At 34.9% G+C, this 72,089-nt stretch overlaps 3 protein-coding genes and 1 long non-coding RNA gene across 5 annotated transcripts; 3 read left to right on the forward strand and 1 right to left on the reverse strand.

Annotated features, from left to right (window-relative positions):
• Positions 1 to 17,236: 17,236 nt before the first annotated feature.
• On the reverse strand, positions 17,237 to 19,316 carry LOC131607040 (uncharacterized). Of its 2 annotated transcripts, none has more exons than XR_009285181.1 (3): positions 18,796 to 19,316; positions 18,002 to 18,096; positions 17,237 to 17,758 (listed from the first exon to the last, which is right to left on the reverse strand). It is a non-coding gene; the product is annotated as an uncharacterized LOC131607040 (long non-coding RNA). The 2 variants fall into 2 exon arrangements; XR_009285180.1 differs by having other exon boundaries at positions 18,002 to 18,103.
• A 7,510-nt stretch (positions 19,317 to 26,826) lies between these two features.
• LOC131605163 (uncharacterized) lies at positions 26,827 to 27,663 on the forward strand. Its single transcript, XM_058877554.1, has one exon. The coding sequence runs from the start codon at positions 26,827 to 26,829 to the stop codon at positions 27,661 to 27,663; it is 837 nt and encodes a 278-aa protein (XP_058733537.1).
• A 4,356-nt stretch (positions 27,664 to 32,019) lies between these two features.
• On the forward strand, positions 32,020 to 33,146 carry LOC131607043 (extensin-2-like). The gene has a single exon (XM_058879095.1). The coding sequence runs from the start codon at positions 32,080 to 32,082 to the stop codon at positions 32,992 to 32,994; it is 915 nt and encodes a 304-aa protein (XP_058735078.1). The 5' UTR covers positions 32,020 to 32,079; the 3' UTR covers positions 32,995 to 33,146.
• A 21,905-nt stretch (positions 33,147 to 55,051) lies between these two features.
• Positions 55,052 to 56,490, forward strand: LOC131607041 (extensin-2-like). The gene has a single exon (XM_058879094.1). The coding sequence runs from the start codon at positions 55,131 to 55,133 to the stop codon at positions 56,364 to 56,366; it is 1,236 nt and encodes a 411-aa protein (XP_058735077.1). The 5' UTR covers positions 55,052 to 55,130; the 3' UTR covers positions 56,367 to 56,490.
• Positions 56,491 to 72,089: the final 15,599 nt, after the last annotated feature.

Here is a 72,089-nt window from a genome sequence, read left to right on the forward strand (position 1 = left end):
CTGGGAGGCTGAAATTATAGGCTGCACTTTAAAATATCTCATTTAGCAACGACAGCGCTTTTAAAAAGCGCTCTTAAAGGTCCTCCTACTAAAGCGCTTTGTTACAAAAAGCGCTGCCAAAGATAAAAAAAAAAGAAAAAAAAAAGCAACCTACCAAAGCGCTTTTGGAAAAGCGCTCTAGTAGAGGGGGGCTACCAGAGCGCTTTTTCCAGAAAAAGCGCTCTTATAGGGGGTCTACCAGAGCGCTTTTTCCAGAAAAAGCGCTCTGGTAGACCCCCCTATAAGAGCGCTTTTTCCAGAAAAAGCGCTCTTATAGGGGGGTCTACCAGAGCGCTTTTTCTGGAAAAAGCGCTCTTATAGGGGGTCTACCAGAGCGCTTTTAGAAGCGCTTTCGTAGCCTACGCCAGCGCTGGCTTTGGCAGCGCTTTAAAGCGCTGTTAAAGGCCAAAAAAAGCGCTTTTAAAGCCCTTCCGTGTTGTAGTGAATCCCCTTAAATGTGCTTTCTTTGTGCATGCTGGAGGTTTCCTGGGCTTCGTAGTCCATAAAAAAGGAATAGAAATTAATCAAAATAAAACAAAGGCTATTATGGAAACAAAGCCTCCATCCACGAAGAAAGAACTACAGTCATTACTAGGAAAGATAAACTTCTTGAGAAGATTATCTCAAACTTGAGTGGACGCACGCAAGCTTTTTCCCCTTACTTCGACTCAAGCAAGAAAAGTTCGAATGGCGTGCTGAACATCAAGAAGCTTTCGAAAAAATCAAGCAATACTTGATGCATCCACCAATATTGTCTCCCCCAGATGGGAAGAAGCACATGCGCCTGTATATTTCAGCTTCAGATAATACAATAGGCAGCATGTTAGCACAAGAAGATGACAATGGTGTCTAAAGAGCTATTTATTATTTAAGTAGAGTACTCAATGATGCAGAGACTAGGTATAGCGCAATAGAAAAACACTGCCTTTGTTTATATTTCTCTTGTATTAAACTCAAGTATTATATAAAATCAGTTGATGTTTATGTTTCGTCTCATTGTGATGTTATTAAGCATATGCTATCAAAACCAATATTGCATAGTCGAATTGGAAAATGGGCTTTAGCCCTTACTGAGTACTCTTTGATATTTCAACCTCTTAAAGCAATGAAAGTTCAGATCGTGTCAGATTTCATTGTTGACCATGCAGTGGTTGAGAACACTCAACAATATGTAGACTTGAAGCCTTGGAAGTTATACTTCGATGGTTCGACTCATAAAGAAGGAACCGGCGTTGGAATACTGATAATTTCTCCTGATGGAATTTCAACAAAGCTCAAGTACAAGATTGAAGGTCCCTTATGCTCCAACAACGAAGCTGAATACGAAGCACTGATCGCTGGACTTGAAGCTTTGTTAGAATTGGGGGCAACCAGAGTCGAAATTAATGGAGACTCCGAGCTAGTGATTAAGCAACTAACGAAGGAATACAAATGTATCAAAGAGAATTTGATCATGTATTTTGTCATAGCAAACAGGCTGCTTAAAAAATTCGAGTACGTGGATTTAAGTCACATTTCAAGATTGAATAATCAAGAAGCAAATGATTTGGCACAGTTAGCCTCAGGATACAGAGTATCAAAAGAAAAACTAGAAGAGCTGATCGAAGTAAGAGGCAAAGCAATGGCCACCAAGCTCTCCCCAAGTGATCTGGAGAATTCACAATTAGGTTTCGCTAACAAAGAGGAGTTTGAAGTTTTAAATATAGACTCTTTAGCAGACACAGATTGGAGGAGTCCAATTGTGAACTATTTAAAAGATCCTTCGACAGACACGGATAGAAAGGTAAAGTATCGAGCCTTATCATACTTCTTGATGGGAAATGAATTGTTTAAGAAGACTCCTGAAGGAGTTTTGCTAAAATGTTTGGGTGAAGCGGAAGCGTATTTGGCCCTCTCAAATGTACATAGTGGAGCATGTGGTGCACACCAAGCGGGGCACAAAATGAAATGGCTTTTATTTTGGTACGGAATGTATTGGCCCTCTATGTTAAAATATTGCATAGAATTTGCTAAAGGATTTCAAGAGTGTCAAGAACATGCAGGTATTCAACATGCTCCTGCAAATGAATTAAGTTCAATAATAAAACCATGGCCTTTCAGAGTTTGGGCATTAGATTTAATTGGGGAAATCCACCCCAAGTCTTCTAAAGGTCAAAGATATATTCTAGTAGGGATAGACTACTTCACAAAATGGGTCGAAGCGATACCACTTGCAAATGTAGATCAAGAGGCAGTGATTGAGTCTATCCAAAGACACATTATATACAGATTCGGAATCCCAGAAAGTATAACCACAAATCAAGGATCAGTGTTTACTGGGCGGAAGATGCAAGATTTCGCCAAAGAAATGGGGTTCAAGTTGTTTACTTCTACACCTTACTACGCTCAAGCAAATGGACAGATTGAAGCAGCAAATAAGATAATAATTGGTCTTATAAAGAAACACGTAGGGAAAAAACCCAAGAGTTGGCATAAAACTTTGGACCAAGCACTCTGGGCCTGTCGAACGTCACCAAAAGAAGCTACAAACACCACACCTTTCCAATTGACGTTCGGACACGATGCAGTGCTTCCAGTTGAGATATACTTGCAATCAGTCCGAATCCAAAGACAGGCAGAAATTCCTCCAAACATATATTGGGAATTGATGATGAACGAATTGGTAGATTTAGATAAAGACAGACTTCGAGCGCTGGAGATGATAAAAAGACAAAAAGAAAGGGTGTCCAGAGCATACATTAAAAAGGTGAAAGGTAAAACATTTATTAATAATGACCTAGTTTGGAAAGTTATTTTACCTATAGATCGAAATAATCAGACACTAGGTAAATGGTCCCCACACTGGGAAGGACCCTTTCGAATCTTAAAAGTATTCTCGAATAACGCTTACGAGATAGAAGAGTTGGCAGAAGATCGTAGGATCTTAAGAGTAAATGGGAAGTATCTGAAAAGATACAAACCAAGCATTGATAAGTGCCAAAATGTCGATATTTTGAGTACATATTTGTGGCACTTATCGATTCTATTCTTATGATTTTTGTAATAAAATCCTAAATTTTGTTTACATATGTGCATACTTGTGTTTTTGATTCATTTTTATACCAATTAATAGTTTTCCATTCATTTTATAGGTATTCATGCATCTTTGGAGCATTGAGTAATAAAGACCAAAGGCTAAGCTTCAAGAATGCAAATTCTACCAATTCATAAAAGAATAAGGCTCAAAATAAGGATGATAAAAATTATCATTTTGGTTTTCATTCATTCATTATTAGATAGAGCATTGAATAAGCTTTCCAACGCTTTGAACCGGACGCAATTCGGAGTTACGGTTCTCAACTTACGGCGAAAACAAGATTTCACTTTTGCTGTCAGTCCGCTGAGCGGAGGGGGTCCGCTGAGCGGAGCTCCAGCGGAGCAAATCAGAGTCTGGATGCAATTTTGAGTCCGCTGAGCGGAGGGGGTCCGCTAAGCGGACCTGCTAAGACAGTAGCTCGTTAAAAGGGGCAAAAATCACATTTTTAGGTTATGGGTTGGGTATTTTTGAGTCCCAACACCATCAACTTCATTCTTAGATCAAAATTAGCTTAGAAAACAACTTCGGAGGTTGCATAAGGATGATCGGGGGTGGATTGAGCGTCGAACGGAGCTGACAAACTGGGAGATCTTCGGTTCATTTCTCTTCTTCTTTGTGTATTTCTCTTTGGTTGGTTTTGTTTGTATATTTACTTGAATCTTATGTATATTTACCGATTATAATGTTATGTTTAACTTGCTTTACGAATCTGTGTTGATGTTATCCTGGATTTTTGCTCTATGCTGGGGATTTGGGGTGCTTTAGAGATAAACTTCTTGAATCCTTATCTAGGATGATTATCTGCTAGTTTCTGAACTCTAGAGATAGATTTAGAGCTAACATTCACTATGGGTATCTGTTTTTAATGCTTTCGTGTTTGCGCGACGCGCGAGAGATCGCCGACGCGAGAACACGGATGTTCTCATGACTTCGCGTTAGAGATAACCTTAGTTGTGAGATGATCTCGTTTTTGCTCCAGAGATGGACGCTTATGTGAGAGATACATGATAACATAGATGAGTATCGTAGGTTGAGTATAATGGGCTGGTAAGTGTATGTTTGTGAAGAGTGGGTATATTTACATTCCTGATAAGTTATTTCTCTTCTAAGAATGTGTTCATTCTTTTCCTGTCTATATCTTTGTTTACTTTTTGCTCATTCAAACCCAAGCTCGAAACCATAGAAACTGTTGAATGGCATCTCTCCATCTCTGAGGACGATAATTCCCGGATCAATATTTCCAAATCTTTTTTGTTGCTTGCCCTATACTGCATTCAACAAAATGGCGCCGTTGCCGGGGATGGTTGTGGATTGCATCGCAATAGTTTTCGTGGTTTTGAGCTTTGTATATAACGTATATATTGTATAGTTTCAAGTGTATATATTTACTTGTACATGTTTACTTGTTTATGTTCACCATATAGTTTCTTGTATATGTTACATATAAGTATACTTTTATTGGTGAATGTTGGTGAAACATGTTGATCTCGGATGAGCTCTTTAATAACGAATCTTCACTTTTCAACTTGTGAATCCAACATTCACTAACTTTTCTCTTTGTGTATGTTAATAGTTATATGTGTTTCATGTTTGTATATATGTGTTTGTTCATGTACATATTTGTATACTTGTGTTTTCCTTTATGTTCGTTTAATCATTGTATATATTTGTACCCGTAACGTTTGTTGAGTGCTTTGGTTAGGACACTTTCTTTAGGCTTGTGCGGTGAGACGTCACCATGGCATGATTGGAGGAAGCTACTTTCCAAGCACCAAAACAATAAAGGCGTCGAGCTAACGACGTAAAACAAGCGCTTGTTGGGAGGCACCCCAACGGTTGTAATGTTTTGGTTATTTTTATGTTTATGAGGTATTTTGGTGAAGTGGAGAGAGTTGGAACAACAGATCCTGTTCTGATTTTTCTGGTTTCTGCTATGTTCGCTAAGCGGAGCAGAGCTCGCTAAGCGAGCATAGCAGAATTTTTTTTTTCTGCTCTGTACCAGTGGGGTTCCCATTCCACTTGGTTCACTTTTTTTCCCACTTTCACCAAGGCTAATTAGTAATATATATTAGTTTTATTTTTCTAATTCTTTTATTGGTTGTTTGGATTCAAATTTTGTTCGGTAATTCGAAGATTTTTGAGGTGATTTTCCAAAGCTTGAGTGTTTCAACTTGCGGATGTATGGTAGGATTTTTTTTTTTGAAGTTGTATCATTCAAGGTACTCATTTATCGCTTTCTATAGCATAGCATGTTTAGAAAACTTTTCATTTGTACAATTATCATACCATTCATTCTTTTGCATTACTTTCTTATTGATTGAATCACTTTGGTTCCCAAACCATAAATGTGAGGAAGCTTTCCATTGTTTACATATGTTGGAAGCCACAATCTTTGTTTTAACTAGATTTTATTATGCTTAATCTTTTGTTTATGTTGATTTTATGAAAGCATGAAAAGGATCAAGGCATTTTGTTTCATTTTGAGCACAACCACCATAACTAAATAATCAATTCACCTTGTGAGTGTGTGATCATTTGTTAACCCTTTTGAGTTTTTTTTTTCAATGTCCATGTTGTTTTTGCTAAATGTTATCTTTGAGTGTTTAGTTCTCATTTTTGCATGGATGGTTGATTCTTTGTTTTCTTGAACCCTCAACCATGATTTTTGGTATGAATTTTTACCTTGCCTTAGAAAGTAGGGAGTATTCATATGATGGTGGGGTTGAATTCAAGTTGGGGAGAGAAATGGTTGCTACTTATTTGGTTGTTGCTATGAGGTTGAAAAGAAAGAAAAAGAAAAAAAAAATGTGAAAAGAAAAGAAAAAAAAAAGTGAAAAAGTTTTGAAAAAAGAAAAAGAAAAGAGAAGTGAATAAATGTGCTAATAAGTATTGTGATTGGTTTGAGAAACTTGTGGTTATGGAAGAAGTTTAATCGAGGTTTTGTTGTTTGAATCTTTGGTGGATTGATCACTCCCTTAGGTTTAGGCAAGTTTTTGTTTCGATTAGCCTTAGGACATATCCTTTTTTTGTTAACCAAGCCACATTACAACCTTGAAAAGCCCTTGTGATCTTGCTTTTGTATCTTCAATGTGATTTTTGGATGAATGCATAATTTAATCTTTTGTTTGCAAGATTGTTGGATGAGTGTTAAAAGTCCTTCACCTTTGTGTGTTCTTCATCCATTGATGAATTTTTGCTAGGTGTGATTCATGATGTGAGCATATATTGTGTTAGAATGTTTTGTATGCCTTTTGTGCTTAGGATTCGTTTCGTTTATATGTTGTCGTTATAGGATAGTGGTAAGTACTTACTTTGTTTATATGTTTTTATGTTGAACCATACATTTGTTTTTGGTTTTTCTAAACTTGTTGATTCACAATTCTTTGGTTTATTACTTTCAATTATTTGATTTATTTTACATTGTTTGAGGACAAACAAAGTTTCAAGTTGGGGAAATTTTGATAAGTGCCAAAATGTCAATATTTTGAGTACATATTTGTGGCACTTATCGATTCTATTCTTATGATTTTTGTAATAAAATCCTAAATTTTGTTTACATATGTGTATACTTGTGTTTTTGATTCATTTTTATACCAATTAATAGTTTTCCATTCATTTTATAGGTATTCATGCATCTTTGGAGCATTGAGTAATAAAGACCAAAGGCTAAGCTTCAAGAATGCAAATTCTACCAATTCATAAAAGAATAAGGCTCAAAATAAGGATGATAAAAATTATCATTTTGGTTTTCATTCATTCATTATTGGATAGAGCATTGAATAAGCTTTCCAACGCTTTGAACCGGGCGCAATTCGGAGTTACGATTCTCAACTTATGGCGAAAACAAGATTTCACTTTTGCTGTTAGTCCGCTGAGCGGAGGGGGTCCGCTGAGCGGAGGGGGTCCGCTGAGCGGAGCTCCAGCGGAGCAAATCAGAGTCTGGATGCAATTTTGAGTCCGCTGAGCGGAGGGGGTCCGCTAAGCGGACCTGCTAAGACAGCAGCTCCTTAAAAGGGGCAAAAATCACATTTTTAGGTTATGGGTTGGGTATTTTTGAGTCCCAACACCATCAACTTCATTCTTAGATCAAAATTAGCTTAGAAAACAACTTCGGAGGTTGCATAAGGATGATCGGGGGTGGACTGAGCGTCGAACGGAGCTGACAAACCGGGAGATCTTCGGTTCATTTCTCTTCTTCTTTGTGTATTTCTCTTTGGTTGGTTTTGTTTGTATATTTACTTGAATCTTATGTATATTTACCGATTATAATGTTATGTTTAACTTGCTTTACGAATCTGTGTTGATGTTATCCTGGATTTTTGCTCTATGCTGGGGATTTGGGGTGCTTTAGAGATAAACTTCTTGAATCCTTATCTAGGATGATTATCTGTTAGTTTCTGAACTCTAGAGATAGATTTAGAGCTAACATTCACTGTGGGTATCTGTTTTTAATGCTTTCGTGTTTGAGCGGCGCGCGAGAGATCGCCGACGCGAGAACACGGATGTTCTCGTGACTTCGCATTAGAGATAACCTTAGTTGTGAGATGATCTCGTTTGTGCTCCAGAGATGGACGCTTATGTGAGAGATACATGATAACATAGATGAGTATCGTAGGTTGAGTATAATGGGCTGGTAAGTGTATGTTTGTGAAGAGTGGGTATATTTACATTCCTGATAAGTTATTTCTCTTCTAAGAATGTGTTCATTCTTTTCCTGTCTATATCTTTGTTTACTTTTTGCTCATTCAAACCCAAGCTCGAAACCATAGAAACTGTTGAATGGCATCTCTCCATCTCTGAGGACGATAATTCCCGGATCAATATTTCCAAATCTTTTTTGTTGCTTGCCCTATACTGCATTCAACAAAATGGCGCCGTTGCCGGGGATGGTTGTGGATTGCATCGCAATAGTTTTCGTGGTTTTGAGCTTTGTATATAACGTATATATTGTATAGTTTCAAGTGTATATATTTACTTGTACATGTTTACTTGTTTATGTTCACCATATAGTTTCTTGTATATGTTACATATAAGTATACTTTTATTGGTGAATGTTGGTGAAACATGTTGATCTCGGATGAGCTCTTTAATAACGAATCTTCACTTTTCAACTTGTGAATCCAACATTCACTAACTTTTCTCTTTGTGTATGTTAATAGTTATATGTGTTTCATGTTTGTATATATGTGTTTGTTCATGTACATATTTGTATACTTGTGTTTTCCTTTATGTTCGTTTAATCATTGTATATATTTGTACCCGTAACGTTTGTTGAGTGCTTTGGTTAGGACACTTTCTTTAGGCTTGTGCGGTGAGACGTCACCATGGCATGATTGGAGGAAGCTACTTTCCAAGCACCAAAACAATAAAGGCGTCGAGCTAACGACGTAAAACAAGCGCTTGTTGGGAGGCACCCCAACGGTTGTAATGTTTTGGTTATTTTTATGTTTATGAGGTATTTTGGTGAAGTGGAGAGAGTTGGAACAACAGATCCTGTTCTGATTTTTCTGGTTTCTGCTATGTTCGCTAAGCGGAGCAGAGCTCGCTAAGCGAGCATAGCAGAATTTTTTTTTTCTGCTCTGTACCAGTGGGGTTCCCATTCCACTTGGTTCACTTTTTTTCCCACTTTCACCAAGGCTAATTAGTAATATATATTAGTTTTATTTTTCTAATTCTTTTATTGGTTGTTTGGATTCAAATTTTGTTCGGTAATTCGAAGATTTTTGAGGTGATTTTCCAAAGCTTGAGTGTTTCAACTTGCGGATGTATGGTAGGATTTTTTTTTTTGAAGTTGTATCATTCAAGGTACTCATTTATCGCTTTCTATAGCATAGCATGTTTAGAAAACTTTTCATTTGTACAATTATCATACCATTCATTCTTTTGCATTACTTTCTTATTGATTGAATCACTTTGGTTCCCAAACCATAAATGTGAGGAAGCTTTCCATTGTTTACATATGTTGGAAGCCACAATCTTTGTTTTAACTAGATTTTATTATGCTTAATCTTTTGTTTATGTTGATTTTATGAAAGCATGAAAAGGATCAAGGCATTTTGTTTCATTTTGAGCACAACCACCATAACTAAATAATCAATTCACCTTGTGAGTGTGTGATCATTTGTTAACCCTTTTGAGTTTTTTTTTTCAATGTCCATGTTGTTTTTGCTAAATGTTATCTTTGAGTGTTTAGTTCTCATTTTTGCATGGATGGTTGATTCTTTGTTTTCTTGAACCCTCAACCATGATTTTTGGTATGAATTTTTACCTTGCCTTAGAAAGTAGGGAGTATTCATATGATGGTGGGGTTGAATTCAAGTTGGGGAGAGAAATGGTTGCTACTTATTTGGTTGTTGCTATGAGGTTGAAAAGAAAGAAAAAGAAAAAAAAATGTGAAAAGAAAAGAAAAAAAAAAGTGAAAAAGTTTTGAAAAAAGAAAAAGAAAAGAGAAGTGAATAAATGTGCTAATAAGTATTGTGATTGGTTTGAGAAACTTGTGGTTATGGAAGAAGTTTAATCGAGGTTTTGTTGTTTGAATCTTTGGTGGATTGATCACTCCCTTAGGTTTAGGCAAGTTTTTGTTTCGATTAGCCTTAGGACATATCCTTTTTTTGTTAACCAAGCCACATTACAACCTTGAAAAGCCCTTGTGATCTTGCTTTTGTATCTTCAATGTGATTTTTGGATGAATGCATAATTTAATCTTTTGTTTGCAAGATTGTTGGATGAGTGTTAAAAGTCCTTCACCTTTGTGTGTTCTTCATCCATTGATGAATTTTTGCTAGGTGTGATTCATGATGTGAGCATATATTGTGTTAGAATGTTTTGTATGCCTTTTGTGCTTAGGATTCGTTTCGTTTATATGTTGTCGTTATAGGATAGTGGTAAGTACTTACTTTGTTTATATGTTTTTATGTTGAACCATACATTTGTTTTTGGTTTTTCTAAACTTGTTGATTCACAATTCTTTGGTTTATTACTTTCAATTATTTGATTTATTTTACATTGTTTGAGGACAAACAAAGTTTCAAGTTGGGGAAATTTTGATAAGTGCCAAAATGTCAATATTTTGAGTACATATTTGTGGCACTTATCGATTCTATTCTTATGATTTTTGTAATAAAATCCTAAATTTTGTTTACATATGTGTATACTTGTGTTTTTGATTCATTTTTATACCAATTAATAGTTTTCCATTCATTTTATAGGTATTCATGCATCTTTGGAGCATTGAGTAATAAAGACCAAAGGCTAAGCTTCAAGAATGCAAATTCTACCAATTCATAAAAGAATAAGGCTCAAAATAAGGATGATAAAAATTATCATTTTGGTTTTCATTCATTCATTATTGGATAGAGCATTGAATAAGCTTTCCAACGCTTTGAACCGGGCGCAATTCGGAGTTACGATTCTCAACTTATGGCGAAAACAAGATTTCACTTTTGCTGTTAGTCCGCTGAGCGGAGGGGGTCCGCTGAGCGGAGGGGGTCCGCTGAGCGGAGCTCCAGCGGAGCAAATCAGAGTCTGGATGCAATTTTGAGTCCGCTGAGCGGAGGGGGTCCGCTAAGCGGACCTGCTAAGACAGCAGCTCCTTAAAAGGGGCAAAAATCACATTTTTAGGTTATGGGTTGGGTATTTTTGAGTCCCAACACCATCAACTTCATTCTTAGATCAAAATTAGCTTAGAAAACAACTTCGGAGGTTGCATAAGGATGATCGGGGGTGGACTGAGCGTCGAACGGAGCTGACAAACCGGGAGATCTTCGGTTCATTTCTCTTCTTCTTTGTGTATTTCTCTTTGGTTGGTTTTGTTTGTATATTTACTTGAATCTTATGTATATTTACCGATTATAATGTTATGTTTAACTTGCTTTACGAATCTGTGTTGATGTTATCCTGGATTTTTGCTCTATGCTGGGGATTTGGGGTGCTTTAGAGATAAACTTCTTGAATCCTTATCTAGGATGATTATCTGTTAGTTTCTGAACTCTAGAGATAGATTTAGAGCTAACATTCACTGTGGGTATCTGTTTTTAATGCTTTCGTGTTTGAGCGGCGCGCGAGAGATCGCCGACGCGAGAACACGGATGTTCTCGTGACTTCGCATTAGAGATAACCTTAGTTGTGAGATGATCTCGTTTGTGCTCCAGAGATGGACGCTTATGTGAGAGATACATGATAACATAGATGAGTATCGTAGGTTGAGTATAATGGGTTGGTAAGTGTATGTTTGTGAAGAGTGGGTATATTTACATTCCTGATAAGTTATTTCTCTTCTAAGAATGTGTTCATTCTTTTCCTGTCTATATCTTTATTTACTTTTTGCTCATTCAAACCCAAGCTCGAAACCATAGAAACTGTTGAATGGCATCTCTCCATCTCTGAGGACGATAATTCCCGGATCAATATTTCCAAATCTTTTTTGTTGCTTGCCCTATACTGCATTCAACAAGCATGCACGGAGTAAAAATTGCAAAAACGTAGATATTTAGAGTATACTACGTAGGCCAAAATGGTTGAACAAACACCAAAATGGCTTCGTGTTCAAGCAAGATATTTGGCAAATAAAGTAAAAAGACAAAGCAATGCCAGAATATTTTTCATTAAGAATAAGAGAGTACATTCATTTTGGGGATTGTGTTTCCACCAACTACAGAATTAAAAGCATACTAGAGGCTAACAAAAGGAGCATTCAAAATTAGAAACAATAAAACTAAGACCTATAACACCTCCATCAGAAGCCTCAGACAACGCACCCTCTAGTTAATCCTTTGTTCTAAACCCTCCAAGGATAGCAGGGGCAAGCTTTCTGCTTCGAACATGTCTAGAGATCCTGACCTACGCATTCTCCTCACTATCCCCTTTTTGAGAAACATGTAGGACAACAATCTTCCATAAGGAAGACATGTCACTACACCTTGACGGGAGGCAGCCATAGAAACAGCTTTGACAAGCTGTTTGAAGATCAGTGGTGGAAAGTTGATTTTCTTTCCCCGGAGGGCACAGAGTATGAACTCCAGATCCTCCATCATGATGTTGTCTAGATCATGGTTTCGTGGACGAAAGTTGCCCACTAAAAGCTGGTGCCAAATCCTAATGACTTTAGCGCTAAAGGGATCATTGTCCATGAGGGCCCTCAACATAACATAGGTAGTCATGTTAATGGTGTTATCATCAAACGCTTCTCCAAGATTGTTACATCTCAGCAGGTCAGAGATGGTTGAGGGAGTAATGGTAATATGAGCCCTTCGAACCTCAGATACAATGGTTGTTCTCCCTTCTGGATCTATGTGCAGGGACGCAAACATCCAGAAATCTGCTAACATGTTAGGATAAACAGACCCCTCCAGGATTTCGTGATAAAACTGGAGTTGTTGGTTGGCAAAGAGTGCGCTGATACTAATGTGGTTCTCATCAAACTCTTCCTCAGAAAGTTTGAATTCCTTTTTGATGCAGGATCTAATGGTAGCATAAGTCAAGGGTTGCGCCATTTGAGAAAGAGAATGCAAAAGATTTTGTCAAATTCTGTATTTGAAAGAATGTAAGGAGAAGAGAGCAAACTTTGATAAGAGTTTGGGAAAAGTATGAAGAAAGGAGTGGAATGCTAACACTTTATATAGAATACGTTGGCCATAAAAGAACGGTTCATTTTTTAGTGTTGATTGCACTGCGTTTGGTATCCCCAAGAGAAGTTATGGCCTCCGCCGTTTCCCACCTTGGAAGTTGAAGTGTAATCATGTTAAAAACTGATACACGCACGTCTCAAATAGACGTTTTGAAAAAGGTGATGTCATCATTTAATGATGGTTGCGGCTAAGGGAAGTGGAAACGTCAAGTCTAGGCTTGAGAGGCTGCGAAGAGTAATCATGTCACGTGGGTACATTATTAATATCATTATGATAATAAAACAATTTTGGCAATTTTTAGGAATTGCTAAAACGCTACTCATGACAACTGCAGAATTAGATGCATAGAAGATTGAAAGACAAAATTGCATATATATTCCTGAGAAAGTTTGATTACAATAAAGAAAAGAACTAAGTGCGAAACACAAAAGGATAGTACAAGGTCCAAAGTGGTTAATTAAAATCCTCGGGAAGGTTATCTTTCATCTTCAAATATTGAGATTCCCATAAAGACATATGACGTTCGATTAACGCTTGTTGTCTTTTCAGTTCTTCAATCTCTGGCACTAGCTTCTGTGCCGTCTCGAAGTGTTGAATCCCTAACTACGCCACTTCAGTCAATTCTTCCTGATGAGTTTGTTGGATTGCTGCCTGACGAGACTGGGCATTCTTTATCTTCTCTTCGAGGAGTACAATTTCTTGTTTCCAGGATTTGATATTCGTTTCACAATCTTCATTTTCCTTCTGGTTCTTCGAACGTTCAAGCTTAAGGGCGTCAGCCTTTTTTGTTGCATCATTTGCAGCTTTCCAAGAAGAACTATGAGAAGTCACCTTTGTTGTGAGTTGTTCGTCAACATTCTGTTTTCGAAGAAGATTAGATTGGAGTTGATCAATCAGAGAACCCAGTAAAACAATCACTTCCGAGACTTCCTCTGAGACCAGAAGTAAATCCACTTTCTTCAAAAGATTGTTTAAGCAGTAACATCTGGTGGAATCCTTGCTTAGAGCTTCAACAAGGTTGGTTTCAAAGAACTTTTCCCTTATTTGATGAAGGAGATTAGGAATATCATCCTTGTCGCCAGTTTCCACCAGGACATTAGAAGAAGTTTCAAGCCCAATGGGCGAAACGTTATCAATACTCATCATGGTCTTGAGGAAGCTTACGGGATCAGTTTTCTTGAGTTGCTCCAGTTCTGAAGGAGTGAGCATCGCGGGGACCTGCTTCGAAGTAGTCACAATAATGACTATAGTCCCGAAGGTCGAAGTTTCATGAGGACCAGGCGTAGGCAAGTTGGAAGTTTCCTCCGCAACATCTTGTTCAGATATAGTATCTTCGCTGCCAGTTGGTTCTCCAGCTGCATTACCACTATCTGAACATTGAGGATTTTCCCCCATATTGTCATCTTGATGAGTAGGTGGAGAGTCATCATTTGAATGGCTTTCTTCAGCAGCCACAGTTGGAATGATGGTTGCAAGAGGTTGAGCGTCTTCAACAACCGGAGAAAGCACAGGAGATTTTTGTCGAGAAACACCAGTGTTGAACAGTTAGAATTAATCAAAATGGAAAGGTTGCAAGAAGTTCATTTGTCACTAGAAAAGGCATACGCTTACCTTGAAGATTGTCAAGATCAATGTTGAGACTAAATGTCTTGAGATCAGAAGTAGCCGTACCCACATCATCCTACATTTATGAGGTAAGATGTTGAACCTAATCATTGAAATTAAAACTTATAAAGATGATTATGTTATGAAATCCAAATACCTTGGTTGGAACGTTGTCTGGACTTGAGTTGTGGCTCTCTACAATGGGGATAGTACTAGCAGCTTCTAAGGGTGATTCCTCAGAAGATACCTTGTCACTCGATGAAGTAAGCTTCGAAGTCCCAGATCCCTTTCCTTTGGCTGAAGGGGTGGCAACTTTCTGTCTTTTCTTCAGTGCTTGTCTAGTACGAGGAGGAGATTTATCTTCGTCATCTGAAGCAGCTGTTTGAGGAACTTTTCGCTTCGAAGATGCTGGAGGTTTCGAGCTCTGAAAATACATATTAAAACCAAGTGAGTAATATTCATAAAATAACACAAGTCAAAATGTAAAGTATGTATGTACCGTGGGTTTCTTGCCAGTGGTGACAGAATCACTCCCACTTGTCTTGGTGCTCTTCGAAGCTCCAGAACCCTTCTATGCAGGGGCCTCCTTGATATTTCTCTTTCGAGTAACGGCTGTGAACAAAATGTAAATCAGTATTTCAGTGAAGAAGGAGAAGTTTGTCGAAGGATTGTCTAAACCCCAACCTTCAGGTATTGGAGTCAAGACGCGAACGTGCTCAAGACCTATATGAAGATGTCCTTTGAAAGTATCCAAGGTATGCTTAGTCGGGACCACTCGTTCAACGCGTTTTTTAGATTGTACCTGAAGGATTTTTATGAGATTCCCACACATGAACCAGTCTGGAAAAGGAGGGCTTAAAGCCACACCAAAATCAGCACTAGGTAGTGGAGGGAATTTTGGGGGATTAAGTTCAAAAGCCACTTCATAACGTAGTTCAGGTCGAACGGACATGGGCAATTTCAACTTATCCAGTTTAGCAGAAAACTTTTCACGTAAAGTGACCGCAGCCTCACGAACGGTCCGACTGAGATCATCAGGCCTGTAGATAGTTTCAAAGAATTTTTGAAATGCTTGGATTTCTTTAATATGAGTCGAAGTACCTTTGTGAAAATTCACCTGCACATCAGCAAAAGCTTCAGTTAGTTCCCGAGTAAGGCTTTCAGCATTGAAGATTTGCATAGAATAATAATCTGTCCACCATTGATGAAAATCTATGGTAGAGTAAAAAGCAGGTTCGAAAGAGATGGGAGATAAAGTAGTGATGCCAACATATTTGGAGATTTTTGACTCATATTCATCTTCTGCCAGATGCGAAGTATGTAGACACATGTGATTCCTTTTGTCGTACAAACATTTTGGTTTGAGTTGAACCAACCCAAATTGTCTCGAAACCAGATTTGGTTGATAACAAAGAAGACAACAGTGACTTTTTGGAGATCGAAGTCGGTGATATAACAACTTTGGGGTGAGGAAAGCTTCCCAGATAGCCATGGATTCAACTTGTTGGTCGGAAGAAGTTGCTGGAAATTCTCGAGTAAACCATTCGGGACCCACTTTCCGTGGTACGAATGGAGCCATCGAGGGACTAAATTGATAACGTTTAGCGAACATCATTATGTATGCCAAGAAGTTTCACGAAGTTTGCCAGTTTCTTCTTTTGGAGTTAGGTAAGCTAGTCTGGTCCCTTCCACTGTTCGATTCTTTATAGCTGCAATTTCTTCATCCACAACACTTTTGTATGGGAGGTGAGCCTCAAAAGTGGCATTAAGCCATAGTTGCAACAACCAGAAAGGACAAGTAAAAAGAAGAGATCCTGTTTTGTAGTTCTTAACAAGGTCTGTTGCTTCACCGAGATTCTCGTAGAGAAATCCTAGAATTAACTGGCTTAAGTTTAACTTTTTCCCAGCATTCAGCTGGTCAGCCATGCAAAGATATCTCTTTGCTACTTGTATGGACCTAGAACAAAAGACGCATCTTGAAAGCCAGAGTGCTAAGAATGCAATATGTTCTTCATCTGAGACTTCTGTGGTCGTTTCGTTGTGGTATTGTTGAATGAAAGCAGTGTAAGTAACTGTTGCTTCATTAAAATTGATGGTTTTAGTATCTGTTGCACCCTAGAATTTGCCCACATATTTAATTTCTAACTGGCTTAAGTTTTGCATTCATGTACATACTTCATTAGGTCATTGACATAACATACATCATTAATCAATAAGCTTGGCAAAAGATCGAGGTTGTATATAGAGCTGAGGTTTCACATGGCTTGAAGTTCATACTTTGTGCAGGCTTGTTTCTGTTGAATTTTCAACTAATCGTGGATTAAGGTTCCTTTCGCTGTGATTGTGTCAACTGGTGGATTTTCAGGGTTGTTCCTATGATCATCTTATTGTTAGGGTGTCATCTAGTTTATTCTCCAATTCAAAGTTTGGTTCATTTGATTACTTGAAATACAAGCTATCCGTTTGAAGCTTCGCCAAAAGAGTGTGTATTCATTTGTTTGAAGAAGGTATTGGGCCACTTTCAGTTGTTAAAGACATTTGGCAAAATTTCAACTTAGTCAAAGTCAACCATGGGCGGTCAACTTTGTTACTGAAGTTCATAATGAATCATCTTGGGCTCTTGTTTTATGATGTTTGTTCAAGTTGCAAATTGAAATAAATATAAGATTCATTTGTACATTTAGGAGGGAAATGTAATTTTTGAATTCAAAGTTAAAACTTGTCACATGTTGCTTCAAAGTCAATACCAATACGAGATTCGTTTCAATACAAGGTCACCAAATGAAAATGGAAGATCTACAAGAAAATGTACAAAATAGGAACAATTAACTTTTCAGAACTTTTGACCTTTGACCAAAGACTTGGATTACAATTCAAAGAAAATGAAAAGGAAGAGAATAATAGTTACATTCATTTGAAAGAAAAGAACTTCATTACAACATTCCAAGTCCACACATTACAAAATGAATTCAGTCCATTCACTATGCTAAAATCCACATCCATCCATGATTATCCTACTGCTACTTCATCATCAAACTCCATATAACCTCATACAAGCCACAGAAAGAAAACCAAATTAACAATATATGAGACCAGCCCCATTTTCTTTTAATTCTTAACATTCAACCATTACACACCAGTGTCGTCGCATACATAATTCAGCATCCACATTCAAATTCATATCAGCAACATCCCACATTATCAACCTACAAGTGAACAAATGCAACACTGTCAGCTAGTGTGCTTCATACCTCAGAATGAAATCATGCTCACATTCAAATTTCCATTCAAATTCGAAAGCACATCATGGCAGCCCATTTTCACCATAAGAATTCAGGCAATACACCAAAGCTGGCAGCATTTAACCTCACCAAAACCGAATTGCACCGTTAAACTCTTCAAATAAGAGACCCTGCACAAAAAAAGATCAAACCGATTCAGAAACAGCCCCACCATTCCCCAAATTCAAACCAAAAGCTAACGTTCATACTAACAGTCAAGCATTCAATAAAGGCGTAGGATTAATGCGATTCGAAATAAAGCTTCAGGACCTTAACAGCTCGGCAGTGACACTTCAAAGCATACGTACATGGCATCACACTTTATCATGACAAGTAAATGATATACAACTCAACAGGAAAATAGATTCACGTACCGTAGCCATTTCACCATATTGCATCAGCAGAAACATACCCAAAACTTTGATTTGTTCAGTCCCCAATCCAACCTCAAAGTAGACTCGTATTCGACCTGCACGCTAGTACAAAAAAACATCATCCACATCTAACTCAAAACCCAAACAGATACAGTTCACTACAAATTAACAGTCTAACTGTTTCTACCTATCACTAACTTTAACCAATTTCCCTAACTTTTTTTTCAGAAACAACAAATAACTAATTCAGTTTCAATCATAATTAACTCCCTAACAGTTTAACCAACTTTCTAACTGTCATGTAACCAACACCTAACCAATTACTAACTGCAACAAACTGATTCAGTTTCACATCCTAACCAACATAACTAACTCTCAAATCCTCACCCTTCAATTCATAACTGAACCCTCTCAATCTCCTCAATCTATATAAACTCAGACTCCACCATTTCACACGTTTTCCACCATTGTTCACGCCCATTCCCCCCATTTCATCACCACCATCACTCACCTCTCAACTTTCATCATCTTCATCCACCAATTTTCACTTCTGCAACCTCTCTTCTCTCTCAGTTTTCATCTTCCTCACCTCACTAAAGCTTAGGAACCCATAACCGTTAGAGCTTCATCAATGGAAGTTCTGAACGGTTGAGCTAAACCTTCAACACCGCACAGTCATCATCTATCGCACCTCACACTAATCTCTCGCACAGACAACGCCACAGCACAGAAAGGGAAGGAGAAGAAGATAGGAGAAGAAATATTGCAAGAAGCTGGGGAATTCGTGTTATTACCTGAAATCGGAGCTTCCTCCGCCGCTCTTCCCGTTGATTTTGCACCTGAGCTTTCGTAGCCTCATCTCCGGCTTTCTGATCACCGCCGGAGCATCTCCAGAAGGTAAGTCTCGCCTCCTCCCTTATTCATCCTCCTTTTTGCTTTTCTTGATGCTATGTGGTAGATTTGTGTTCCTTGATTATTTCCCCCAAGGTATCGCATCAGTATCCTTCGCTAGTTTCGTTTAATTTCACTTCTCAAAATGCTAGGGTTTTAGGTTTGCTTAGATTTAGGGGAACGGAAAAGGAATCGGAGTAAACTAAGAGCAGATCTAAGGTTGTGAGGTCAAGGAGAAAGAGATGAGGGAAGAATGTTGGACGATTGGCCGTGCTCCGCCGCCTCCGACGCGGTGGAGCGATTTCCGGCGTAGGTGGTTCGAGAGATGAGAGAGACGAGAGTAAGAATTGAGTTGACACGAAGCTGAGGAGTCTTAAACCAACCCTATTCCCCTTCTTCGTTTAACAATTTTTAATTAAGATTAATTGATTTCTTTAATTGAGACTGAATTGAATTTTAATGTAGGATTAGATCTAATTGACATAATAATCTGAACTAGTAAGAAACCCGTGCTGTCGCACGGGTCTGATCGGGATTCACATAACATGTATCAATGACTAAATTATTAAACATGAGACCATATTTTCAATTGGATAACATTAATACAATTATAATTTATAATTATTTATCAAATTTTAATTGTATTTGGAATATCAAACATAATATAATTAACTAATTTCCCGTTCATAAATATTCACGTAGTTTCAATTGTACATTAATAATATTTACCAACTTTTAATATTCACGTAGTTTCAATTGTACATTAATAATATGTACCAATTTTTAAGTATTGATTCATATTTATAATAAATCATACAACCATTTTTATAACTTCAACTATGTAAAACAGTAACAACAACAAAATAGTTAAAAGATAGAGATTAAAATGATGAGTCAATAGCTGATATCTCAGATACGTTCACATCTACCCGCCAATTCATATAAGTTAACAAACCTCATCCAAATGAGTTAATTCTAAAAATTTATTAAATTTTTTAGATATTAATCCATATTTTCAAACCTAAAATGTATGACAGTTCCCGTCAAATGCTTGAAAGTTTTTGTGTTTAATGTGTATTATTATAATAATTACAATTATTATAGTTAATGTATATTATTTTCTACATTTTTATAAAGAGACAAAATTTGCTTTGGATGAAGGTTTCCGTATGAGTCAAAAATATGGAAGATGAAGCAAGAACATACCATATGACAAAAAGAAAGGGTGGTAGGAATGTAGTCCTTAGATTAGTGTCATGTTTTATAGCGATTGGGAGGAGTGCAGAGGAATAAGAAAAGTTGTGAGCATGTAAGTGTATTAAAGTTTAAGATTAGGGTTGGCCTTTTCAATCCTATAATTAGTGTGATTAAAAACTCAACAGTTCAAATGTATCTATTTACTATTAATTAAATAAAAATTGGAATAAAAAATGAAAATTCAACAAATAATTGGGTAATGCCACATCACCCATATTAAATGCCAAAACAATAGTATTGAATTATTTTGTCAAAATCATTTTTATCCATAGAATAAGAACAATTTTATTTATTTTATCAAAGAGCTTGATTTGTAATTACATGTATTTTACTTTTTATATATTTATAATAGATTTAAGAATACTCTTTACAATAAAAGTGTATTAAAATTAAGCTATAAAATTTATTAAAATTTCAAAGAATAATCTGATTTATTTAAATATTAGAGAAAATATATTTATCAATTTTTATTTTAAAAGTAAAAATTTAAATAATTAAACTAAATATGCAATTTTAATATATAAATGAATATATTTTGGGGAAAAAAACATTTGATGTAATAAACGTAAGTGTAGAAATTTTCATCAGATTTATCAACATATAATTAATTATTTGATTTTGGTTATTATTATTATTATTATTATTATTGATTAGTGACATTATTGTCAGGTAAATAGATAAAAATAACATAAAAAAACAACTATGATATATATATATATATATATATATATATATATATATATATATATATATATATATATATATATATATATATATATATATATATATATATATATATATATATATATATAGCATATCAAGTGAGAGCATTTTAAAATGAGAGACGAGAGGAATAAATGTTAACCATTGGATTCATCAAGAGAGAGAAGATAATAGCCACATTATATATATATATATATATATATATATATATATATATATATATATATATATATATATATATATATATATAAGTAAAAAAATTTAATACTATAAAATTTAGGGGTGGCAAACGGTATGTCCACCTTGAAAAGTATGCAAAAAATGGAGTGGGATAGACACGGTTGAAAATGAGAGTCTTTAACTCCGAGCCACAAAAAAGTGAAGATTAGGCAGAGAAAGCTCGTTGACATTGCACATTTTAAATCTAAAAACATAAAAGTATATGTAAATGCACGTGCCCCACAAAAAATCACGAAAAAAATAGGACAAACACATTAATAGGTGAAGGGCCTAAACCCTTGGTGTTGTCATGAAAGAAATTTAACTTTTAATTTTAAAATTTGTTTGAAGACGTGATATTAAAGTTTGCTTTAAAAAGTATTAAGATTAATATAAATAACACGTATACAAAATTAATTAATTAGTATGTAAACAATAATGCTGTTGATATTTGATATCAAATCATAACCAAAATGGTAAATGTAACAAATTTATGGAAAAAATCATATTAGTTTTCATTGGGAAATTGAATGTCTTCCTATGGAATAAGTTGAAAGAGAGTAACGTTACATCAATGTAAATTATGTGATATTATGAATCAAAAGTAATTTGGATAGTGGTGAAATAGAAAGGCAAACCAACTGAAAAAGGAGAATTGATTGTTTCACTAAGAAAAAAATTATTAATAATTTTAAATTCAAAATAAATTAAAGGAATGCAAATGAATATTTTTACTATGAATAGTTTCAATGAAATGATTGCTGAGAAAAATATACCCAGTCATGTGGTTATATTCTAGCAGTAAATAATATTATATTATGAATTGGTTATCATCATTAGTCTTTTTATTTTGAAATTATGTTTCTAATGCTATGTTGTAATCGTGTTATCCTTTATAGTAATCTTATGCAATGAAAGTTTAATATTAAGTAATGAAAGTTTAGTATGAGGCTTAAGAAAAGATTGAAGTGTTGTAAACGCACAGCTGATAAACATGTCTAAGAAAATAGTTTATGTAACACAAATACAAAGCGTAACCAGGTTACACAAATAAATAGACTCATGGCTGTAATTAGAGAAGTGGAAACAATTTTAAACTAATAATTTTAAGAAAAATAAAACAAAATTTTACCTTTTGAACTTTAAATCTAAACAAAATCATCACTGTAATTTAACCATTAACAAAACCAATGGGGTTTCAATAAAGACAATAATTGTAAAGTTGAAAAATTGAAAATAATCCTCCATTGAGGCGAAAATGCAGGATTTTGACAAACTTTAATGTGTAGAAAACCAAATCAAATCAAAGAATAAAAGATGCAAAAATATGGATATGAATGGGTTATGAAAAAGGAAATGAAGTATAACAACAATATCTTTGCAAGCCTATAACAAACTGATATTGAAAACATTTGAGATGCTTCACTACATATGACTCATTTATATCGGTATGATTTAGAGTTTGTGAAAGATGAGATATTTTGGGTTTGAAATAGTGTGGATGCATATATGTAGCTTTGAAAGGGAAGATGAAAATTTTCATGTGAGAGAAGGAAAACAATTATTGGAAAAATGGTGGTTTGAATGGGAAGGTGTAAAACTTCTACAATCAATGTGACTTTTCATTGTTCAAAAGATGTCCCGATAACCATCACATGAATGAATAGATTTAAGGAATATGGAATTAGTGTTGATAGTTAATGATAATATGGAATTAAAAAAAATTATAAAATGTAACAAAAATTGTTGGCATGACACATCAGCTGCATTTATGTTCAAATGCATGTAATTGCAGCACAGTGCAATTAGTCATTTATACCCTTGAAATCAAATTAGATTAAACATTTAATTAGAGGGGTTAACTTGAAATTATCAGGTACTTTCGTTTTTATATATTTATATAGATTAGTCATGTTAACCTGATGATCAATTAGGCCACCCGAATTTGGTAACTCACCCCCACTAAAAGCCCATGTGCGTTTTTTGAAGACTGAACAATGACAAGAACTTTGCTACTAGGCCAATCTGGATTGGGCTATGCGCCCTACTCTTGGCATACCCTGACTTCAAATACACCCCCTGACTCACATTTAATTGATAGTTTTTTTAGATTTTTTACTTAGTTCTTTTTACTATACTTTTTAGATGATAAAAAACATGTAAAATCATAATTTTCTCATTAGATTTTTAGGTAATAACAACACTTAGAATCATAATTTTAGTTTGATATTTAGGTAATAAAAAATGACATAGAAAACAATAAAAATATTTGTTTTAGGATTAATAGATTTTAACATAGTTAGGCTTGAATTAGATTTCCCTTAACACTAAAAACCCATAAAAATAATAGTATTTTTAGGTTAATTTTGCACTAATACTTGAACCGTTTTCTTTATGTTTGTATCATTTCCATGCTATTTTTTGGTATAATTGTTGTGTGATTTTGTTACTAGTTTTTGGCCATATTTTTGGCCTATTTTGTTAATATCATTTTAATGCTCCTTTTAAGAATTTAGTCACCATGTTAACATTAGACTTAGATTAGAATGACAACAATAATTCTAGGCTTAGAAATTAGGTTAGTCTCCCCCATTCTCATTCTTTTTTCTTTTACAACATTAAAACACTTAATAAATACTCAAAATAAAATCCCTTTAAAAAATACAAAGAAAACACTTAAAAAACATTAATAAAGGTTGAAAAACAATAAATAGGGAATGGAAACTTGGGTCTCCCTTGCTTAAGGGAATCACTCGAGCGGAAATTCCCAATCTAAAAAATACAAACTAAAGGGTAACTCGAGTCTCCCTTGCTTAAGGGATCCATTCGAAACACCCAAACTCTCTTCTGTCTCTCGCCCTCGTGGCATTCTTAAGAACATGTTGAATCCATTCCATAATTAGGCGTGTAAGTATCCAAAGGTCGAGCATCGTGGAGTGCGACTTTAACCTCTGTTCAACTAAAAAACACAAAACAAATGGAAACTATTGAGCCGAACTACGACGCTCTGATTCCTGAAAAGGATACGTAGGCATCAAGTCGCGGGGCTTGAACGAGCACACTTGTAAATAATTCCTTCTTTTCCCCGTGTTTATTTTGCATGCATTCGCATTTAGGTCTTAGACATAGATACACCCTTTAGATAGAAACAAACATAGGTGGATACCATCGAGTACGATGGGCGTGAGGGGTGCTAGCACCTTCCCATTGCGTAACTGACTCCCGTACCCTGTTCTCTGGTCGAAAGACCTAGTCCTTATTCCGAGTTGGGTTATCTGGTATTCCTTTCCCTCGATGGGATAAATATATTAGTGGCGACTCTGATCCATTTTTCGCGGGTAGCGACAGTATCCATGAAATTGGGGTCGAAGGTTTCTCTAGTTGGTCGAAGCCCTGTGATAGCATCTACGTCAAAGAGGGTAGGGGTAACCATTCCACATGGAAGGTGGAAAGTATTGTGAAAAGCATCCCAGAAATACATTGATGCTACTAACATGGTTTGGTTATACTCTAAACCTGTTTTAGATAACTAAATTAGGTCGTAAATCCCTAATTCTTTCCAAAATGGAGCCTTTTGCTTTTCCACTTTAGTTAGCCAAGCGTAATACAATTCAGGATCATTTGCTAAAGGGATTGACCTAAAAACTTTCACGAAATTGGTTACATAGTTTAACCTAATTTTCTCTAAGACCGGAGAAGTTTCAGTTGAGGTTTCTTCTGCGTTGTCGGGGTCAACTGAGATTGGATGACCATCTTCGTCTATCTTATTCTTGTTAACTAAAGGTCTAGTTTTATAATAAGCAGGGACAAATTTACTCAAAGAGGGGTTATTTCCTCCCGGTAAAGGACCCATGAAAGCATGAGTTTTTCCAGAAAGTTCAAAAGGAATGATTACCAGATAAGCATAGATGGCGCGCGTCTCTGCAGCATATGGGTCTGGAATGTGTTCTTGATTCCCTATTTGTGTAGGATTTTGAAGTTTCTGAATGGGTTGAAGAGCATTTGAAGAAGACGCCATGAGTAAATTTGATTTGAGGAATGGGTTAAGTATAACCAAAGAGGATTTTCTTTTCTGTGAAGAAAGTAAGAAAATAGAAGTGAAAGTTATGAGAGGGTAGAAGTTCAAGTATTTAAAGGTTTAACGGAAACCCTTTCAAATCTTTTGGGTAAGAGTCAAAGACACGCGGCAGGAGTTGATTTAATCCAACGGCGGTCGAATAATTATTAGCCTTACTCCTAGTATATAGGAGTAATGATCATGAAGTAATGTCAGAACATGGGAATGTAAGTTCTGAGAAGACATCTTTGAAAATGACAAGACGTTTTGAAAGTGGAGTCATAAATGATTATGACGTTAGTCAGTTGTCTTGGAAATCTAAGAAGTGAGTAAAACGGAATCTCATCATGACAAGAAACGTCTATTTCTCTTGTTTTCGAAACAGGCATTTATTGGGGGCAATTTGTTGGCTGAAGATTTTGTTTAGAAAGAATACTCTTTGAAGAGTTAGAATTCGAAGGAAGATGGTTACTGATGACCATTTTTGAGATTAAAAATGGCTACTGATGGCCATGTTTCGAGAATGATTGTTTGAGTTGGAACGAAGATAGTTAGAATTGGAGCTAATTCGAAGAGGGTTATCTTTAAGACTTAAAACTTTTTTGCGAAATACGAAGGGTACTGAAGCTTAACGTATTTTCGTGACATTCTCGGTTCTGATCACGTTGCCACGCGTCGAAAGAGGATTCAGGCGGGAGGATTTGAATTTCGAAGTAGTCTGTGTAACCGCACAAGGACAGATGGAAACCCAGGGATTCTTGTAAGCAACGTGGCATCAGATTAGTGTAGGACCGTTAGGGTCGAAATTAGTATAAATAAGGGTCTTAATGTTAGGATTCCGTGTGTTCATTTTGTACAAATCACTCACAAATCACTCAAGTATCAAGTGTTTAGAGAACGAGTTCGCTGAGAAATGTACGTATGACACCAACACCATTTTAAATACATTTGTATCTTTCTTTATTCAAGTATCTTTTCAATTTCTTTTATTTTCTTTGTTTAACTTTCATTTTGAAGCACTTTACATTTCTGCATTTTACATTCTTGCACGTTACATTTCTGCATTTTACATTCTTGCATGTTATATTTCTGCACTTTACATTCCTGCAATTTACATGCTTTTGTTTACGTTTCGTTTGTCGAAAGTCATATTAACATATGTAACAAGTGTTGTTTTTAAGTGAATATTCATTCGATCACATCACAAACAAGTTTTCTTGAAGTCAGAACAAACAAACATGAATCAAATCATATCAAGAGGCAATTGTTTGACTATGTCCTAGGATCAATCTAGTCGATCCTGCGAGTAACCAAAGTATATTTTATAGTTTGAAGGACTAGCGGTTGTTTACCGGAAATCACCATAAACAGTATTGCATCAAATTGAAGCAATTAGAAAATTAGAAGAAGCGACTCATCATGACAAGGCCCTGAAGGATGCTCCTAACAAGAATGTGTCCATATGATTGTGCTATCCTATAATTTGAGGGGGTGTGGTAGTTCGGCTAAGAGGAAGTGTCTTCGTGATCTTATCCGTACTTTCTAGGTAGATGTTTGTTTTATTCAAGAGTCTAAATTAAGTAATTTTGATCTGGTGGATGTCAAATCCTTATGGGGAGAGGGATCTATGGAGTGGAACGCTAAGTGGTAAGTGGGGAGGTCTGGAGGTATCATTACTATGTGGAAAGTGGGACTCTTTGAGGTGATTTTCAGTTTCGTTGGTGATGGTTTTTTGGGTTTATCTGTTAATTGGCAAGGGAAGATGATGTATTTGGTTAATGTGTATGCTTCTTGCTTTCTTGATAAGAAGAAAGAGATGTGGAATAAATTGAGGGAGTTGAGAAATAACTTTCAAGAGGGAGAATGGTGCGTTGGAGGAGATTTTAATGCGGTGTGTGATAAAGGGGAAAGGAAAGGAGAGAGAGTTCAAATGGATGGTGGGGAAATTCAGGAATTCAATGAATTTATCTCTTCGATGGAGATGATTGACTTGTCGGTGCTTGGTAATCGATTTACATGGTTTAATCAAGCTGGGTCAACTTGTAGTAGGCTTGACAAATTTTTGATTAGCGAGGGCCTAGTGGATTTATGGGAGATTGATAGGCAGGTGGTGGGGGAGAGGAGTGTATCTGATCACTGCCCTATATGGTTAAACGGTATGGTGAAAGATTGGGGCCCAAAGCCAATTAAACTGTTCAAATGTTGGTTTAACCATGATGGTTTTAGGCCGTTTCTGGAGGAAGGATGGAAATCTTTAGATAATATTCGAGGCAAACCTGGATTTGTGCTAAAAGAGAAACTATCCAAGTTGAAGGCTATGATTAGGAAATGGAATAAGGAGGATTTTGGTGTGGTGGATTTGGAGGTTAATAGCGCCATCGATAATCTCAACAAGCTGGACTCCATGGTGGTTGATGTAAAGGGAGTAATCAATACGGACATAGCTGAGGCCAGGAGTGTTGCTTCTAAATCTATGTGGGATGCGGTTAATAACAGGGAGAGTATGCTGAAGTAGAAGTCCAGATGCAAGTGGATTTTGGATGGAGACGCTAACACCAAGTATTTCCATAGTGTGATGAAAGGCAGATTGCGGAGGAAATCCATCATTGGGTTGAGCACACCAAGGGGGAGTCTGAACAAGGTCGAAGACGTGAGAGCGAAGATTTTTAACCATTTTGCGAATAGGTTCGTGGAGATTGAGGCTGAACGTCCAGAGCTTGATGGTGTTGTATTTAGTTGTCTTTCTTTTGTGGATTGGAATCTGTTGGAAGCTCCATTTTTAACGGAGGAAGTTAAGGAAGTTGTTTGGCTTGGAGACTGTGAGAAAATCTCGGGGCCTGATGGATTCCCGTTGGGGTTCCTGAAAAATTGTTGGAATTTTGTTTCTCATGATGTACTGAAGTTTGTCCAAGACTTTCATGCTAGGGGTAAATTGTCCAAGTCAATTACGGCTTCGTTCTTGGCGCTAATTCCAAAAATCGATAGTCCTCAACAGGTTGAAGATTACAGGCCTATTTGTCTTATTGGATATTTGTATCGCCTGCTGTCAAAATTGTTGGCTGGTAGACTGAAGAAGGTCATTGGTAAACTTGTTTCTCCTATTCAATCTGCGTTCATTGAAGGAAGACAAATGATGGATGGAGTGGTTGTGTTGAATGAGGTTACTGACTTTGTGAAAAGGAATAGGAGGGAGTGTTTGATTTTGAAAGTCGACTTCGAAAAGGCGTATGACTGTGTTTCGTGGAGCTTTCTCAGATATATGTTCAAACGTATTGGATTCGGGAATAAGTGGTGCCTTTGGATGGAAGCTATGGTATTCTCAAGTACAATTTTTGTGCTCGTTAATGGCAGCCCGACGGCTGAATTTGTGGCGTCGAGGGGCCTCCGACAAGGTGCCCGATGTCCCCGTTTCTTTTTCTTCTTGTTGTGGAGGGTCTTGCTAGATTAATGTGGAATGTTGCAGAATATGGTGGCTTTCAGGGTTTTCACTTCAATCAACAAATTCATTTCGAGTTATTGCAATTCGCGGACGACAGGGTTATGCTATGTGATGGGAGTTTGGATAATTTGTGGTGTATCAAGGCAGTTTTACGGGGCTTTGAGCGTGTTTCCGGTCTGCGTATCAACTTCAACAAAAGCAAGTTATATGGTATCAATATTGGGGATCAGGTTTTGGCTACTGCGGCTAACTTTCTTCCTTGTGAGGTTGGCAGATTTCCTTTTCTTTTCCTTGGTTAACCTGTTGGCGCCTATCATAGGAGAAAGTGCACTTGGAACCCGATTTTCAACAAATTATCTAGAAGGCTTGCAACGTGGCAGAGAAAACATGTCTCTCTTGGAGATAAAGTAACGCTCTTAAATTCGGTTCTTAACAATATTCCGATTACTGGCTTTCTTTCTTCCAAGCGCCTAGAGTGGTTTGGGAGGAAATTATCAAAATCCAAAGAACTTTCTTGTGGGGAAAGAAGACGGATGAGAAAAGGAGAATGTGTTGGGTTAGTTGGGATTAGGTTTGCTTAGCCAAAGAAGACGGAGGGTTAGGTGTTAAAAATCTGGAGTTGTTTAATCTAGCTTTGATTAGTAAGTGGGGATGGAGATGCGTAGCGGAGTGAAATTGCGTTTGGTTAGATCTTTTAAAATTCAGATACGGTGAGAGATTACATTGCATTCATGATGAGTTACCGGAAAATAATTTGAAAAAATCCTCATTGTGGTGGCGTGATGTGCGGGCTGTTTGTAGGAGTAAAATCAATGAGCAACAGTGGTTTTTAGATTCTATTTCTTGCAATAGTAGAGGTGAAGTTATGTAGGGCAGCGGTAATGATGATTTTTCGGTAAAGAATGCTTATCAAAGACTGTATGCAACAACGAGTGGGGAAGTTATGCTGGATGATGTTAAGGTTCATGCTATTCACAACGTTTGGACGACGAAGGTTCCCGGGAAAATCAAGATTTTCGGGTGGCAGTTTATTCTTAATAGCCTACCTACGAGAGAAGAGTTATGGCGGAGAGGTGTTATCATTGGCATGAACCATATAGTATGCCCTTTATGTAATTCCTGTGTAGAATCAACAGTCCATCTTGTTTTTGGTTGCGTCGAATCGAGAATGGTGTGGACTGCGGTCTTAGGGTGGTTGTTGGGGGAGGAAATGGACATTGGGGTCGGTAACTCGGAGCTTGATGTCCTAGACCGTATTTGTGTTTGTTTGGAGATTTGCGTTCGTATGTCGTTTGTTGTTTTCTTTTGGCTTCTCGTTACGTGGAATATTTGGAGAGCTAGAAATGACTTGATCTTTCTCCAATAAAGTTTGGGACACTTCGGGGTTGGTGACATGCATAAAATTCATGGGTTGGGATTGGTATTCAATCATTGTTAATAAAGACTTATAAAGTGATGGGGATGTTTGGTTTTCTAATCCGTTGAGTATGGTGGGATATTAGTTTTTGGTTTGTGTTGGTTTGGGTGAGCCTTGTTTGGCTTTTACCTTTTTGTATTTGTGTTTCTTTTATATTGGGTGAACACTTCTTGTGCTATTTAATACAAAGTCGATTATAAAAAAAAAACTAAAATAAATATGATCCAGTGGTACACTAAAGTGTTCAAGAGGTTTATTTGAATGTTTTAAAAATTAAGGGATCAAAATAAACTCAAAAAAAATTAAGGGACAAAAAAGATATTTTTTTCTCCTCCATCATCTTTTACAAATTAAACTGTGTCAATTGTGTAAAATTCTTATTTAACCAGCACATCGCGTTTGACATCTGTCCTTAAAAAAAATAATTTCATATACAATCTCTATAATTAAATTATGAGTACACCACCAAAAAAATATATAATTAATATTTCAAACTTTTATTTCCTCCTTCGAACGCAGGGTGGAACACATCAAAGATTCATGGTTGTTTTAAAGAAGGGGCTAAATATGTACATACATTGACAGTGATTACAAGAATTAGAAAATTAATATCTTACTGAGTCAAAAAAAAAAAACATCTTAATAAAAAGTTTATAAAAGTAACACGTTATGTATGAAGGTAGATCAACTAAGACAGATAGTGACAATTTCTGCACCAAGTTAATTAAATTTTTGGTTATGATTTTTACCCTTACTTTCTTTTCCACAACCTATCATATTAGGTTGTGGTATCATTTTTACCTATTTTCATGCGTATTAAAAAAAATAATTTATTAGCATTATAAATTAACCTTACATTATTAATCAATAATAAACACATATTTCGTAAAATTAAAAATTTTAAAATACTTATATAATATAATAGAATATTAATATATTTCTAATACATCTCCATTAAACCTTTAAAAAGTATATATTAAAAAACATAGTATGAATATATATATATATATATATATATATATATATATATATATATATATATATATATATATATATATAGGGCATATCATATGAGAATGTGAGAATGAATATGAACCATTGGATTTTAAAATAAATGGTGGAGATTATGGGTGAAACTTTTTTTTCTCTCTCCTACATCATTTATTTCAAAATATAGGAAAGAGAAAAAAAATATTCACCTATAATCTTCACCATTTATTTTAAAATCCAATGGTTCAGATTCATTCTCACATTCTCATATGATATGCCCTATATATATATATATATATATATATATATATATATATATATATATATATATATATATATATATATATATATATATATATATATATATATATATAATTCCAAAAAATAAGTGTTGTGATATAATTGTGCCCTTGAAATCTCATCTTTAGAAAATAGATGTTATAAACCTATTACCTATGTCATAAGTTTTAGATGAAGTTGTAGTGTTTCTCACATATATCTATGTTCTTGACTCAATAAAAAATGTTCTACTCTTACCCATATTTAATGAAACAATATATTATTTTTACATGAAACATTTAATTTACTTCATTTTTTATATAAAAATTGCATAAATTATAAAATCATCATGAATATTTAAATTTATCTATTCATGGAATATTGCCGGTTAATTGTTTCTTGAAATTTGATTTTTGATCAAAATCATTAGTCAAGTTATAGACAGTCTCTTTCACTTGCCAAAACATATTGTTTGCATTTTCTTTTACTAAAAATATTAGATCAAATTGTCTATAATATAAAATAAAAATGTTTGATCAAATCTAACAGGTACGGTGGTACCATGAATTTGTAAACTTCAATTTGAAATATAAAATGGTAATAAAAAGAAGGGTGCATCACCTATGAAAGCAAAACATCTAATAAAAATGTTGAGCCACTTTGTCAAGAAACTTGAAAAAGTCTAAGATATTGAAGGCCATAAAACTATATAAAGAGTTACAATCCATATACTTTAAGCAATCATAAACAACAAATCTTCTAAATACCAAATAAAAGATATACAAGGCTGCTTACTAAGAGAGAACATGGGAATCTCAATTGAGGCGAGGCAATGGCCTCGACTCATATTTGCAATAGCATTTTGTATAATTGCTTTTACTACTTTTGCTGTTGCTGATGATGATAAGCCTTACTATGGAGGCCAATATCCATACAACAACTATCCCCAACCACCATACACTTACAAACCACCTTCATATAATAACAATCAATCTCCACCCCCATATTCTTACAAATTTCCTCCATATAATTATCAATCTCCTCCTCCATATGATAACAAATTCCCTCCATATTACTATAAATCTCCACCATCACCTTATGTCGACAAATTCCCTCCATATTACTATAAATCACCACCTCAACCATCTGCATCACCACCACCTCCTTATGTCGACAAATTTCCACCATATTATTACAAATCTCCTCCTCCACCATCTCCATCACCACCACCTCCATATGTTTACAAGTCACCACCTCCTCCTCCATATGTCTATAAGTCACCACCTCCACCACCCTATGTCTATAGTAGTCCACCACCACCTCCATATGTCTACAAGTCACCACCTCCTCCACCCTATGTATATCCATCACCTCCATATGTTTATAAGTCTCCTCCCCCTCCATCCCCTTCACCTCCTCCTCCATATGTCTACAAGTCACCACCACCTCCATCTCCTTCACCTCCCCCTCCATACGTCTACAAGTCTCCACCCCCACCATCTCCTTCACCACCACCACCATATGTTTATGAGTCTCCACCTCCACCATATGTCTACAAATCCTCTCCTCCACCTCCCTATGTTTATAGCTCTCCTCCAAAACCTTACATTTATTCATCACCACCTCCATCTTATCCTTCACCAACTCCTTACATTTATAAGTCTCCACCTACACCATATAATCCATATTTATATAGTTCACCTCCTCCCCCCTTGTATTAAGCTTAATAAGTGTTTTGATTTTCTTCAATAATTTTTCTATGATCAATGTTGTGTGGTTTGTAATAAAGTCTTCATTATAATAAAGGCCTAAATTCTATTAAAAGATGTATTTAGTACTATGTGTTGTATCATTATGAATCAGTATTATTTTTAAAGTTTGATTTATTTAATTTTCTCAAATTTCATATAATATCATTTATTGTTATGGATGTCTTGATATAAAAATATTTATATAAGTAATAATACAAAAATGATTCAAATACAATTAATCATACAAAAACACCTAAAGCTCCATTTAGAACAACTAGAGTTACTCCTTCCTTATTCACTCTAAAAAGAAACACATCATTTATGACACAAGAAAGATCCATCATTTGACTTTGCAAATAATTTTTCCACGACAATACATTTTTATGATAGAAATTGATTGAAGAGTTTGGTAGTAAGAGATAAGTGCTAGTTTAAATGTTCAATAAGTTCCTCATGGGGTACACAATTTTATAAATGGGAGAAAAAACACCTCCCGTGAACATTGTGTTTGTCGTCGTGGTCTGACTGACAATTTCAGTTTGTTTCGATCGGGCCAGGTTTGGGTTTGGGTGATATATTAATTTTTTTATCTCAAAAAAATAAAATAATTTAACATTAATTTTTCAGTAAATACATTATTCTCATCCGTTTTATTAATTACACATCGGACTAAGCCTTCAACTGCTTTAGCTGAGTCAATCAATAACCCCACATTCTTCTCCTACAAATTATATTTTTTGGAACTTGTTCATCTAATCATAGGAAGACTAGTCAAGTTTGTTCCCCCTATTCTCTCATTTTTTGGTTTCAAACTTCAATTATAAATAAAGGTCTCCGCACCTTATTATTTTCACTCCATAATGTAAAATTGAAATTTCTCTCATCTCTCTCTAATATGCTATATTTAAAGAAGTTTCCTTTTTGTCTTATTTTTTGAATGAATTCATTGTGTCATATACAATTTGTATACCTATCGAATTCGAGTGGTCTTCGTACCATAAAAGATATAATTCTTGATCGATTATCTACAGTGCAGTAGTATCCGTAAGAATTTGAACTAGATTGTTTTATCCTAGGGATATCGTGGTTGATCGCATGTCTTGTACAATTATCGACCAAATATTTTCTTGAGTAAAATATTTTAAAATTGATTCCTAAATTAATAAACAAAAACAACAATTTTAACATAATAATTTTTAGACGTTTTTAACAGTTATGGTTGACAAAGAAGTTACTGGTACTTCTGTTATCTCTAACAAACCGTTCAAGTTCAAGAAAATTCATTTAAAATGTTGGCAATAGAAAAGACTATTTTTCTTAACCACAAAAAAGGTTTCCAATGTTTGGTTGATGAAATTCTTGTTGTTCTTGCTCCTACAACAAACAATACAATGTCTGATGCATTTGAAATTGTTGCATGCATGACTTAAAGAGAAGGAGTTTAAGCTATGGAAAGAATTATTCTTATGAAAAAGAATGATTATTTCAGTAAAATCATATTCTTAATGGACTCGCATCACTACAAAAAAGATGCTCTGCAGCGACGTGGATAGCACGTCGCAACATGCAACATCACGTGGCAACAAAAAAATAGCAACGTGGGCCAACACGTCGCAGGAGCTAAAGTGGCAACTATGTAGCGACGTGGAGACCACATCAGAAAGTAGCGACGTGACTCCAACGTCGCAACAGGATTACATAGGAAACAACTCCCTGCACACACAGCAGGTGTGGCAGGTGTTGAAAAGTGTGTTTGTTGACCAATGTAGCGACGTGGTTTCCACTTCGCTACATTAAATGCTTTTTTTTTTTTAAAAATTTAATACTTGGTTTTATATAATTAATTAATTAATTTATATAATAAAATTTATATATAATAAAATATATATAATAAAATTTATATATAATAAAATTTATATAATAAAATTTATATATAAAAAAATTTATATAATAAAATCTATAAAATAAAATTTATATAATAAAATCTATAAAATATAATTTATATAATAAAATTTATATAATAAAATTTTATAAAATAAATTCATATAATAAACTTTATATAATAAATTTAATTAAATAAAATTAAAAATTTAAAACTAATATTTTAATGAATTAAAATGTAAAATAAGTTACATAAATATAAATTAAAAACAAATAAAATACAAAATGTTTTTAAGAGGCATCATCATCCGGAAAATAATTATCCGGATTAAAATCATCACCCACTTCGTCATCCTCCGGCTCTTGAGGAGGAACATTACTGTAATTTCCACCTCCTTGCATAAACCGTCTCATCTGCTCCTCCATCTCAGCTTGCTTCTTCAGAATGCCCTCTATCTGCCGTGCATGCTGCTCCTCCATATCAGATTGCTTCTTCCGCATCATCTCCATCCGGGCCTCATTTTCGCGTCTCGCCAATTGCCTTATTAATTCAGTTTGTTCCTGTGTCAGATTTGGTTGACGCGATCCACCCTCTCCATCCTGAACTCTTTGAAACAGATTGCGGTCACCACGTCTATAGCTGGTAACCAAATTTCCAGCCCCAAAAAAAGCAACCATTAGGCCCTTTTTCTTTAATAACCTCACACCAAATGTAGTGATCAACATCCGCGTTAAGCGGCTCCCCCTCTGCTGGCATGAATAGAGGATTATTTTCCAGAAAAATGGCAAGCCGTCTATCATATTCTTCTTGCACACATATTCAATAAAAAAAATTAAGTTAAATATTTACATGCATATTTAATTATACTAAATAAATATGTACATACTATAAATTAAAATATATTAAAAAGTTGCCACGTGATTTTCACGCCACAACTTATGATTTGCCACGTGATTTTCACGTGGCAATTTATCAATTGCCACTTGAAATTCACGTCACAATTTTTTTATTAATTTAAAAAAAATAAACAACGTAAATTTTACTTACAAGATACATCCTCGTGCGCTCGTCGACAAAACCTCCCGATCTCCTTGTTCGGGTCCTCGAAATCAGCTCAGGCATCAATGGTCTTCTCCCCAACTCCTTAGCCTGAATAATATAATAAAAATAATTAGTAAAATATATTATGAATAAAGATGTAACTTAAAAATTTTAAAATTTTTACCAATCGTCGGGCATGCTCGGCGGTGCTAATACTTCCAACTGTGTTGACACAACCGCCCTTTTCAGATGCCCTCATCTTCTTAAAAGTTTCTGATTTAGCCCGGAATTCTGGAGTCCTCCAATATGTAACAAGCTCCTGAAAAACCTCCTCGCCTATCCAACTAGGACGGATACCATGAAGCTCATAATTCTCCCTTACTCGCCGCAGCATATCAGACATTCTTTTAGAGCATCTGATATTGAAAACTTTCTGAACCATTTTTTCACTCAATGGATCCCACACACATTTCTCCTGCAATAATGTTTTGTATGACATTAAAATAAAATGTTAAGTAATTATAATGAGAATTTCATTTAAATAGCCATAACTAAAAAAATAAATTAAATGCACAACTTAAATAAATAACAATACCTTAAACATTCTAAACCATTCATCTTTATTTTCGACGTCCCCATAGCTCTTAAAAGCTGATTTATACATCTGCTGAATTATATAGTTAACAATCCTAGCAGCAGTCCGACTCGGCGTAAAACTGAAACAAAAAATGAAAATGTTAGATATAAATTTATACAAAAAATGAAAATGTATACATACTATAAAATTTTTTAAATAGGAAACTTACTTGCTTCCTTCGGGATGAATCCAAAATCTACCGTCAACGACATGAATCTCATCGGGATCATCCCTCCCACGAAGATCAGCTCCATCTATCTCATCAACTGCCTCATCAACCTCACTGGCTGGTACATGTGTGGGATGTGGGGTGCGTGAGCCTCCAACCTGTATGGGGCGTGGACTAGGAGATCGTCTAGCCTGTGTCGGACGTGGACGGGGAGATCGTCCAGCCCGTGTGGGGCGTTGACTAGGAGATCGTCCAGCCTGTGTCGGACGTGTACTGTTGGATCCTCCCGTCTGCTAGAAGGATGAAGTCATCTACATGGGATATGAAAAACCAGATCCTCCAGTCTGCTGGAAGGATGAAGGCATCTGCATGGGATATGAAAAATCAGATCCTCCAGTCTGCTGGAAGGATGAAGGCATGCCAGTATGGGCGAATGGAAAGTTGGGCGGGGGCACACCAGTATGTGTGAATGGAAAGCTAGGTCCTCCCGCCTGCTGGAAGGACGAGGGCACACCAGGATGCTGGAAGGATGGCGGTACCGCTGAGTTCTGGAAAGATGCAGGTACCCCAGACGGGAATGTGTGGGAGGAGAGTAATGGGGTAAAAGCCTGAGTACTGGCTAAAGACATAGGATCAACATGACTCTGAGGGCGGGGACACACGACCATGTGAGGCGCGTCACATACTACTATCCTCGGACGTTGGGACTTCTTACCACTATCTTTACTCTTAGGTCGCATTTTACTTATTTTATTATTCATCAACAAAGATAATAAATTCATTAAGATCAATATATATTCATTAACAAATAAATAGATATTCATTAACACATAAATAGATATTTAATAGATATTCATTAACAAATAAATAGATATTCATTAGCACATAAATAGATATTCATTAACACATAAATAGATATTACATTCAATGTTTAGATATTCTTCATCTTCTCTATCCACATCATTCTCTTAATCATTCTCTTCGTCGTTCTCTTCGTCATTCTCTTCATTATTGTCATCGGAAGCAAACTCTTCATCATTCTCTTCGTCATTCTCTTCATTATTGTCATCGGATTCAAACTCTTCATCATTCTCTTCATCCACATTATTTTCAACCAACAATATAGATGCATCAACTTGATGTCCCTTAACAGTTGTATCAGACAAACTTGTAATGTCTTCAGCTGCAACCACTTCATTAATTTGATCAACATCATCAACTTGATAGGCAACATCTTCTACTTGATCGCCATTTTCAATATGACCTTGCGGTTTTGGTTTTATTACAACACACCATCCTCTTTTACGTGTCACAAATGAAGGATAAGGTACATAATAAACTTGCCTAACAATATTTGACATTATGAAAGGGTCATACTCTTTGTATTTCCGGTTCATTTGAATCTCAACAGTACCATATGACTTGTCTATTTTTGTGCCTCTACTTGGACCATACCATTCACAATAAAACAAGACAAGTTTATTTTCTGAATCCAAGTAATGGTATACCAACTCGTAGATATGTTTAATAACTCCATAAAAGTCACCTTCACCACCATCTGTAACTCCTTTTACAAATACACCACTGTTTATGGTTTTTTTCCCTTCGGTCCATGCGTTAGTGTGAAACTTATATCCGTTCACGAAGTATGTGTGCCAATCATTTGCGCTTTGGATAGGGCCTTCTGCCAAGTTTCTCAAATGGAGTATTTCTGGAGATGGTGGAAACACGGTAGACAATCTTTGCTTGAACCATAAGGGAAATTGAGCATGAATGACGCCGGATGTTGACTGTACACTGGTACTATGAAAATAGGCATTGTTAAATTCCCTACAAAATATATACCATAAGTTAAATAAGTTTGGTATACAGACATTGTCAACAAAGGTAAAAAATTTTGGGAAACTTACTCAAGGTATTGTTTAACTTCAACGCAGTTGATCAAGACATGGACATGTGCGGATTGCATTTCTTTCTGGGTCAACCAATGCACACTCTTCTTTCCAGAAGGTCGACCTGGAAGACCGAATACTGATAAGGTGAATTGACTCCTCTGGTTGACATTTACCGGATTCTGTATGGTTCTAGGAGTTAACATCAAGTGATTGAAATAATGACTGCAAAAATGTGATGTTTCTCGATGCAGGTAATGTGCACATATAGAACCTTCAACTCTTGCTTTATTCTTCACTGATCGCTTTGAATCACCCATGAACCTTTCAAACGGATACATCCACCTATATTGAACTGGTCCACCAAGAAAAGCTTCATATGCAAGATGCACAGGTAAATGTTCCATGGAGTCAAAGAAACCAGGCGGAAATACTTGTTCCAACTTACAAAGAATGATTGCAATGTTTTGGTCCAACTTCATGATGTCTTCCACTTTTAAAGCTGACGCACAAATATCTCTAAAAAACTGACTAATTTCAGTTAGTGGATCAAGAACATGTTTGGGTAGCGAGCCAAATGCAATTGGTAACAATTGTTCCATAAAAATGTGACAATCGTGACTTTTCATTCCATGCAACTTCCTAGTGTTAGGGTCAGCACACCTTGATAAATTCGATGAATACCCATCGGGCATTCTCAAATCTTTTAGCCATCGACAAACAGCTTTAGCTTCTTGGGAAGTTAGAGTGAAACAAGCCTTGGGTTTTAATAACTTTCCATTCGGTAGAGGCTTCAACTCCAACTCTCTTCTGTTACACCATTTTTCCATGTCTTGTCTGGCATTCTCATTATCTTTTGTTTTGCCTTTCACATCCATCACTGTGTTAAATACATTATCAAAAAAACTCTTCTCAATATGCATAACATCTAGATTATGGCGCAACAAGTTATCTTTCCAATACGGGATGTCCCAAAATATACTTCTTTTTGTCCAATTGTGCGTGACTCTGTATCCTTCAATTCGGCATGCTTTGCCAGTATCTGTAAATTTCGGTAGCTCACTAACTTGTTCCCATATAGCCCATGGTGGCAATCGAGGCGGAGGCAAATCTTTCACTCTTACATCTTTTTTAAAGTTTGTCATGTTTCTTCTATAGGAGTGATTTCGTGGTAGGAATCTGCGGTGACAGTCAAACCACGAGCTTTTCCCACCTTTATCCAACATGAAACCTTTGTTGTTTCCCATGCAATGCGGACTACCCATTTTGCCATGCGTACCCCAACCAGACAACATGCCATATGCTGGAAAGTTGTTGATGGTCCGCATCAAGGAAGCTCGAATTGTAAAGTTTTCTTTACGTGATACATCATAAGTCCATTCTCCAATCCACAATCTCTTCAAATCATCAATTAAAGGTTGTAAATACACATCAATTCCTGCTTTTGGACTCGAAGGTCCTGGAATGACGCACATCAAAAACATGTATGGTTTTGTCATGCACATCTCAGGAGGGAGGTTGTAAGGGGTTACAATAACTGGCCAACAAGAATACATACTTCCCGACGCTTGAACACAAGGAGTAAAACCATCTGAGCATAATCCAAGCCTGACATTTCTAGGTTCTGCGGCAAAATCAGGATGTATTCGATCAAAATGCTTCCATGCCTCGCCATCAGATGGATGTCGCATAGTGCCTGAAATTGTTTCATTTGTGTGATGCCATGTCATTTGATTTGCACTGTGCATTGAAGCAAACATTCTTTTTAACCTTGGTATTATCGGAAGATAAAACATGGACTTTACCGGTACACGGTCTTGATTAGTGTTAACGGCTCTACTGGGAACTTTATATCTTGGACTCATACAAAACTTACATTCCTCCAACAACCCATCTTGAGTACCAAACTCATTGTCGTAAAACAACATACAACCATTAATGCAACAATCAATCTTTCTTACTCTTGAGCCCAACTTCGACACCAACTTCTTTGCTTCATAAAATGTTGTAGGCAAGTTGTCTTTCATTGCAGTTGAGTCCAACATCATTTTTACGAAGAATTACAAACACTGATCAGGAACATTCCAATTTGACTTGGCGGCCAACAATCTCACACACATTGATAACTTTGAGTCAGACGATCTATCAAACAACGGCGTATTCATCTCATTCAACAACTGATAAAATTTCTGCGCTTCCTCATTCGGCAACTCTTCCCCACCAAAATCTTCAGGTTCATCATTGGTCATGTTCACACCAAAAACATCCTCAACCATGTCACCAATCAGATTAAAGTTTTCCTCATATTCCATAGGTGGCCGACTACTTGAAGCATGAGAGTTGCTAGTCTCTGGTACGTTACTAGGCAGTTCTTCACCATTAAACGTCCAAACCCAATAATTTGCAATGAAACCCCTTCTATACAAATGAGATGTTATTTCCCGTGGGTCACTAATTATTGGTCTACATTCACATTTAAGACAGGGACACCTAACTCCTCCTTCGCTTCGACATAATTCCTGAGCAAACGCCCAACTGATAAACCCTTCAACTCCAACTATAAAATTGGGTTTAAGTCCCATTCTTCCTGGAAATGTTCTATCGTACATCCAACTACGATAATACCGATAATATTCCATACTGCATATTTATACAATCATTGTCATTTTGAGTTAGTAATATTAATAAACTTAATATTATTCTTAGACGTATACTAGTTAATATTTACTATTCTTAAAAATATCATTTAATAACAATACTACTAATATTTTTAACTACACATGTTATATTGAACATATGTTAACCATAAAGTTACTATTTTATTAACTACACATTTTAAACTACACATATTGAAAATATTATTTAATAAAAATACTACTGTTAAATATTTACTATTATTAAAAATATTATTTTTTATTCAACTATTAAACATGTACCATATAAATATATATTACATATTAAAAAGTACTACTCATATAACACCATAGCTTATAAAGATAATAAATATAATTTTTTATTAAATATATAATATATTCTATTTACAAAATGTAAATTTATAATATTTTATTTTATATTTTTAAATATTAATGATATATTGTAAACATAACTTCTACACTCATTAAGATTAATATGTATATTATTTTTAATAATAATTTCTATTTTTAAAAACAATAATATATATTACATATAAAATATATTCTATTAGAATTTTTTTAATAAAACTATTTTTTATCAAATATATATAAAAATGATGTATTTTTAATTATAGTTTGTTTATATTTCTATTTTTCAAAAAAATAACTTATTTTATATAAACATAAAAAATTCATAACTTATATGTATAAAAATATTCTCTTTTTAATATTTTATTTTCATAATTCATAATATAAAAATATTACCTTTTTATTATAAACATAAAAATTTTAATTTCTATATATGAAAAAATTAAATTTATAATAAAAATTAAATTCTATATAAAAATATAATATATATTCTGTTTTTTTAAAATATAGTATAATATACCTAATAAACAAACATATCTAAATAAACATATCTAATAAACAAATATATATATATATATAATATATTCTTTTTTTTTTAAATATAGTATAATATTACTCATTATAATAAATAATATATATAATAAAAATTAAAAATGAAAACTTTATAATATACCTAATAAACAAACATATATAATAAACATATCTAATAAACAAATATATAAATATAATATATATTCTGTTTTTTTTTAAATATAGTATAATATTACTCATTATAATAAATAATATATATAATAAAAATTAAAAATTAAAACTTTATAATATACCTAATAAACAAACATATCTAATAAACATATCTAATAAACAAACATATCAACAAACATATGTAATAAACAATACAAATTTTATTTTCAACAAACATACCTAATAAATCTATTAAAAATATACCTAATAAATCTATTTAAAATATACTACAATAGACAAAAATAACTTACCTCTTCTTCAATCTACTCCTCCTTCTTCAATCTACTAAACCTATAAAAAAAATCAAAAATTAAAAACAAAATATATAATGAAATTATAAGAAAATAAACAAAATATCAAATGTAACCTTAACTACCTTTGATATAAAAAAAAATTTGGGATTGAATTGATCTTGGGAGAGAAGGGTTGGATTTTAGGAGGGGATTTTGGGAGAGAAAGGGTTCTGGTTTCGTTTGCAGAAGAAAAAATGGTAAGTTGTTCGTGAATAGTGGTGGAGGGAAGTGAAATGGTTAGATTAATAGACAATGTAGCGACGTGGATAGAACATCGCTATTTGCCACGTGAGATACACGTCGCAACATGGCAACGGTAACATTCATCAATGCTTCTGCCTGCAAAGCTGCCACTGTGTCACTTCAGTGGAACGTTGTTTTTGATTTCTAAAGGTAGCGACGTGTTACTAACGTCACAACCAAATTTTGCAAAAATTTGAATATTCCCCCCATTTGAACGTTATGGCTTTTAATGCATTAATTTATGTATTTAATGTAGCGACGTGTATCCCACGTCGCAACTGCCTTTCACATTATCCCATGTCTGACTTCTAATTACTTTAAGGCTGTAAAGTGATTTAATATTAAAATACAGGTTGCGATGTTAAACTCACGTCGCAACAAGCATTTTGGAGTCACGTGTTTTCCACGTCGCTAAATATGTCGCTGGGGAGGAGTTTTTTTGTAGTGCATAAGCAGTTGTGATTCTTAGAATCAAGATCACTAGTCTGAAAGGGCAATATTTAGATATATCCCACTGTGTGTAAAAGATCTTTAAAAAATGTAATTAATTTAACTTTAAACTTGCTTGCACACCTTACAACCAAAGTAATTATATTTCTTTACAATTTGTTTCAAATTGTGAGATTGATCTAAATATTTCCTTTTCATATGTTGTGATCTTGACTCTTAGAATTACAATTACTTCAGCTAGTCCATTAAGAATTTGAGTTTTATAGAGATAATCATTGCAGTCTTAGGCATGTCACAAATTGTATTAGACCCGACATTGCATGTGTCAGGAGATTTTGGTGCAGGTTTACTAGTAGATGTAACACCCTGATTTTTATTCATTAATTATATCTATTTTATTGTATTTTATTAATTAATTATTTGTATGGTTTGTGAATAATTGGTTGTTTTAAATTATTCGATGTGATGGGTTAGTCGGTGTGAGAACATCAAATCGTTGAGTTATCTAAGAGATATTGTCGGTTAATGGAGGATTAATTTAATTAAGTGGTAAATGTAGGAAATAATGAAAATAGTAGTAACGGGCTTAAATTAGTGGAATGTGACGAATTAGTTGGAGTGTGAATAAGGAGTCCATTAACTTATATTTTGGGGAATTAGTATTAGTTACTAGTATTTTGGTAAAAATAATTAGAAAAGTTAGTAAGAGAAGAGAAAAAGGGTTTACGTAGAAAAGAGGAAAAGAGGGAAGAACACCAAGAGAGAAATTCAAAGAATCAATCAAAAATGAAGGTAAGGGTGGGTTATTTGCGTTATTATGGAATTGTATGATGATACATGGTGGGTAGGTATATGTAGGATGTGAAATCTTTTGAATTGTATGTTTTGTGATAGTTAGGTTTTAATGATAAACCGTGAATACGATGAACTGATTGTGTTATGATGTTGTTGGAATGAAATACATGTTATATATGTGTTATATGGTCTGAAATCGCAGAGATATTGATGTTGGAATGGGGCTTTGAGGCCAAAAATCGTGATTGGTACAATGCTGTTATCGCAGGAATTTTTTTGCAAATCACAGATGCCGCTTATGAAGGTAGAGAAAAACACAAGAAAGGGGGTTTGAATTGGGTTTTCTAAAAACTTTTCTTCGTAGAAAAACTATTCACAAAAGTCAATGGGTTAGTTAAGAAGAAGAAGAATAAGAACACGTTCGGTTATACAAGTTCACCTTAGAAAAGGCTAATCTTGTCCACCCGCCAAGTTGATTTTGCCATAGAAAATGACTTAATCTCCACTAATCTTGAAAGATTACAAACAACCTCTAAGAGTCTAGAAAGACACCTTAGTGCTCTCAAGTATACAGACTAATAACCTAGTCACTTGAGGAATACAAATCTCAATAGATTTAGAAATGATAATGTTTACAAGATATTGCTTCTAAAAAGTAGATTGAAACATAAACAGTTTAGAACAAATGTTAACACAATCTAATGAGCAACACCTCTTGTGTTCTAGAGATTCTTATAAAATAGATTTCTCACAATGGAGTGTTTAGTACAGTTTCTCTAAGATATTTCTTTCTCTTTTTTTTTTGAAGTTTATTTGTTGAGTTTGGAAATATAGCTTTTAGCAGCATTTTTATTCTCTTGTGAATCAGTAGCTTCTTTAAAGGATAATGTCTCATATATATATATATATATATATATATATATATATATATATATATATATATATATAGTCCCAAGAAAATGACTGTTGAGAAGGACAAGATGAAACTTTCCTTCCAGCTTGATGTCAAAGGTCGTGGGGGACAAAGAGCACACCAATGACGGAATCGCATAATACATCGTGCAGTAGTGGAAAAGATGATGTATTGTTGTACCATATTTCTTCTAGTGCAAGTTATATGATCATTCTTCTTTTGAGATGTACTTCTTATCTGAAGTAGAGAAAGCATGGAAGAGATCATGTAACATAGACGTTCCAAGAGAAAATATTCTTCAGAGCCAGAAAGAAGTCTTCAGAGTTGAAAGCAGCAACTTATCTAAATGATGCATTCTTGATTTCTGAGTTGGAAGCAAAAACTTATCTGAGCTTGAAATCTTGATTTCTGATCTTGAAGAGTAGGTTAGCTTCAGAATCATTTGTAAATTCTTTTTCTGATGAGTCATTAAATATTCTTTAGAACTGTTGATGTCACATTAGAGTTGAGATGAATAGTTCTTCTAATGTGTGTTGACGCTGATTTTGATGATTTTCTGGACATCAATCCTTAATCAACCAAAATATTAATTATGCACACCTAAGAAACTATTAGAGTACAAAATTGTTACATAACAAATATATATTATTATCATCAAAACTTAAATATTGAATGCAGAACCAAATCTTGTTCTAACAGCTTATCGGGATCATTCAAAAGGCACTTAGCGTGGCCGAGCTTGCCTTAGCGGGACCTGGGATCGAAAAATGCATATTTTGGAAAATTGAATTCATATTCTGTATTACTTATATTTTATGTTGATTTTCTGTGAATTTTGTGGAATTTAAAACTAGGTATTTGATTGGTTTAAACGCTTATTTCGTAAGAACATGAAACTTGTATGTTTTACGAATACGTGTGATTAGTGTTGGATTGGAAGGATTTTGTGCATTCTTGTTATGTGTTATGGTGCTGTTTTGGAGCAGTTGTGCAATGATTGTGAATTGCAAATGAATGGTTTGTGAATATGTGCATGTATATGCAATTGTGTTATAATTCAAGTGCGATGAACTATTGTAGATATGCATGAATATTAAGATTAGGGAATGGTCATAATTGCATATGGTTGTTGTAATTGCACATGCGTCATTTGATCAAGAGGTGATGTCCGTTAGTTCCCTGGGAGCTAGTGACTTGTCTGAAACCTATAGTGGGGTTTGAAAGCTTAGGGAACAAACTTTTTGTTGTGTTATTAGTCTAAGGGACAGACCCGGTTTAAATGCAAAAACCGAATAAAGTAACAGGTGATTGGTACCAAATGCATGAGTATTGCATTGAGTCGCATTGTGTTTATGTGATGCATTTTATGAAAATGTGAATTGTGGGTGTATTTTGAGAATAGTGTTATTAATGAGTGATGCTATTGTTTACCCTGAAATTTGGTAAACAATTAAGCGCTAGTCTTCCAAAAGCAAAAGTTCTTGGTTACTCATAGGATCTACTAGATTGATCTTTGGACATGTTCTCTTATTTTAAACTATATTCTTTGAAATTAAGAATACTTCGACAGTATTCATAATCTTGTAATAATGTTTGTTTTGATCTAAGTGAATCTTTAGAGTAATCTTAAGAAACTTGTAAAGAAAGTGCAATAAAGGCAATTGAAAGTAAATTGCTAGAAGTAAATTCTGTAATGATAAATTATAAATTGAATAAAAGATGGTGTTTACACCTACATTTCTTAGATGACTCTTTTCTCAATAACACAAATACTTTAAGTTTATGTTAGATTTTATACTAATGAATGAACACTCTGAATCCTAACATTAAGACTCCTATATATACTGAATCAAAATAACCATTTTCAACGGCCTTTCGCTCAGAATCTTTAAATTACCTTTGTATAAATTACCTTCCCTTTGTATAAATTACCCCCGAACTCAAAATCTTTTAAAAGGTCTTTTTCTGTTCTTTTAGCCTTTCTATTAAATTGGATAAAATAAAAGTCAGTGGCGACTCTTGCTTACCGCGACATTTCTTTAAAGTCAGTTCACCGTATTACAGGCTCAGAATACAAGGACCCACAGGTAGGGGTGGAAATAGGCTAGGCTAGGCTAGGCTTTAGAAGGCCTGAGCCTGGCCTACGATAAACTTAAAAGGCCTAAGCCTGGCCTACGGCCTATCATAGGCTCAGTTTTTTGGCCTGGCCTGGCCTTTTTAAAAGTCTGGCCTGGCCTGAAAGCCTATTTAAAAAGCCTGTATCTCATTAAAGTTTTCAATTAATCTATATAACTTAAGAAGTCTTGTAGGTCATATATAAGTAAACCTATTTAGCATTTGTTTTATATATATATATATATATATATATATATATATATATATATATATATATATATATATATATATATATATATATATATATATATATATATATATGTATATATGGTAGCCTATTTAGCTTTTTTGTCCTAATATATATATACATACAAGAACCAACTTATTTAACATATTTCTAATATATATAAAAATATAGGCCGGCCTATAAGGCTTCATAGGCTTTTTTAATAGCCTAAGCCTGGCCTATTTAATAAAATAGGCTTTTAAAAAAGCCTAAGCCTGGTCTCTTTATTAAATAGGCCTGGCCTGGCCTAGGCCTATGTAGGCTAGGTCGTAGGCCCCTGTAGGCCGGCCTGGCCTATTCCCACCCCTACCCACAGGCTTCTTAGAAGTTTCCTCAGCTTTCTCTTGAGCTTTTATTACAAGGACCCTCAGGCTTCCTAAAAGCATAGGACATGTCTTAGTCACCTTTAGTCAATCCCTGTGAAAAATTCAAATCTTCAAATTATACAATCACAATCATTCAAGTATTTAGGATTCTCTCCTAACCCCCTAATAATGAGTTAGTTACTCAAGAACAAGATATATGGAAAATCTCAAATTCATCCTCAGTTGAGTCAGCCTTAATCTCATGCTTCGTATGAGACAGAAATATGATCCCTCAACATATTAAGTCTCAAATAAAAAAAATCAATTCAATCACACTCGGAAGTTTCTTTTCCCAACCAAAGTCAGCCTCAATCTCATGCTTTGTATGAGATAGAAATACAATTCCCTTCAGAGTCAGCCTCAAGTCAGGGCTTCGTACAGAATAGATAAAACTCCCCCAGTCAAATAAATTCTAGTGGAGTAATCCTCAATAGAGTCAATTTTCAAACTCTCTTTAAAGCCTCAATCTTGGGCCTTGTACAAGACACTCAAAATTCAAATTTCTTCCCCACAGGTGAGACATGATTCATCTCTATAGAAGAGACATTTCCTCTATTACACCACATTCAAAATTACAAACATTATCAAACATTTCCTATTTAGGTGATGTAAGCGGCATACTCTGTTGATTCAAAATCCAGCCTGTTACTTTCAAAATTGATTGTGGTGAAATAGGCGAGATATCTCTCCGTTAAGATGACAACTTGTCTCTTTCTCTTATCAAAAATCAAACTCTTAACTTCAATCTTGATCTTTGAACAAGACACCAAAAGTTTAATCATTTGTCTACTAGTTCCCCAAACTACAGTTGCTCTAACTTCCTCTAGGGATATGTAGGCTTGAGATTCACAAGAGTTTTTATGAGCAAATAAAACCAAAAAAACCTATTTAGGTCTCCCATCTTTTCAAACAATCATCACTCTCTCTCCTTACACAAAGGAGAAACTTTCCCAATAAACATCAAGTAGCACAACCCAATTAGCACAAGCAAAAATAAATCAGAAAGGCTCCCGTAGAATACTACGGATACTTAGGGTGCTAATACCTTCCCTCTGTATAACCAACCTCCCAATCCTTCGATCTCAGATTCTCCCCACACCTACCTCAACCTAGGGTTTATTTAGATTTGTTTCCCTTCCTCCCCGCGGGATAGATTAAAAGTTCCCTGTAACGCGTTCTTTTCCCCAATCGAACGGGCAAACCCCTGTTTCTCCTGAAAAGCTTTTTCAGCGTGAGGGGTTCACTTTCCGCGCACCACAATATCTATTAATGGGGAATAGGAAGATGAAAAACAAGAAGAAGGATGGACATTCACTATTATAAATATTCATAACACTTCCCCTTGGATGTCCATTGAGGATATGTCTCGTTAAAACCTTACAAGAAAAAACCCAGTGGAAAAAAATTTAGTGAAGAAAAAAGATTACAATATCCTTTTATTTCTCCTCCTTAGTTGAACAGTCATTTCTTCGATGAAGACGAATCTTTTGTACTAGTTAATTAAAAATTCTACTTGGGAGTGACTTTATGAAAAGTCTGCAAGATTATCACATGAACATATTTGTTGGATGCTTATATCACCATTCTTTTGAAGATCATGAGTAAAAAAGAACTTTGGAGCAATGTGTTTTGTCTGATCTCCTTTAATGTAACCATATTTCAATTGAGCGATGCATGCAGTATTATCTTCGTATATGGTCGTTGTATTTAATTTTTTAAAAGAGAAACCACAAGTATTTTGGATGTGCTGAATTAAGGATCTCAACCAAACGCATTCTTGACTTGACTCATGTAATGCTAAAAGTTTTGCATGATTATGGCGGAGACATTATGGGCTATGTGGTGGTTTAAATTGCTACAACAACCAATAATTAAGTCTTGTCCCAATAAGTGAGGTCGATTACATGAATCAACGTTTGCAATAATGTTCTATCTAGAACCATACTTTAGTTGATCCATGTCATAGAGATTCGACAAAACTATACGTTAACTGTCGTCTGCGTAACACAACCCTCCCTTTCTTTCCGAGCCTCGGAGAATAGCAAAAAGCTAACCTAGACGGTTTAAATTGCTATTATTTGCAAAACAAAATTGTCATTTGTAACAAAGTCAATTAGGCGGTTAAACCAGACACAATAATCCTTTTTAAACCGCTCCAGTACAGCTTTATTTAGGGTAACTGACTTCCACAATCAGAATCCACCAAAGTTTAAGGGAGATCTTAGGCCGGAGAAGGCTGGCTTATAGTTGCAAGAGATGGAAAAGATATTTATGGAAATCAACTCTCTATTAGGATGAAAGATGAACTATGCTACTATCTTTTGCTTGGAGATACTAAGTATTGGTGGATAACTACGAGATAGATCTAGAAGATGGAAGCTTCTCATGAGGGCAACATGGAACCATTCAAATTGAATCTTAACCAACTTGATTCTTTAGAAACTTATTTAAATTTACAAAATAAAAATAAATATAAAATAATAACTAGCTGGCTCTCCTATTTTACACATGCAAGTAGCATGATTATAAATAACCTATTTTTTTAGTCGTTGTTAAATCAAATAAATAATAAGAAAATACGATATAATTAATATTTCAAGCGTTTAATTCCACGGTCGAACTCATGGTGGAACTGATTCAAAGATTCATGGTTGTTTAAAGAAGGGGTTGAATATGTACAATAAAATGACAGTGATTACAAGAAATAGAAAAATAATATCTTACTGAGTCAGAAAAATAACTATTATAAAAGTAACACGTTAGGTATGAATATAGATCGACTAAGATAGAAAGTGACAATATATATACCAAGTCAATTAAATTTTTGGTTATTATTTTTAACCTGACTTTCTTTTCCACAATCTATTAGTATTTGGTAGCGGTATATTTGTATGTTTTTTCATGCGAATATATATATATATATATATATATATATATATATATATATATATATATATATATATATATATATATATATATATATATATATATATATATATATATATATATATAATAACCACATTTCGAATTAATATTTTTTAAATTCAACCGTTCGATTGAAACATAATATCATATAGATCATACCTATAAAGTTTGAGCTTAATCTGTAATGATTTACTATATCATCAAGATATCCAAAGATTAACGTTAAAATGAGCTTTCATATAACGTTAATTTTGATGTAATTCAATGACATAGTAAATCATTATAGATTAAGCTCAAACTTTATAGGTATGATCTATATGATATTATGTTTCAATCCAACGGTTAAATTTAAAAAATATTAATTCGAGATGTAGTTATTGAACGAGTGTAACTCGTGGTGTAACTCTTCGGGTGTAATTTGATCCCTCCTCATATATATATATATATATATATATATATATATATATATATATATATATATATATATATATATATATATATATATATATATATATATATATATATATATATATATGGTAAACATCATATTTCTATGAAGCTTGTCCACAAAGGTGAGGAAAGCTTGAACGAGATGATGCTTTTAGCGTAACTTTGGGGATTTTGAGGTTGTATTCTGAATACTTCTCCCAGAATATATATAAATATATATATATATATATATATATATATATATATATATATATATATATATATATATATATATATATATATATATATATATATATATGGTAAACATCAAATTTCTATGAAGCTTGTCCACAAAGGTGAGGAAAGCTTGAACGAGATGATGCTTTTAGCGTAACTTTGGGGATTTTGAGGTTGTATTCTGAATACTTCTCCCAGAAGAGTGTCTTGCTTATCCCTCTTGCGGGAGCCCCTTTTATATCTATATTTGGCCTTCAATGCCTTATTAAAGAAGCATCTTTCGGCCTTCCAATGTTACGGACGTTGGCTTCATCATTGAATGCAAGGCTCAATGATGATGTATTTAATCATCAGTTACGGCCGACTTGTGCGTAACTGCCAGGCGTTACCACCGAGTTGTGTTGTGGCTCCCCGTATTCCTTACTCGACCTTTATCAGTATCCGGATGATACTTGTTCATGACTTCTTTGCTTCCGGTCATAGTAACCCGGGAAGACTCATACGGCTACTCACTTCGGCTTATATACTCGACCAGCCTCGAAGGTTATCGTCGGGTTAGGTCAACAAGGCAAGTTCTAGGAAGTTCGTCTCTTCAGGACACGACCTATAAAAATCCCGATCCCGAAACTATATACATATATATATATATATATATATATATAATTTAATTCCATAAAAAAACTTAATTCCATGAAAACATATATATATATAGAACTAAGACAAACACTCTATCAGTTACTAGTTAAAGCAGATGATAGAGTTTTAAAGACAATCAGAGAAAATACATGAGTTTATCCCTAACCTATCTAGAAACCATTTTCAGGCCTAAAAATTAATTTTCTCCTTCATTCACAATTTTGAAACACCGTTAAAAATGTTTTCATTACAGACTCTCCAACTAGACCACACACATGTGATAGATCATAGAAAAACTACGCCTAAACTACCCCTTAAAAGTCTATCTCTTTTGTATGATTCCAGTTCCAATTATCTTTATCGTAAGATAAAGTAGCACCTTGAAGTAGAGAGGGGCGATTATATATGAGACCAGCTACCTTGACACTCAATATGCTTACACTATATCTACACCGTAGGCTTTCCAAAGCATTTAAACATTGATAAAAACCAAAGCTGAAAGAAAATTATTAAAAAATACAAATGTACATGTAACAGTATATACATAAGGTGTTGTTGTAATTTGTGGTGTCATTCTAGCATTACACATATTATATATTACAAGTATCTCACGATGAAAGAATGATCTCTTTCACCAGAGATTCCAAACAAAGTATTTGTTTTTCACCAAGCCAACCTCTCCCACCAACCCATCAAATTGAGTAGAATTAGAAAATATACCATATAACTTATCTTTAAGGGAGTGTGTTCTAACCATGGATCCTTCCAAAAAAAAACTCTAAAGGCCTGATCCCACATTCATTAGGATACTAACAAACCAATAAGGGTGGACATCCTCTTTAGATCCAAGAAGAGATACACATTTCCTTCAAGAAGAAACATGTTGAAAATCCAATATCCTCCTCTCCCTCCGGAGAGAGGAAACAACTAAAACACCTTACCTAACAACAAGAATATCACACTAAAGATCTGAAGCACTTGTAAAGAACCTCCAATTCCATTTGGTCAAAAGAGATTAATTAACCAGTTGAAGTACCTTTACTCCTAACTCTCTACAATTAAGTTTACAAACATTATCCCATTTAATCTATGAAATATTAGATTCTTCATTCATTCATCCCAAAATAAAACTTTCTTTGTAACTTAACAAGCTTCTCCCAAATTTTTAAAAACTTATTAAAAAAAGAAAATGAAAATAACATTAAGAACTAAATTAAGAAGAACCACTTGACCCCTAAGACTAAGGTGCTTCTAACAATGAAGCATCTTGATCAAATAATTGACAAAAGAGTCCTAGGTAGTTTTGAGCCTAGTATTAATCGCACGTACAAACCAAGATACTTGAAAGTTGAGCTTCAATTTTATAGTGGATGAATTCACATGCAGAGGTCAGAAAGATAGGGTCCACATTAATTTCTATAAGAGTGTTATTGAATAGTATCATCCACATATTGAACGTGAGAGACCACGAAACAGAACGATCCTATCTTGAACCTATAGTAGAGACTTGAGCATTTATAAGTGGGAGAATCCACTCACGTATCACCTTAAGATTTTTGGTGAAAATATGGTGTCTCTTCTACAAAGGTGTTTTCTCTTAAAGGTAGTCTCCAAGTGTAAAAAAACTCCTCGTTTCACTCTCCTGAATTACCTCAACAAATGATAATCACGAGCCTTTTGTTCGAGTGTTGAAAAAGAATTACAAGTGGGACTAGTGTGGGGAAGTCCCACATTAATTATAAATGTGAAGACTTGAGCACTTATAAGTGGGAGAATCCACCCACCTATCACTTTAAGGTTTTGGGTGAATATGTAGTGTGTATCTCACAAAAATGTGTTGCTCTTATAGGTAGTCCCCACGTGTAAAAATGCTCCTCGTTTGATCTCCCAAATTGTCTAACAAAACTAAGTTACTCACTACAAAATCATATATATATATAGATTGAAAAGAATTAATGGTCAAGATGTGGAGTAAGTTATTATAACTTACTCTTGGAGTCAATATATATGAGGAGGGTTATATTGACTCCAAGATTAAGTTATAATATCTTACTCCACATCTTGACCATTAATTCTTTTCAATCTAATGGTTAAAAATAATAAGGAATAAGAATTAATGGTCAAGATGTGGAGTAAGTTATTATAACTTATTCTTGGAGTCAATATAACCCTCCTCATATATATATATATATATATATATATATATATATATATATATATATATATATATATATATATATATATATATATATATAACAAATATATTTAATAAGAAAATGTTTAAAAATAACGTAAAAATATTATTTTAATAAATTGCTCACAAACGAAATCTTTGAAGCTTATATTTATCTATTCATGAAATACTATCATTTATATGTTTTACTAAATACAAATTTCTATGTTTGATTTAAAGTTAGAAGATTTAATTTGCAGTATAAAATATTACTGGGAAAATAGTTTTCTTATTTGCGTATTTTTTTTTTTAAGATAATAGATGAGTAACGTAAAAATAAATTTTAAAAAATATCTATTCATTTTTATAAATAATTTTTAAAAATGCCGCTTAAATTTTTTTAAACATAGCCATAATTACGATTCTCATTCATAGTTTCCAAAATTTTATTTTTAAGACTAAATTTTTAATCCATGAACACAATGTCCAATAAAAATACCACTTTTTTCATGTAAACCATATTTTGTACTCAGTCGCTTTCCCTTACAAGGCAATAAATATTGTTTACATTTTCCTTTCCTATAAATATTTTATCAAATTGTTGAATAAATGTTTGATCAAATCAACAGGTGAGGGAGAACCATGACTTTGTAAACTTCAATTTGAAATATAAAATGGCAACAAAAAGTTGGGTTGCATCATCTAGTAAAATATCTAATAAAAATGTTGAGCCACTTTGTCAAGAAACTTTAAAAAGTCTAAGATATTGAAAGCCATAATACTATATAAAGAGGTACAATTCATATACCTTAAGCAATCATAAACAACAAATCTTCTAAATAGCAAATAAAAGATATACAAGGCTGCTTACTAGGAGAGAACATGGAAAACTCAATTGGGGCGAGGCAATGGCCTCGACTCATATTTGCAATAGCATTTTGCATAATTGCTTTTACTACTTTTGCTATTGCTGATGATGATAAGCCTTATTATGGAGGCCAATATCCATACAACAACTATCCCCAACCACCCTACACTTACAAATCACCTCCATATAATAACTATCAATCTCCACCCCCATATGCTTACAAACCACCTCCATATAATTATCAATCTCCTCCTCCATATGATAATAAATTTCCTCCATATAAATCACCACCATCTCCTTATGTAGAAAAATTCCCTCCATATTATTATAAATCTCCACCTCTACCATCACCATCACCACCACCTCCTTATGTCGACAAATTTCCACCTTATTACTACAAATCTCCTCCTCCACCATCTCCATCACCACCACCTCCTTATGTTTACAGTTCACCTCCACCTCCTCCATATGTTTACAAGTCACCACCTCCTCCTCCATATATCTACAAATCTCCACCTCCACCACCATATGTCTATAATAGTCCACCACCACCACCATATGTGTACAAGTCACCACCTCCTCCACCTTATGTATATCCATCACCACCATATGTTTACAAGTCTCCACCTCCTCCTTCACCTTCTCCTCCACCACCTTATGTCTATAAATCACCTCCACCTCCATCCCCTTCACCTCCACCTCCATATGTCTACAAGTCACCACCTCCACCTTCTCCATCACCGCCACCACCATATGTTTACGAGTCTCCGCCTCCACCATATGTCTACAAGTCTCCACCACCACCTCCATACGTTTATAAGTCACCTCCGCCACCTTCACCTTCACCACCTCCTCCATACTACTATAAATCTCCACCCCCACCATCCCCATCACCTCCTCCACCTTATGTTTATAAGTCACCACCTCCACCATCACCTTCACCACCTCCTCCATATGTCTACAAGTCACCACCACCTCCATCTCCTTCACCACCCCCTCCATACGTCTACAAGTCTCCACCCCCACCATCTCCTTCACCACCAGCACCATATATTTATGAGTCTCCACCTCCACCATATGTCTTCAAATCCCCACCTCCACCTCCGTATGTTTATAACTCTCCTCCAAAACCTTATATTTATTCATCACCTCCTCCATCTTATCCTTCACCAACTCCTTACATTTATAAGTCTCCTCCTACACCATATAATTCATATTCATATAGTTCACCTCCTCCTCCCTCGTATTAAGCTTAATATGTATTTTGATTTTCTTCAATAATTTTACTATAATCAATGTTGTGTGGTTTGTAATAAAATCTTCATTGTAATAAAGATCTAATAAATTCTAATAAAAGATGTATTTTGAGCTCTATGTTGTATTGTATCATTATAAATTAGTATTAATTTTACAGTTTGATTTACTTATTTATTTGTGTCAAATTTCATATAATGTAATTTATAGTTTTGGATGTCTTAACATAAAATATTTGTATAAAATGTATCAAAAAAAAAATATTTGTATAATTAATATGACAAAAATGACTCAAATACAATTAATCATATAAAAACACCTAAGGGTCTGTTTGGTAAAAATAGCGGTTGACAGATAAGCTAGCTGATAGCTTATGACTGATGGCTGATGGCTGATGGCTTATAGCTTATAGCGGATGGTTGAGACTGATAGCTTATAAGCTAATTGAAGTGTTTGGTAAAATTAGCGGTTCAATTAACTTATAAATGTAAAATGACATAAAAGATATTTAATATATAATTATTTTATTTTAAATTAAAATAAATTATAAGGGTTAAAATGGATATTAATTAAAATAATAAGGATAAAAAAGGAAGAAAAAATAATAAGCTATAAGACATAAGCTAAAACGCTATTCGAAATAGCGTCTGGAAAATAAGCTATAAATTAGTAAAATAAGCTATAAGCTCGTGATGAAAAGACCGTTACCAAACGAGTCTAAATTATAATATGAGCTTATAAGACATAAGACATAAACTATAAGCTCGAAAACATGTCTTACCAAACAGAGCCTAAAGCTCTATCCAAAACAATTAGAATTACTGGTTCCTTATTCACTCTAATAGAGAATCACATCATTTATGATACAAACAAGATCCATCCTTTGACTTTGCGAAGAATTTCTCCACGACAATACATTTTTATGTTAGAAATTGATTATAATTTGGTAGAACTTGCAAGAGATAAGCACTAGTTTGAACGATTTTGAGAAGTGTAAATTTGAAAACGGGAGATAACACACCTCTCATGAGCATCACATGTATTGTCGTCATCTGTCTGACCAGTTCAGTTCGTTTCGATCGGGTGGGATTTGAGCTTGGGTGATACATTAAGTTTTTATCTCAGGAAAAAATAATTTAACATTACGTTTTCAGTAAATACGTTGTTCTTATCCATTTTATTAACTACGCAATTGTTTTATGTGCTTCTGACTAAGCCTTCATCTGATTCGGCTGAGTTAATCCATAATCATGCGGTTTTCTCTCACGAATTTGATTTTTATGAAACTGATTCATTTAATCATGGGAAGACTGATAAAATGTTCCCAATATTCTCTCCTTTTTCGGTTTCAGAATTCAAGTATAAATAAAAAAGTCTCCACACCTCATTATTTTCACTCAGTTTTTTATCAATCTGAAATCTCTCTCATCTCACTCTAATATGCAATATTTGAATACTTTTGCTTTCTTTGTCTTATTTTTTGAGTGCCCTCAATGTACCATATACGATTTTGGATACATCAAATTTGAATGATCTTCGTATTATAAAGGGTGTAATTCTTGATCGATTATCTACAGTGCGACAATAGTTGTAACAATTTGAATTTGACTGTTTTATCCTAAGGACATCGTGGTTGATCGTCTGTTTTGCACAATTTTCAACCTGGTAATTTCTTGAGTGAAATATTTTTCAAAATTGATTTTTAAATAGAAAAAACAATTTAAGACATTTTCAACTGCCATAATAATTTTAAAACGTTTTCAACTATGATAGCTGACAAGGAAAATATTGTTACTTCTGTTGTCTCTATCAAACCGTTCAAGTTCAAGGAAATTTATTTAAATGTTGACAATATAAAAGGTTATTTTTGTAACACCTTAAAAACCTCGAGCTTATTATTATAAGGCAAAATATTCATTTTGTCCCTTAACTATACCTTTGGGTTTAAATTGATCCCTTAATTTTTTTCGTGTCACCTTGGTTCCTTTACTTTCAAAATATTTCATTTTAGTCCTTTTTGTCGAATTAGCGACATAACAAATTTGAAATCAATCGTTAAATCCGTCTCTAATTAGACAAGACTAAAATGAAACTTTTAGAAGTTAAGGGACCAAGGTGACACGGCAAAAAAAAGGGACCAAATCTAAATCTAAGGGTGTAATTAAGGGACCAAAATGAGTATTTTTCCTTATTACAAAATAAAGCATGCCAATAATACATATACACATTTAGGAAGTTACTCGACATCAAACTCATCTGCTCTATAGCACATGATTTAATAAACAAGACATTCAACACATGTCACCGCATTCTCACTTTCACTTAGGGTATCATCGCAACGGAATCATAAAGATAAACATGCTTTTCAAACTCATATAAGTCTTATAAAATACTTTATTAAAACTCAACAAATATGGTAAAAATCTCCTCATAGCAACACAGTAAGCATCAAACACGAGAGCATAATATTTCACTCTCTAATCAACATAAACAGAATAAAATAGCATCGTTCGCCCCATCCAGTGTTACAGATCAGAGCAACTTAATTCTTATAACGTAAAACAAAAACAAAAAAGAACAACTCTTTGTCATCCTTCCGCTTTAAGCAGCTACTCAGTTGCTTGCTTATCTATACTCCAAAGGGGAGAACTTACCACAACAACAACAACAAAGGGGTGAGAAATCACATTAATAAAGTAAGTGATACATACTGCAAGGTAGTGTAGCAACACATATTCTACAGATCATCGCATACTTGCACAATACATTCTCACACCCAATCTCAATAAATACACACAAACTGGTATTATGCATACAACTCATTTATGTAATACAACTCAACTATGCAACTTGATACATATGCATGTGATATCAACTCAATATTTGGTTCTCTTAAGACAAGCCACTAGTCCCCTCTCTGAACTAGCAAACATGCCTCTAGACACACTCAAATGATAGATGAATACTACATATCATTGTCAATACGTTAAGACCCCTCTCTGATCCTAACATAATGCATGGAATACTCTTGTAATCCACTATCCGATTTACCTCATAGCAAAAATTCATATATGCACAACACATCATAATTCAGGACAACTCAATCATAAAATAACTTTGCTCAATCAACCCATATTCTCATACATGCAATCACACAACAATTATAATTCACATACTCAATGTATCATATTATTACCACAACTCATAAACCGCACTCAATACAACGTCAAGACTCGTATGAATCGACATTTACTCTATTAAATAATTTTAAATTATTAGTTTTCATCATCTCAACCCCAACAGTTGTAAAACAATCATTTAAAAGTCAAATAATCAAAATCTGCATTTATACTCTAGACCGAGCACGACTTGAAGCATCAACAGGAAAAAACAGTAACTTTTATATTGAGCATGGTGTTGCGGCTTAATGAAGTTGCGGCACAATAGCATTGAGCAGTGTAACACTCCGATTTTATTTAATATTTAATTTATTAGTTATTGGTTTTTATTAATTATTATGTGACATGGTGATTAATTTAATTGTGTGTTTTGTGAACATATGTGTTATATATGTGTTGTGTTGGGTTATTGGGTGTGAAAATGATAAAATTAGAAATTAGGCCTAGTAGTGTGTTAGAAAGAGAAAAGGTGGGGGTAAGAGTTAGTAAGCCCATTAAAAGAATTAAGTTGGTAAGGGTTTAACTAAAACAAGAAAATAGAAAGTTAGAGAGAGAAGTGAAGGAAAAAGAGGAAAAGAGGAGAAAGAAGAGAAAAGGAGAAGATAAGAGAAGATAAGAAAAGAGAAGATAAGAGAAGAGGAGAGCCCCTAGAGGAAGATTTCATCTAAGGTAAGGATGGGTTTTTTCATATGGTTAGGGTTATATAATGTATGTGATGGATAGTAACATGTGTAGGATTTGAGGATTTTCAATTTCTAGTTTTTGACATGTTAGGTTTTGATTTGAATCAATGAAATTGATGATTTAATCATGTTTTGATGTTAGTAATTGATGCTATACCATGAATACATGTTAGAATGCTTTTATTTCATGAACTTTGGTTGTTTGAATGGGTTTTATGGTGAAAAATCGTGTGAAACAGAATCTATCAGAAGCAGGATTTTTCTGGTTTTTCATGAGCGGACTTAGCACAGTGGGGGGGGGGGGGGGGGCTTAGCATGGTCTAGCATGAAAATTTTTATATTTTTATGGACTGAACTATATCATGTATGCTATTTATTTATCAAGAATTATCATGAATTTTTTGGAATTTTGTGAATATGTTTGGATGGCTTTTGAGGCAATTATTTGTATGAACATAATACTTGAATTTTAGGTATATGTATGTTGTGAATTGAAATTGATTAGGATTATAATTGTTGAGCATTTTTTGCTACATTTTAATTATGATGTGTTGAATTGTTGAGTGCTATGAAAGTGTTTTCATGTGTGATTGATAACATCATATATGTATGTTTGTGCAAATGTGAGGTGATTCATATGTGATGAATGATTTAATATATGTTTGTATAATTAAGATTTGGAGATGGTCTTGAATTGCATATAATTATTGGTATTTACACATGCATTCATTCGGTAGGAAAGATGCGATGTTTGTTAGTTTCATGGAAACTAGTGACTTTTCCGAAACCTTGAAGATGAGTTTGAAGCTTAAAGGACAGGCGTATTTTGGTGGTTATCTGTCTGAGGGATGGACATGGTGATATCTCTATGGATAAGAATTGGTACCACGTGCATATTGCAATGAGTCGCATTGGAGTCATGTGTTGAAGTGAAATGTTATTTTGGTGTGCTTATGTGACATTTGTGTGAATGGTACTTTAGTGATAATTGTGATTGATTACTTTGTTATCTTTAATCATTGAGCTATGTTGTATATGTAAACATGCGAACTATGTGAAAAAGTATTGAATACTTGTATGTATGAAAAGTGATGAATTCTATGAATATATGTTGTTATGCATTACTTATTACTATATATTTCTATAATGGTATGAATTCTCACCCTTCTGTTGAAATGATGTTTTGTACGACATCGCTTAGGTACCGAAGAGTAGAGGTTCTTGCTTACAAGAATTTAGTCGTGGATCTATTCCTTTGTTTATCGTATTTCTAGGTAATGGGTCATGCTCTGGTTATGTAACACGGGGAAACATTTGATTCATGTTGTTTTTTGAGATGTTTGATATACTCTCTTTATATTTTGGTGTATTTGAGATTATGAGATGTTTGGCCTTGGTGCCTAATGCTTTTATCCATGACTATCTATTATGAGATTATATAATTGGTATCATTTTGAACTGATTAATTATTCTGTTGTGATGTGTATATGAAATGTGAATTTAAATGCGTGTTATGAACATGACTAAGTGAATTTTTGTTAATTATTTATGTTGGTTTGAAATACATGTGACACCCTCTTTTGATGTGCATACTATTTTAATCTCATTAAGCAATATATTTTTCGTGGGGTTTAGAGGATGTTACATTAGTGGTATCAAAGCATGGTCAGCTAGTTGGCCAGGTTATTAACATGTTTATTTTCCTTTTGTATTCGATTTTTGTTTGTGACATAATCAATATTGTTTTTCTGATGTATCTTGTTGGTTGTTTAGACGATGGATGCAGGAAGGAATGGTGATGCTATTGTCGAGGCATTGGCGATGTTGGCTGGTGCTATTGGGCGGGTTTCGACTGCGAATGCTGGTAACATAGAGGAGGATGAGTTCCTTGATTTGGGGAATTTCCGGAGAAATAATCCACCTGTATTTGAGGGAGAGTATGAACCTGACAAAGCACAAGCATGGCTGAAGGCGATTGAGAAGATCTTTCGGGTTATAAATAAAATCCTAGCAAACATCAGGTAAGACATATGGACAGACATCATAGAAAGACATGTGAACGAACAAGCAGCGTTACAAAGATCCAAGAAAACATCAGGTAAGACATGTGAACAGGCATCACATATAGGCATGCGAACATGTGAATAGGTATCACGAATAAGCATGTGAACATGTGAACAGGTATCACGAATAAGCATGTGAACAGGTATCACGAATAAGCACGGAAGGCATCACAGATGAGTAAGAAATATATATAACAAGAATACATGCATGGAAAACATGTAACAGGAATACATGTGGAGTGTGTGAACAAGGATCACAAATAGGTAGACATATACGTAACAGGAATACATGCACGGCAAACTTGTAACATGAATACGTGTGAAATATGTGAACAAGAATCACAAATAAGCATGCGAATAGGAATCACAGATGTAACATTTGAACAAGAATCACAAATAAGCATGCGAAGAGGAATCACAAATATAACATATGAACATGAATCACAAATAGATAACATACATGTAATAGGCATACACTCATGGAAAACATGTAACAGGAATACATGTAGAATGTGTGAACAGGGATCACAAATAAGCATACATACACGTAACAGACATACATGCATGGAAAACATGTAACCGGAATACATGCGAGGATATGTGAACATGAATCACAAATAAGCATGCGAACAATAATCATAGATAGAATCATGTGAATTGGAATCATAATCAGATAACATACACGTAACAGGCATACATGCATGGAAAACATGTAACAAGAATTCATGTCAGATATGTGAAGAGAAATCACAATCATATAACATACATGTAACATGCATACACGCATGGGAAACATGTAACATGAATACATGTGTAGTGTGTGAACAGAAATCTCAAATAAAAGGCGAACATGAATCACAAACATAACAGGCGAACATGAATCGCAAACATAATATATGAATAGGAATCACAACCATAACAGGAAAACAGGAATTGCAAACAAACATGTGAACAATAATCACAAACAAGTAAGCATCCAATCGAGCACCGCTCGTCAAGAAAACAACAAACCATGGTCGGGGAACCAAGGTAGTGACTTGGTAACAGAGGGGTGCTTTAGCCAAGGGAATATCAACCGAGGCAAACAAGCAAAAGAAAGTAAAAAAGGGGAGCTTTAGCCAAGGGAAATAGCATCCGAGGCAAACAAGCTATCATGGTAGGAAAGGGGATCAATTTCTTGTGCGTACACAAAGCATTAGTGGTGTTCGACGCAAGCTAGACAAAGCATGGGGATCAGAATGCAAGATCCTTTTTCACTTGAAGGACTTGATAACAAGATCGGGGGACGAGTTCAAATGCCACAACGTGTAACGCACGCTAACTGAACGACTCGATGAAACGGGTGGGGGTCGATTACGAATCCTTTCCACTTGCCTACTAAAGAGGACTTAATGATGTTGCCTTCGAGGAGGTCTTACGATATTATTGACTCCTACAAGCGCAAAAATAAACACACAAAACAGAGCCTCCTTTGAGGACTTCCATTATGCCCGCCAAGTGGCAAGGACTCCCAATCCTACTTCTCATGGCATCAAAAGGAAATAAATGCAGAAATAGGTAAAAAGGATGTGAAACTACAGAACGGATAGCAATTTGTAGTAAGCAAGCAAACAAGCAAAGAAACCCAGAGAAATTCGCATAAGCTTGCATCAAGCAACAAACAAAGTTAGATATTTGGTAGACAGCATAAGCATCAAGCATCATCAGCGTGAAAATAAATCACGAGTTGGAATGTGCGTCGAACACATCTGAACAATACACCAGCAAGAAAGTCGCAATTCAGACAAAGCAACAAACAATATATGTATACGAGTCTCAAAGAGTGAGACAGGGAAAAATCGCATCGGAAGCGAAGTGGTGTCCTACAAATAAAGTGGAACACCAAGCGAATAACCATCACCGGAAATCCTCTTGAAATTCCATGCACAAGCTAGAAAACAAGTTAGTAATAACAAGCAAATGCAATCGGAAGTTGTGCATTCAATTCACAACACTAGTCAAGGCATAAACATGCATAAATGCAACCCGAGCAAGCAACGGAACCATAACTTTGAACATCGGGCAGCCATGAATGACATTATCACTTGAAACACACACAAAACCGAACCGGAAACAAGCAAACTCAAGCACAACGGCCCACAATAAACAAGTAAGCATAAGCATGCATCAAATGAAATTCAAAATTAAATTACACACTGAAATGAGCCAATTAGCATAAAAATAAAAAATAGGCGTGCCGAAAAGTCGGAGCGGAATCGAACGAAAATCGCATGGTAACCTACAAACGTGCCAACGGATTCAAAATTTTAAATGGCTCGAATTAATTCGAAGCGGAAGCATGATTTCCGATTCTAGGGCAGTAGCAAAACGCTAAAAAAATGTCTCGAAAACTTATGAAAATCACATATGGTTGCTTGCAAACGTGCCAACAGACTCGAAAAAGTATACAGTTTGGCCAAATTCTAAGTGGAAATACCATTTCTAATATCGGGAAGAACTGAAACAAGTGAAAATATCGGTTCGAAAATGCATAAAAACCACACAAATGTCACTAAAAGAGCTTACCAGTTCAAGCTATGTCATTACCAAATGCAAACACAGTTAATTCCACAATTAAACCACAACAACGAAAATAGCTTCATGAATCACAAGCAAATTCAACATCCGCAATTTATATGAACAATAAAGTTTCCAGAAATTGAATCAAGCATCCATATTATTTAACAAGCAAGATTTGGTTCATGAACAAAAATTAGTAACAAACATCATTCATATGATTAACCCACTGATACCGAATATGAACACGAATCAACAATCATGAACAAGCTTCTCAAAAATTGGATCAGGCATCCACAATCATCATCAACAAATATTCAACAACTATCACCAATTGATATCACATCAAGGTTAATCAACAACAATTCTCAACAACCTCAATTTATGCTTTAAAATTTCATCTAAGCATTTTATCAAACACCTAAGCTTCAATGATTATATTCAAGAATTCAACATCATAATTATTAACATATTCAATTCAAATTCACAATCAAGTATCAAATTCAACAAGATTCAAGAATTAATTGAAGAATTATTTACCTAATTACGAATTGGGGAGTTGAAATTGATAGATCTCACGATAAGGAGAAGGTCGGCGAAGAGACAATGCCGATCGGAGCTTCGGAGAAAGAACTCCAGCACGGTGGCTTTCGACGGTCACGGTGGCGGCCGATGATGACCAGAGAGAGGCTAGTGAGTGAGGAGAGAGAGAGAGAGAGAGAGAGAGAGAGAATCTTAAAATTTTTGATGAATTTTGTTCTTGAAGATGTCGAAGAATTTGGATGAAGTTGTTGTTGTTCTTGATGAAATTCAAAGGAAAAGGTGAGTTTGATCTTGGAGAGAAAAAGAGAGAATTGAAAAAGTGTTTGTGGGAAAAGTGAGTGAATGAGAGAAAAGTGTGGGAAAATGAATATATAGTGCTTCCAAATTTGAATTTCAAAAAGTGCGCCAAAACGCATTTTTGAGACCCGATTACGAGGAAATGTGTTTCGGTGTGAAATTTGGATTTGAGCCCAACGATAAAATCGAAGATAACGAAATTTGTGAACTTTTATCGCCAAAACAGACTCAATCCGATAAACAGTGAAGAAATTATGCGCGTTTGAACGGCGAGAATCATCTGGTCATCTGAGGCGGAAAACTCAACCGTGCAGAACTTTCGTACGCACCTCTCAAAGAATAAAATAAAACTCGATCTTCCGATTAAAATTTGAACTCGGGGTCTGAAGAGAAATCGTAGATGACATATTTGCGATAGAATGTCGCGGAAATTGGCTTGATCAAATAAAAATTGAGGGAGTTATGCATTTTTTAATCTTGTCGCACATTCCTTGAACTCCATTTCAGCAATTAATTCTCGACGCTTTTGCAATATTTTAGAATTTGTAGCGCATAATTGGCTTTCGGTCCCAACATACAAAATATCAGGGACATCGAGACGGAATTTGTGTTAAAATTTCAGCCTGAGATGATAAACGGTGCAGGAGTTATGAATTTTTTATCGTCTAGGAAACAACAGTTCATCACGCTTTTTCACTGTATACCTGTTACCCTAGGATTTCGACTTGCTAATAATGGTAAGTAGTCTCTAAGATATATGAGATTATTAAATATTCTAAGTCAAAGCAGTTTGATTAAGAGGCTTTTTTAGTCAAGACTACTGTTCGACTAAAAAAGGCCATCATTGCCATGGGTAGTTCGACTAAAATTGGCAAATTGCCATGTATGGTCGACTAAAGTATGCAGAATAACTTAGGCGTTTGTCAAGTATAGTTTTGAAGTCGGAAGATATCAGAGGTTAAAGGCAACAGTTTCAGACGGTTTTCAACAGTTTCTAAAAGACGCGTGGAAGTCTCACAGACGAAGATGCTGCATGTCGAGGACACGTGTTGGCTAGTAATTAGTCGACCGTTAGTAGTAGTTATTTTATTTTTACTATTTAAGCAAGTTTCAGATGAACAGTTTAGGGTCCGCATTTTCTACAAAACACAAGTGAAACTCAAATCTCTGTGCAAAATGAGTAATGAGTGCTGCTTTGGAATGTATGTATGCGCACCAATTTAATCTATGCAATCATTTACGTTACGTTTTACTTTCAGTGCACATTTACTGCATTTTTGTCGTTTTCAATTTACTTTAAAGCCTTTAATTTCAGTGTTCTTTACTGTAAAGTTATTGCTACATTTAATACGAATTAGATACACGTAACACAACAAAGAAAGCAATTAGTCCTGGAACATTCTAGTTGATTCCGCAAAAGTAACCTTTAAAAAGGAAACTAGCGATTGTTTACCATATTTCTGGGTAAACAAATTGGCACGCCCAGTGGGACTCGTCAATTGCTATTTGTTATTTGTTAGTGTAAAAGTTATGTATGATACTAAGAAGTGGTCGAAAATTAATTATCATGTCTGAAGTTAATGTCAATGATTCTGACCTTTCTAGAAATCAAGGAGTTGTTTCACCGGAACAACATCACAAAATGTTGCAAATTCGTCCCCAGTTAGAACAACAAGTACTGGTGGATCGACGACAGCAACATTGGTGTCATCACCAATGAATGTACGATCACCGTTTAACCCACTGCGACCGCCGTTTCAAGGGATAATTCCTCCACCAGGTTTTAACCCTCAATTTGGAATGCCTACATCACTGATGCAAGGTTTGCACACGAATCCTTCATTATATTCTAACAATATAATGGCAACAAGTACATCAAACCCAGGGGGTCGACCTATGGGCATGGGTTACATCAACCAGACATTGCCATCTTTAAGCACTACTTCAATGTTGTCAATTCGACAACAGATAGACGAAAGCAACCATGAAATGGTGAATGCCCTTACTCAACAAATGGGAACTGTCTTTACTACCATGATAAAAAATTGTCATACCCCAGATTTGTCCTACCCTTTCAATTTTATCTGGCTTAGGCTCATGCATTTCACAGTCTCATGTACATACCTCCCATTAGGTCATTGACATAACTCATGCATTCATTAATCAATAAATCTGGCATTGGGATCAAGGATCGTGAAGAATTAGGGTTCCTATATTGCTTTGAGGCTCTCACATTCATTCAAAGGATACAAGGGTACTATCTCTCAGGATGTACCAAGTTCGAAGGATTAAAGTTATATCCCCCGTGTGTATCAAGAGATTAGAGTTACTTACGCATGGTGTCTGAGATTGTTGTTTCATTTGGGTTCACTAGATTTCGTGTTAAGGCGTTCCTCTATGCTCAATTATTATCTTCTTCAAGGATTCCTTCGAAGCATTATTGTTATGGGGAGATCGGACTACAAATGCAACAGCATAGGAGAGTGAAGACTTGTTAGGTGAACCAAGCTTTTTAGGAGGCAAAGTATTCAGGAGTTGAGATTTAACTGTGAGTGTATGGTTGCATCAATCATCATGAGTTATGTCTCAAATACTCGACTTGATTCATTTCATTACTTGGAGCTACGAGTTCTATGTGGTCTTATGCAAACTTTTGAGCTCTTATCTATACACTTGAATTGATAATGAAAGGAAAGATGAAAGTTTCACTTCATTTCTCAAAGGTCATGTCATCCTAAATATGGTGCATTACAAAGAAAGTCAATTTGATCTTTTGAAGTTCATAATGAGTTTTATTGGTGTTTGACCATGATTAAAATCTATGAGAGGAGTTCCAAATAAAGTTCAAGCTATATGAGATTTGAGTCATTACAAGTCTCATTCGTTACATAAGAGAAGTTACAAGAGGAACACAGTTTGACCTAATTCTACTCTTTGACTCCTACTTGGCCATGTCAGCTGATTTGATTCCCTTCGACGCTCCTGCTTCACCACTAAGATTGGTATTTGGACATTGTGCATCCCATACTTGCATTCAACCCATTCCCTGCATCATTAATATACCAAATAATCACACATCAGTCCGTAAAATTTCGAGAACAATACAATTCTAGAACAGTCAAATGCCAATCCAATACTAATCCACCACAAATATACAAACGCCATTCTATATCCTAATTTTCTAACAACATTCTCAATATCATGTGTCCACACTGACCAGTTCTATTCTCATTCACACATTCAGCTTTAAGCTAACAAATAATTCCTAATAGCTATCCCAATAAACAGCCCTGCTTCTACAAATTAAAACCTATACAAAAAAACCATTCAAAAATCCACACATTCAAAACATATACTATCCATTCCAATTCAGCACCCATTTAAAAACAAATACAAAACCAGCTGCATAAACATAAAATAAGCCAGTTCAAGCCCCATAAACACATACAATACAGTACCACACCAAGACAGTTCAGCATACAACACAAACCAGTCAAATAAACAAAACATTTCTCTAACCATTTCTCTAACAGCATTTAACTCTGCAAACCATCATCATATCATATACAGCAATTCAAGAAAAATAGCATTCTAACTCTAAAATCTTAACTTCAAGCTCACCCCGACCCTTATGCCCGACCAACTCTATGTCCTAACCCCTGCCTTATCTTCGCTAACAGAAAAATCAGCCGGTAATCCTGCAGCATACACACGAAACTAGCTCAGCCCTGTATCTATTAAACCAACAGAAAAAGACAACAGCCCCACATCATGTATCTATACCTAAAATCAGAATCTTCAACATGAGCTAAGCTATGCACACATCTTCATCACACGGTTAGCTCACAGTTTCGCAACGTCCAAGCCACACACTTCAGAGTTTGACATCATGCCAATACCTTCTAGAAAACCTGCGCCAATTCAAATCAAGCAAGCTTATGTTAATTCTGACACAATCAGATACACCGTCTCACATTCAGAACAGAGCTACAATAAATTCTGCAGTATCCAAACATTAACCAAACTGCAGCCCTGTATATATTCACAAAAGAGAAACCCCCTAACACAGTTCAGTAACCATTTCCCACCCTTGTTATTTGTAACTAACAGTTTATCAAACTTCCCAAACCAAGTCATCACTAACATACCATACAACCTCTACATGATTAATAAGGAAATCAAATGAAACTTTCAGCATACCTGCAGTAAGATACCTCAAGGATTAACATCCCACCAACACATATTCAAGCGTCTTCAGCTCTCTTCCAAACCGAACTAGCAGCTAGCAGTTAGCAGAAAAATGAAAATCTGATAAAACATCACCCAAAGAAGAACACAAGCTTTGGAGTTTGTTCTGGTTCTGCACAAAATGAATACACGAGTCACAATTCAGCTTCACAAGTTGAAAGTCCAACACAAAAAATCAGAAAACAATTAAACAGGTCATTCAGCTATCTACAACTTAGTCCCACATTCAAGAAAGTGGAAAAATACCTTGCAAAACTATAATGCTGAGTCCCACATCTAAGGATTCCTAATGATCACCCAATGATTGCCCTATAAATAGCCAGCTCCACCCATTCAGAAGAAGACTTAAGCACTATCAGCTTTCATCATTGTCTCGCTTGCAGACTCTGAAGAAAGAAGTGAAAAGCCTCAGTTCAAACACTCTCACCACCTCCCTCACACTCACCATACGCACATTTCAGAGCTGTTGAAGTTCATCACTAGGACTTCAACAAAGCTTGTGCTAAACCACTCTCTCCCTCACTCGCAACACACAGCAATGTTAGAACAAGATTTGTTCTGATCAATTATCTTAGTTTTGATGATAACAATAATATGAATTTTGCTTAAAATAATATGGTACTCTAATCCAATGCAATTTCCCTTTCAGGAAATATATAAAGAGTACGCATAATTCAGCGCTCAGAAGCTTTGTCTCAAAGGGTTCAGCATGCAACATCAGAACATGGTCTGGCAAGACATCAGAAGATGGTCGAAGCAGAATCAGAACATGGGTCTATGGAAGCATCAGAAGAACATGAGATCAGAAGCACTGAAGCTCAGAAGATGGTATCACGCAACAGAAGCACTTCACGGTCAGAAGATCAGAAGATGCTATGCACCAAGCTGTTTGACTCTGATGATATTCAAACGTTGTATTCACAAACATCAGATCAGAAGGAAGTACAAGTGGCAAGCTACGCTGACTGACAAAAGGAACGTTAAAAGCTATTAAAGGCTACGTAAGTAGACACAGCGTGAACAAGGCTCGAGGTAGTTGACAAAAGCGTATAACATTAAATGCGATGCTGTACGGAACACGCAAAGCATTAAATGCATTCAACGGTCATCTTCTCCAACGCCTATAAATATGAAGTTCTGATGAGAAGCAAGGTTAACGATTTCGCACCAAAACAATTCAAATAAACTTGCTGAAACGCTGTTCAAATCTAAACTCAGAATCTTCATCTTCATCAAAGCTCACTACATTGCTGTTGTAATATATTAGTGAGATTAAGCTTAAACGATTAAGAGAAATATCACAGTTGTGATTATCGCTTTTAAGAAGCATTTGTAATACTCTTAGAATTACATTAAGTTGTAAGGAACTAGAGTGATCGTGTTGATCAGAATACTCTAGGAAGTCTTAGGAGTGAACTAAGCAGATTGTAACTAGAGTGATCGTGTTGATCAGTAGACTCTAGAAAAGTCTTAGAGGGTATCTAAGCAGTTGTTCCTGGAGTGATCAGTGTGTGATCAGAAGACTCTGGAAGACTTAGTTGCTGACTAAGTGGAAAACCATTGTAATCCGTGCGATTAGTGGATTAAATCCTCAGTTGAGGTAAATCATCTCTGCGGGGGTGGACTGGAGTAGTTTAGTTAACAACGAACCAGGATAAAAATAACTGTGCATTTATTTTTATCTGTCAAGTTTTTAAAGCTACACTTATTCAAACCCCCCCTTTCTAAGTGTTTTTCTATCCTTCAATTGGCATCAGAGCGCCGGTTCTAAGGTGCAAGCACTTAACCGTGTTTAGAAAAGATTCAGGAAGAGAAAAACGCTTCAGTAAAAGATGGTTGATGAAAGTGAAAAGTCTACACCTACACCTGCATCTACATCTGGCTCTGCTGAGCAATACAACGGTAACAATGGTTATACTAGACCGCCGGTATTTGATGGTGAAAACTTTGAATACTGGAAAGATAAACTGGAAAGTTACTTTCTTGGTCTAGATGGTGATCTATGGGATCTTCTGATGGATGGTTACAAACATCCAGTAAATGCCAGTGGCGTAAAGCTGTCAAGGCAGGAAATGAATGATGATCAGAAGAAGCTTTTCAGGAATCATCATAAATGCAGAACTGTTTTGCTGAATGCTATCTCTCATGCT

Source organism: Vicia villosa, linkage group LG5, assembly GCF_029867415.1.
Source record: "Vicia villosa cultivar HV-30 ecotype Madison, WI linkage group LG5, Vvil1.0, whole genome shotgun sequence".
Classification (NCBI taxonomy): domain Eukaryota; kingdom Viridiplantae; phylum Streptophyta; class Magnoliopsida; order Fabales; family Fabaceae; genus Vicia; species Vicia villosa.

Coding starts and splice junctions, on each gene's coding strand:
- LOC131607041 (XM_058879094.1), top strand. CDS start 55,131: ATGGAAAACTCAATTGGGGCGAGGCAATGGCCTCGACTCATATTTGCA.
- LOC131607043 (XM_058879095.1), top strand. CDS start 32,080: ATGGGAATCTCAATTGAGGCGAGGCAATGGCCTCGACTCATATTTGCA.
- LOC131605163 (XM_058877554.1), top strand. CDS start 26,827: ATGTGGAAAGTGGGACTCTTTGAGGTGATTTTCAGTTTCGTTGGTGAT.